We start from the raw sequence: 72,089 nt of genomic DNA on the forward strand, positions 1-72,089 counted from the left end.
GCACTTTTCTCAATAAATATTTCTCACAAACAAAATTACATGATAAGAAGTACATGAATAATATTTTTTTCTTTTCACATACCCAACAGCAGCAAGTGCTATTTTTGGATTAAACACTCATTTAAGACTAACCATAAGTAAATGGCAAAATAAAAAATTTATTGGACTTGGGGAGAGAAATGCTTAGAATTTCTATAAAAGTTATTCGTCTCAGTAAAATTAGTAAATCTTGTTGTGATGTTTTGGTGATGAAAAAAATTCTGGCAAGCTGCTTTTTTACTGCAGTATGCCTTGTGATTTGTGAAAATGTTGATATAGGAAATGAGTTCTTTTCAGAGATTCATAACTGTTAAAATTATAGCAAAAAGATTAATTATGTTAGTAGTTTGAAAGGTCTATTCAGAGTTCTTATTTCCATGGCAAATTTGACTTACTTAAATAGGGGAAATATATTGGCCAGTACGAGCTTGGAGTCCCATTTCTCCTAATTTAATACACCAAAAACTCCATTCTGGACTGTGTTCTGCTTGGATCTACATGAAGCAGCTTCTGACTTTTTCACTTTATTCAGAAGAACAGGCATATATTCTAAGATCCATTTGTTTCTACCAGGAATACTGTCACTGACTGATTTCTGTGGCTTTCATTTCCTTTATCTTTTCACCCTAATGAAGTGAAGGTCTTGTGGGTTCTAAAAGGAAAACGTTGTTTTAAAACCTCATCAGTTTGAAGTCTCAAAGCCCTTATTATAAATAAATATAAGGGACATAGTGTTGTGAAACAGATTCCAAAATTAATGTCAGTTTGATTATTTGTTTTGTGGTGGATATTGAAGAAAGCCACCGGAATACTACTGTGGAAGTCAGTTTTCAGCTGCCAAATGTATTGGCTCTTGATGTATCACTTTTGAGTCCACTACTGGGAAAGCCAACCTCATCTATAAACTGACTGATTAAGGCAGTATGAACAGATCCTTGTTTGATGGAGCACAGTTCTATAGGGCCATCCCTATATCATAGGGGATGAATCAAATGTATGAATCCCCTTACATTTGACTGAAATCACCAATACAAGTATATGTAGTTCAACTTCTGCCTTTGCCAAATCCTGCTTTCCTCTCTCCCTCCCTTACATGGTTATTCTAGAGATAACTCCCTAGTAACTCCTCAGTAAACCTGCTACATGCAAATCTCAAAATCTCAAAGTCTGTTTCCCTGAGAAATCAACCATTTGGTCTCCAAAAGGGGTTGTAGGAGACAGACCCTAAAATGACCTTTTGAAGTTGGATGATAACTAGGAAAATGAATTAAACTGTTAATGATTATGGACTTAGGTGAGGCAGTGAGAAAAGGAACTGCACTCTCAGGCAATTGAGAAATACTGAAGGTAGTAATTATAAGAACCATATTGCTGTTGCTGGGACAACTGATACGTTAGAGAAATAAAATGAGAGGTTGAGGGTGATTAGTCAATTCCAAACTCTTAGTCTTCCAGTATCTTTCCAATAAAGATATTTTTATCTCCTTTAGCCAAAGGACAAAAAAGCTTCAGAACAGGTCTGGGACTTAATTATAGTTATAGAAGACTTACAAAAAAGGTTGAATTCTCAGACTCTAAAAATTAGAGACACCAAGGTCGGGGACAGGACTGGGAAGTAATGGAACTCTGAGACATTGGGTGAACACATCTGGGTGAACATGCTAAGAATTTTAAATCCTCCGATTAGTCTTGAATCCTCTGAGACTTTTGAAATCACTCACTGCTTGTTGCTAAAGAATGATTAATCCCAGTGGTATTCTGGCCAAGTTTGACCACAATCTGAGAAGAAAATTAAATCAACAAATGAGCAAAACCCTGCTTGGTAGCATTTGCTAACTTGCATGATATAAACACTCACCCTGTGATCCATTTCAAGCTACCAACAGCTTGAACAGTGGCTCACAAAATTCCTGGAATATTCAGCAATTGTCTCTCATGAGCTGAAGCAAACCAGCCCTGGTACATCACAGAACCAGCTAATAAGTGTCCCACTCATGATCTCTTCCCCTCACCACCACAAAAAATAGAACATGACACCAAGTTAAGTTATAATATAACCTGACTGGGGATGTGCTTGGTTAAGAAAGGAAAGGGACTTTGTCTTGAAGGAGCTGCTTGATTTTGGCAATAGGTACAGTCAAGCACAGAAATTGACTAAATAGCACTGGCTGACCGTGTGCTCGCAATGGGACTAGATCTTAGGGTGTCAGGACACAGGATGATGGGCCAGAACATAAAGTTGGATGGAGAGTATATTGATACAGGAACACTCCTCAGTGATACACAATTTATCATTCTGGAAAGGACCTTGAAAGATGGCACTAATTCTTTGCTGGCATGGTCTTAGATGTTTGGAGAAAGCAAAGACCCGCACAAAATGAAATAGAAATTTCAGAACTGCCATGGCAAACAGGTGAATCTATGATCAAGAGACTTAGAGAGGTGGACATACCCTACATACCATAGTATTGTCAAAACAAATGATTATGGACTAAGGAAGAATCCAGAAGATACTCTATTTACCAAAGTGATCATGGCACATTGGTGAACTGGACAGAAATACTCTTCAGAAACATGAAAACTCTTACAGAAAATTCTCTGGAGACCAGGACAACTGCCCGGAAATGCTGCCCTAGGAATGGTCTTCCTAATAACAATAAAGATCATAGGATTGCAAAATAATGGAATCCAGGTGGTGACATTTACCTGACAGAAGCCAAGTTAGTGTTATCAAAACAAATAGCAAGGATAGAGTGGCAGCTTAGGTGTCAGAACCACAGAAAACTATGGAAACGCTTTATAGGAAGTGTAGCAAGTACACTGGAGAACTTGATAGGACATGCTCTCTAGGGATAGGGTGGTATTGATAGATACTAAGAAGATTCAGAGGCCTGTCATATCAGAGTGTTTTACATGTCCACTGGTCTGAGACTTTATAGAGCATCCTCTTTAAAATTAAAGGCCATGCCTGGTGGACCTCTTCACATTCTGGAGGCATGAAATTCTACCCTTTGGAAACTTGACCAAACCCATTGACTGAATGATATGAAAGATTGCCTGGTTTGAGTGTAAATTGGCCTCTGAATCATACCCAGGCTGTGATGCAGGACACTCTGCCTCATGGGCCATATGACTTAGTCTTCTGTATAGTTTTTGAGATATTTGTTATGGGGAAAAACCTTTCATGGAATTTATTGCAAGCACCAATAGAAGAATCATAATGTAAACTTGTGAGATTCTGGAGTGGGACAATGCAATCTGTAACAGATCATCTCAGACCAGACATAAAATAGCTTGTAGCATTGGCTGGACCCTGATAGAAATGGAGTGCCTGGCCATTACACATCCAGAGGCCATGTAGCTGGAATGGCTACTGTGGGATGGATTCTGTCAGTCCCACTGAATTATAAGCTGAGCAAGCCCAGTAGTATCCTTCATAAGATGGAAGTAGTACATCTGGAATGAAGGTCAAACGTAGTTGCATGACTAGGTGGCTTGAGCTTCTGTGTTATCCACCACAATTGCACCTGGGCCTCCCCTGCAGTTCATACATATAGCCATTTTGTGGGAAGCTTCCTTTATGAGTGGCTTGCAGAAGAGAAAAAAAGCTAGGCATGGGTCATGGAGCTCAGTATGTGAGTGGAAGCTGAAAAGAAGTCTGTGGCTATACTCAGCCTTACTCATGGGTGTCTTTGAAAGATAGGGTTCAGGGAATATCATCTTAATAGGCAGAATTTTGGTCAGTGAACCTGGTTATCCAAATTGTGGTGAAAAATAAATATTTTAAGATAATATATGAAGACTCCTAGTTCTCAGTGGTTTGGTCCTTGAAGACTCAAGGACTTAGAAGGAGAAAAATGGGGAGGGGACAGAGTTTGGGAGAAGATGCATATTGATGGAACAGTGGTAGTAGGTATGAAACATAAAAGCATCTACCATGGAAAAGGCATTTTATATCCAAGTAAACTAAATGTCTCAACAAGTTGGTTTTAGCATCTGGCTCTCCAGTGCTCACACACTAGGCTTATCAACACAGTATCCATCGTGTCAAGAATGGAAGCTATGCGTAGGCCCACTGATATGTATTTCCACAGCCCTCCCCCGCAAGATTTCTCTAGCTCTGCTGCTAAACATCCAAACTTCCAACAAAAAGGAACAGTGCTATACTTTTGAAATGATCCCATTCCTTAGGGAAATCAACCAGTTATGTTGAGGCAAGCTGACTAAATTAGATCATTTCACCCTGAAGTCTCAGTAGTTTATCTTGACTATATTCAGCATAGTTTTCCCTGCCCTCCCCACCCCCACCCAGGCCTCAAGTAGCACCACCCTCAGACACCTTAAAACATTTTTTGGTCTGCAAGCACATGATACCACATAACCTCACATCAGACCAAGGGATCCATATTACAGTCAAAGCAGCATGGCAGGGGATACATGACCAGAGTATACACTGGTTCTATCTACACATACCAAAACACCACAAAGTTGCCAAACTGATAGAGCAATAGAATGATCATTTAGAAGTACAGATAAGGTTCAGTCTTGGAAATAGTAACTGAGAGGATGGGGAGCTGTCTCCCAGAATGTACAATACACCTGAAATCAATAGTTATTGTGCAGTGTTTCCAATAGTAGTGTCTATGTTCAGGGAGTAGGAGTAGGAATTGTCTCACTTATCATCACTCCTAATGGTTGGGTGTGGGCTGAAGCTGCCATCCACAGGTACAATGTCTTCTTCCTCAAGGAGGCCTTGGCTCTGTTTTTAAGGCCTTCCAAGTGATTGAATCATGCCCACCCAGAACACTGTGGATCATCTCCCTTAAGATCAACTGATTATGAACATCCCCAAAATATCGTCAGAGCAATAGCTACAGTAATATTTGATTAAATAGCTGAGGACTTTAGACTATCCTGGTTGGCCCATCATAGCCACTCTTACTCTATTTGGGACTGAGGAAGGGATGTTGCTTATGAGGGTTAAAAGCTGTAGCCAGGCATTGCCCTCAGCCAAAAAGCTGCTTTGCCTGAGACTGTGTTCCCTTTCTGGTAGAACCTTCCTCCAATGAGTACTGTTTGTGGGAATGCAGTCTTAGGACTCCCTGTGTACAAAACTTTAGGGGAAATTCTCTGAGAAACAACACCACTGAGAGACAAAGGAAGCAGAGGTATAAAGAGGGAGAGATTGAATTGCCCTACAGTGACAACAGACCTTAGTCACAGATACGGATAAATGATAGGGCATATGGAACATGCTGACTGTGGGGAGATGTTAAGGGGGTTAAAAAAAAAAAAAAAAAAAGAAGAAGAAGTTGGTTTTTTTTTTTGGTTTTTATTTTTAATGAAATCTCTGTTTTTGATGAAAATAGAAAGGCTAACCTGAAACAAGGCTCATAGGCTTATAAATTTGCTCACCTTTCTTAGAATCTAGGCCAGTAGATTCTTATAAATAAATAACTAGCTCAACAGTAGGTAAGGACTGTGATGTTGTAAAGGAAATCAGATAATATTCCCTTTCTAGAAACTATTTTAAGACTCTTATCGTAATTTCCAATTTGAACTTGAAAGCAAGCCATAGGGTGACTCTTCGTGGCATACATACAGAGGAAGGCAGGCAGGCCATGGAGGAAGGGTCCAACTGAATGGTTTCCTCAGCAACAATCTTATCTAGAAACCCAGTATTTCTCCTCCCCTCCTGTTTCTCTTTGACAAAAAATAAAAAATAAGAGTGAACTCTAATATATTTGGAAGTTAACAGAATCTAATCTGAGCTTGATTCATTATGACAGACGGTGGGTGGTATAAATACTGGGAAAGATGCTATATTCATGCAAACTGACAAATCCTTAGCTTTACCTCTAAACTCAGATGTCTCCCAGCTAGCTCACGCATCCTGCACTCAAGTTTGAATCATATGCATCCCTATCCAGTAAGTTCAGGAGAAAAGCTTATTATTCATGAATAAAGATAAGTACTTTCATAAAGTTTCCTTCGCCAATGCAATTCATTAGTCTATCCTAAACAGAGTAGCCACCAACTGTGTCCTTAGACAATTATTGACCTATTCCATGAATTATATATACATTATTTGTGCACGTGGCCATGTCCTGTAGTTTTCATAGTGCAATGTTCTATTTCTCTAACTCAAATCGTGATATGGAACAGAGAGGAAATCTTGATTCAAAAACCATTGTCAGGAACCATTTAATCTATTTGAATTATTTCATGGCATAGGATTTTTCGCTTGGTGGGCTCTAAATCTTAGGCGTCCTCAAAGTGACCAGTGTCTTTAGACTACAGTAGTAGCACTTTGAGTTTGCCATTCCCTAACACTGCCGTCAGGATAAGTAAGTAGGTGCTTTCCTGGCAAGAAACATGAAGAAGCAATGATTCCCCATGTTAAGAAGAGCTATAGGCTATCAAGAAAGAAGGTCCTCTTTTATTTATTTTGGAATGGTGTTTAGGTGATTTTCAGAAAACCAATATTAACTTCTATAAAATACCCATAAGACTTGTCAGAAAAACAATACTATTAAAATTGCTTTAACTGTGAGGAGCTCTTAGGAAAGAAAAGGAAAATTATAGGCTAATAATTAATATACATGGGGCAGTTTCAGGGAACCATAAAGTAGATTTTATAGAGCTTGGGAAATGCTTCCACCATGACAGTTGCCATCAAGGATTTTATGACAAAACGGAACCAAGTTGTAAACTCCTTAAGAGCAGAGACCTTGAAAAGTCTTTCCTAAGTACTTCTCAAACAGTCCACACTGGGCTGGGTAACCCATTGTTCTCAGACCAGTCACCATAAAACTGTGTCTGGTCATTCCCAGATGACCCATCTCCCTATGGTTTCGATGATTTCCAATGTGAAAAGATTTGATCAAGACTGGCATTCTTCCACCTTTAAGCAAATGCCCTATAAAAAAAAGACTCCTCTTAGGAAACTTTAGCCACCTTTTTTGTTAACCTCAGCTCAAGGGCCTAGCTCTTCTCTATCACCCATAAACTGTAGTTCACAAGAAATTTCCTTTCACATTTAAACCAAAACTAATGTACAGACCCTTCCCCTATAATCCATAACACAGGAGACAGTTCTATCTGCCTCTTCCAATGTGACCTGTGACTGATATGTAGCCCCTGTGTAAAATAATGTGGGTTTTGGTTGTTGTTTTGGTTTTTGTTTTTTGTGTACCGTCCTGATCCAGTTTTGAAGCGCTGGTTAGGGGCTAGCCAGGACTCTTCCCGATCAACTGATGAAGTTGGCACCCTAGCAACTTCCTTCTGACACTCTAGACCACTGTGTACCAGTACTGATCTTCCCAGAACCAGATACCAGACAACTAGGAAGAACCCCATGCCTTGGATCCAGAGAAGGTATTCAAGTTAGTCAATGCGCAGGGAGCCTTTAAAACCTGGCTCGCCCCACCCCACTTGTCATACCTATGCTGCCCCTTGTGGTTCCTGCTTGCTACTGCCTGTCCCTCGCTGGGTAGAAGCCCCTGTGAGTGGGCTCCAGGTTGGTAGCTGACTCTTCATAGGAGCTGTGAGTAACCGAATTCTGCCTTTCCTTTATCCAAGTACCATTAGGTTGTGTCCTACAGACAGAGGAATCTTGAAATCTTATAAATCACCCTGCCACCAGCATCATAACCGAAAATTTAAAGTCAGCCCTTCCCCTGCCCATAATCATCCCTCAGTCCATTCATTCTAATCTGTAATGCTATCATGGTAAAATAAATATGTTTTTATCATTTATATTCATATTTTCCCATATGAGATTGTTTACTTACAGTATATTGCTGATAACTATTGATGCTTGTTGATTCTCCTGGTCATCATCTTCCCGTGGAACTATGTAGTTGTATATAAAACTAAAAATAACCTTTTAAATAAATATAAGGGTTTTAACTTTGGTCTCTTTCTGAAAGACGTAACACTACCTTCTACCTCTCTTTTCCTAAAATTATCTCATAAAACTACTTTATCCAGTTATCTTTTCCTGTAATTTGTGTTCCTTCATTTTATTTTTTTGTTGTTTCTTCTTCCCATTGGTAGAGATCTGAAAAGTTTTTCATCAGTTGTTTATTGAGTATCATTCTCATTGAATGAGTACTAAGCTTTTACTGTGTGCTAGATACTTGAGTAGGCAGAAGATAAGTGAAATAGAGACCTGTAATTTCTGCTGCTAAGGTTTATAAGCTGGTGAAGGAACTGGGGATTTACTGTCAATGCCCATTGTGTTGGAGATATCATCTCTCTCACATCTTAACTTGCTTCCTCATAATTCCTAAACATCCCTATTTTACTTTCTTCTGGCTTATATTTTTCTTCATTCATTCATGCATGCATTTATTCATTCATTCTTTTTCTTCCCCAGCAAAGTTCTTATAGTCACCAATTTTCTTCATACTAACAAAGCATACTGCTTTTTTCTTCTTTTTTTAAGTTCTGTGAGCTCTGTCTCCAGAGATTTTCTTTTTCTCTGTATTTATTCTTCCTTTTTCTTTTTTTTTCCCATCTGAAATAACTTTCCCTCCATCTTCTATCTCCCCATGTCCAAATTTGGCAAAATCTCAAAGATTGAGTATAAAATATCATTCATATAACTCTTTGCATTTGCTTAAATACTACACACAAATTGGGAGTTCTTTCTTCCTTTTCTGAAAACCAATATTATGATCTGGGTCATACACAGTATACTAGTTACTCCATTTTTAATTATTAGAGTTTCCAGTTGTATGAACGTGGGTGTGTGGATGTGGGTGTGTTTTTCTTGCATATCTAGCTCTAAGGGCAAGATTTGTCTGTTTCTTCATTTCCCCTCTTGGAGATGTGCTCATTGGCAGATAGCTCAATCTTTTAGTTTAAATTTAGTTGATACTCAGTACATATTTGTGGAGTAAAGAGATCTATGGTTCTTATCATTTTTCACTTTATTCTGAGTCAAACTGAATTCACAGATAAAAATTGGCTACTATCAAATCCTTACAGCTATATTTCACACAAAGAGAAGTTATCATGTGACCAGTGTTGGTCACTTGTTTTGTTGTATATATTATGCTAAATAAATCAGATAAAAATAAATTAATATTCTGACTTGCTTCATAACTTCCATTTCCTACAAAATCTTTTTCAGAGAGGCCAATCTCTATTTGAAAATGTAATATTAAATTTTAAAATTATGGTGTGTCTACTCAGCAGAATGTTATATAGAATTAAAACTGATGGTCGGGCTCTCTGCTCAGCAGGGAGCCTGCTTCCCTCTCTCTCTCTGCCTGCCTCTCTGCCTGCCTCTCTGTCTACTCGTGATCTCTCTCTGTCAAATAAATAAATAAAATCTTAAAAAAAAAAAAGAATTAAAACTGATGGTTACGGGGCACCTGGGTGGTTCAGTGGGTTAAGCCTCTGATCTCTGTCTGTCAAATAAATAAATAAAATAAAATAAAGAAAAAAAAAACTGATGGTTACTAAGCCTATGCATCATAAGCACATGACTCATGCTTATGGTATCCTAATCACGGAAATTTGGGAACAGACGTCATATGCTGTATTACCACTATGTAAAGAACTTGTTTGGGAGGAACATTTAGAAGAAAGCACTCAGGGCGCCTGGGTGGCTCAGTGGGTTAAGCCGCTGCCTTCGGCTCAGGTCATGATCTCAGGGTCCTGGGATCGAGTCCCGCATCGGGTTCTCTGCTCGGCAGAGATCCTGCTTCCCTCTCTCTCTCTGCCTGCCTCTCCATCTACTTGTGATCTCTCTCTGTCAAATAAATAAATAAAATCTTTAAAAAAAAAAAAAGAAGAAGAAAGCACTCAAATGATAGCAATAAATGTTTGTAATGGTAGATTCATGTAGTTTTAATGTCCTTCCCTTATGTTAGAATATTAATGATGGGATATTACTTTTACAGTTAGAAAACTAAATGTTAAAGTAATAGAGATGCAGGGGCGCCTGGGTGGCTCAGTGGGTTAAAGCCTCTGCCTTCGGCTCAGCTCATAATCTCAGAGTCCTGGGATCGAGCCCCACATCGGGCTCTCTGCTCATCAGGGAGCCTGCTTCCTCCTCTCTCTCTGCCTGCCTCTCTGCCTACTTGTAATCTCTGTCTGTCAAACAAATAAATAAAATCTTAAAAAAAAATTAAAGTAATAGAGATGTAGTATTGTTGTGAAAAACATCAATTTTACTGTCAAAATATTAAAGCTTTTCGTAGGAAGATATAATAGTTAAAGTGTTCAGAAAGTAAAATCGTAGTTTCACAAAATTGGCCTGAAATGCAATCCAAATTACACATGACTTGAAGAATTTAAATTTGCAGTTACTCTCCTTATTCCAGTGCCTGGAATCTACACTGGCTTCTTTTGCTGAATGAATTCCTCAGATCTGTCATAGGCAATGAAACTAAAACTTCTGTTTATATTGTAGAGAACCCCAAGTCATCAGAATATTTCTTTGATGTGATATATATATATATATATATATATATATATATATATATATAAAATATACATACATATGATATATACATATGTTGATATATATATAGTGTATTATATACATGTCTGTATTTTTATATATGTATATATACATGTATGTATATATATATATATATTGTGTGTGTGTGTGTGTGTGTGTGTGTGCGTGTGTGTGTCCAGTCTCAGCAGCATCAAATTTTAGCCATCATACTCTGGTGTCTGATTTGGAAATCAGCAGTAATTTTTTTCTTGATCTATATAAATGAATTTTGGATTGCTCCTAGTTGTAGCCAAATGACCATGTGTGAACTCCAAGGGTTGCAGTAATAAAATTCAAATAAAGGAAAAATTACAATTATTCTGCTAACATAAATAAGGCTAACATGCCCCATTAATAAATTCAAATTAAACTAAAAAATGTTGAGATATATAAGAACATTCTACCTGCCATTCAACCTGTCTCTCTCTCTCTCTCTCTCTCTCTCTATATATATATATATATATATATACATACATACCTAAAAAATTTCCCTGATGCTCAGGCCTTTTTGTTCTATTCAGGCCTTCTACTGATTGCAAGAGGGCCACCCACTTTAAGGAGGACCATATGTTTTAGACCATCTACCAATTAAAATGTTGATCTCATCTAAAAACACTCTTATAGAAAAATTCAGAATAAAATTTGACCAAATATCTGGGTACCCCATGATCTAGTAAAGTTGAAAGATAAAAGTGACCACCCACAATCAGAATCTTCCTGCTTTCTAAATCTTTGACTATGATCATTATTTAACTATCGTCTTTGGAAACCATTGGCTTTGACCATTTTTTTTTTGAGCATTGTTCATGAAATTATTGACTCTGGACAAAAGTTAGCTATTACACTTGGATGTAGTTCCAATGGTTTATTTTTGCTTTTGTTTCCCTTGCCTCAAGGGAAGAAAGAAGTTTCTATGGCTGATGTCAAAAAGGCTACTGCCTATGTTCTCCTTTAGGATTTTTATTGCCTCAGGTCTCACATTTAGGTCTTTAATCCATTTTGAGTTTATTTTTGTGTATGGTGTAAGAAAGTGGTCTAGTTTCATTCTTTTGCATGTAGCTGTCCGCTGTTCCCAAGGTGATATACTACATTAATAAAAGAAAGGATAAGAAACATATGATCATTTCAATAGATGCAGAAAATACATTTGACAAAGTACAACATCCATTCATGATTAAAACCCTCAACGAAGTAAGTTTAGAGGCCAAATATGGAAAAATATGGAAAGGCCAAATATGGGAAAACCCCAGCTAACATCACCCTCAATGTAGATAAACTGAGAGGTTTTCCCCTTCTGGCAGGAATACAACAAGGATGCCCACTCTCACCACTGTTAATATAACATAGTCCTGGAAATCCTGGCCACAGTAAGCAGACAACAATAAGAAACAAAAGGCATCCAAATCAACAAAGAAGTAAAACCTGCACTATTTTTAGGTAATGTGATACCATATATAGAAAACCCTGAAAGACTCTACCAAAAACCTGCTAGAACTTATAATTTCAGTAAAGTTTCAGGATACAAAATGAACATACAGAAATCTGATGCATTTCTATACACCAATAATGAAGCAGCAGAAGGAGAAATTAAGAAAACAGTTCCATTTAAAATTGCACCAAAATAATAAGATACCTAGGAATAAACCTAACAAAAGATTTGAAACAACTGTACTCTGAAAACTATAAAACACTGATGAAAAAAGTTGAAGATGATACAAAGAAATGGAAAAGCATTCCATTCATGGATTTGAAGAACAAATATTGTTAAAATGTATATACTACCCAAAGCAACCTACGCATTTCACCCCATCCCAATCAAATGCCAACAGCATTTTTCACTGACCTAGAACAGACAATCCTCAAATTCGTATGGAACCATGAAACACCCTGAATCGCCAAAGCAACCTGAGAAAGAAAAGTGAAGCTGGAGGCATCACAGTTCCGGACTTCAAGTTCTATTACAAGTAGTGATTAAAACAGTATGGTACTGGCACAAAAACAGACACACAGATCCATGGAATAGAATAGAGAACTTAGAAATAAACCCGCAACAATATGGTAAATTTCTATCTTAAATGTTTTTTTTTTTTTTTTAAGATTTTTATTTATTTATTTGACAGAGAGAGATCACAAGTAGACGGAGAGGCAGGCAGAGAGAGAGAGAGAGAGAGGGAAGCAGGCTCCCTGCTGAGCAGAGAGCCCGATGCGGGACTCGATCCCAGGACCCTGAGATCATGACCTGAGCCGAAGGCAGCGGCTTAACCCACTGAGCCACCCAGGCGCCCGGTAAATTTCTATCTTTATAGCTTTTTAAATAGTCACTGTAATGAAATAATAGGTATACATGAAACACTTTGGTTGCATACCAATGTTTTGAGGCGGTCTTGAGGAAAAGCAGTTGGGCAAGTGTACGATGAGCAAGCTGAACTGAATGCTTTATTCTGGAATAACATTTTTCCTTGAAAAGAACTGAGTTACAGGGACGCCTGGGTGGCTCAGTTGGTTAAGCAGCTGCCTTCAGCTCAGGTCATGATCCCGGTATCCTGGGATCGAGTCCCACATCGGGCTCCTTGCTTGGCAGGGAGCCTGCTTCTCCCTCTGCCTCTGTCTGCCTGTGCTCACTCTCGCTCCTCTCTCTCTGACACATAAATAAATAAAATCTTAAAAAAAAAAAAAACTGAGTTACAAATTGTGGTTATTCAAACTTAGGCTTTTGACAGAGATTGTCTTGAAAATGAACAAAGAGGGGGAGGAGTCAAGATGGCGGAGAAGTAGCAGGCTGAGACTACTTCGGGTAGCGGGAGATCAGCTAAATAGCTTATCTAAAGATTGCAAACACCTACAAATCCAACGGGAGATTGAAGAGAAGAAGAACAGCAATTCCAGAAACAGAAAATCAACCACTTTCTGCAAGGTAGGACTGGCGGAGAAGTGAATCCAAAGCGACGGGAAGATAGACCGCGGGGGGAGGGGCCGGCTCCCGGCGAGCGGCGGAGCAACGGAGCAAAATCAGGACTTTTAAAAGTCTGTTCCGCTGAGGGACATTGCTACAGAGGCTTAACTGGAAGCCCAGGCGGGGTCAGCGCGGCCTCAGGTCCCGCAGGGTCGCAGAAGGATCGGGGGTGTCTGAGTGTCGCAGAGCTTACCGGTATTAGAACGGGGAAGCCGGCTGCAGAGACAGAGCCGAGGAGTGACTCTCAGCTCGGGGTTGCCTTGAACCGGTCGCAGGCTCGGTCAGCTCGGAACGTGGCCGGAGGCCAGGGTGGCGGGAGATTTTGGGCGCTGTTCTCTGAGGGCGCACTGAGGAGTGGGGCCCCGGGCTCTCGGCTCCTCCGGGCCGGAGACCGGGAGGCCGCCATCTTCATTCCCATCCTCCCAACTCTACGGAAAGCGCTCAGGGAACAAAAGCTCCCGAAAGCGAACACAAGCGGATTACTCAGCGCGGCCCCGGGTAAGGGCGGTGCAACTCCGCCTGGGGCAAAGACACTTGAGAATCACTACAACAGGCCCCTCCCCCAGAAGATCTACGGGAAACCCAGCCAGGACCAAGTTCACCTACCAAGGAGAACGGCGGAATTCCAGAGGAGAAGAAAGCAAAGCACGGAACTCATGGCTTTCTCCCCATGATTTTTTAGCCTTGCAGTTAATTTAATTTTTTTTTTCTTTTTCAATTTTTTTTTTCTTTTTCTCTTCTTCTGCTAAATTTTTTTTAACTTTTACCATTTTCTTTTTTTTAAAGTTTTTTAAATAGTTTATGTAATATATATATATTTTTTCCTCTTTTTATATTTTTTTCTTTATCGGCTTTCTTTTTTTTAATAGTTTTTTTTTTTCTTTCTTTCTGACCCCTTTTTATTCCCTTTCTCCCCCCTCACAATTCGGGATCTCTTCTGATTTGGCTAAAGCATATTTTCCTGGGGTTGTTGCCACCCTTTTAGTATTTTACTTGCTCCTTCATATACTCTTATCTGGACAAAATGACAAGGCGGAAAAATTCACAACAAAAAAAAGAACAAGAGGCACTACCAAAGGCTAGGGACCTAATCAATACAGACATTGGTAATATGTCAGATATAGAGTTCAGAATGACGATTCTCAAGGTTCTAGCCGGGCATGAAAAAGGCATGGAAGATATTAAAGCAACCCTCTCGGGAGATATAAAAGCCCTTTCTGGAGAAATAAAAGAACTAAAATCTAACCAAGTTGAAATCAAAAAAGCTATTAATGAGGTGCAATCAAAAATGGAGGCTCTCACTGCTAGGATAAATGAGGCAGAAGAAAGAATTAGTGATATAGAAGACCAAATGACAGAGAATAAAGAAGCTGAGCAAAAGAGGGACAAACAGCTACTGGACCACGAGGGGAGAATTCGAGAGATAAGTGACACCATAAGACGAAACAACATTAGAATAATTGGGATTCCAGAAGAAGAGGAAACAGAGAGGGGAGCAGAAGGTATATTGGAGAGAATTATTGGAGAGAATTTCCCCAATATGGCAAAGGGAACAAGCATCAAAATCCAGGAGGTTCAGAGAACCCCCCTCAAAATCAATAAGAATAGGTCTACACCCCGTCACCTAATAGTAAAATTGACAAGTCTTAGTGACAAAGAAAAGATCCTGAAAGCAGCCCGGGAAAAGAAGTCTGTAACGTACAATGGTAAAAATATTAGATTGGCAGCAGACTTATCCACAGAGACCTGGCAGGCCAGAAAGAGCTGGCATGATATATTCAGAGTACTAAATGAGAAAAACATGCAGCCAAGAATACTATATCCAGCTAGGCTAACATTGAAAATAGACGGAGAGATTAAAAGCTTCCAGGACAAACAAAAACTGAAAGAATTTGCAAATACCAAACCAGCTCTACAGGAAATATTGAAAGGGGTCCTCTAAGCAAAGAGAGACCCTCAAAGTAGTAGATCAGAAAGAAACAGAGACAATATACAATAACAGTCACCTTACAGGCAATACAATGGCACTAAATTCATATCTCTCAATACTTACCCTGAATGTTAATGGGCTAAATGCCCCAATCAAAAGACACAGGGTATCAGAATGGATAAAAAAACAAAACCCATCTCTATGTTGCCTACAAGAAACTCATCTTAAACCCGAAGACACCTCCAGGTTTAAAGTGAGGGGGTGGAAAAGAATTTACCATGCTAATGGACATCAGAAGAAAGCAGGAGTGGCAATCCTTATATCAGATCAATTAGATTTTAAGCCAAAGATTATAATAAGAGATGAGGAAGGACACTATATCATACTCAAAGGAACTGTCCAACAAGAAGATCTAACAATTTTAAATATCTATGCCCCTAACGTGGGAGCAGCCAACTATATAAACCAATTAATAACAAAATCAAAGAAACACATCGACAAGAATACAATCATAGTAGGGGATTTTAACACTCCCCTCACTGAAATGGACAGATCATCCAAGCAAAAGATCAACAAGGAAATCAAGGCCTTAAATGACACACTGGACCAGATGGACATCACAGATATATTCAGAATATTTCATCCCAAAGCAACAGAATACACATTCTTCTCTAGTGCACATGGAACATTCTCCAGAATAGATCACATCCTCGGTCCTAAATCAGGTCTCAACCGGTATCAAAAGATTGGGATCATTCCCTGCATATTTTCAGACCACAATGCTCTAAAGCTAGAACTCAATAACAAGAGGAAATTTGGAAAGAACCCAAATACATGGAGACTAAACAGCATCCTTCTAAAGAATGAATGGGTCAACCAGGAAATCAAAGAAGAATTGAAAAAAATTATGGAAACAAATGATAATGAAAACACAACAGTTCAGAATCTGTGGGACACAACAAAGGCAGTCCTGAGAGGAAAATATATAGCGGTACAAGCCTTTCTCAAGAAACAAGAAAGGTCTCAGGTACACAACCTAACCCTACACGTAAAGGAGCTGGAGAAAGAACAAGAAAGAAACCCTAAACCCAGCAGGAGAAGAGAAATCATAAAGATCAGAGCAGAAATCAATGAAATAGAAACCAAAAAAACAATAGAACAAATCAACGAAACTAGGAGCTGGTTCTTTGAAAGAATTAATAAGATTGATAAACCCCTGGCCAGACTTATCAAAAAGAAAAGAGAAAGGACCCAAATAAATAAAATCATGAATGAAAGAGGAGAGATCACAACGAACACCAAAGAAATACAGACAATTATAAGAACATACTATGAGCAACTCTACGCCAACAAATTTGACAATCTGGAAGAAATGGATGCATTCCTAGAGACATATAAACTACCACAACTGAACCAGGAAGAAATAGAAAGCCTGAACAGACCCATAACCAGTAAGGAGATTGAAACAGTCATCAAAAATCTCCAAACAAACAAAAGCCCAGGGCCAGACGGCTTCCCGGGGTAATTCTACCAAACATTTAAAGAAGAACTAATTCCTATTCTCCTGAAACTGTTCCAAAAAATAGCAATAGAAGGAAAACTTCCAAACTCATTTTATGAGGCCAGCATCACCTTGATCCCAAAACCAGACAAGGATCCCAACAAAAAAGAGAACTACAGACCAATATCCTTGATGAACACAGATGCAAAAATTCTCGCCAAAATACTAGCCAATAGGATTCAACAGTACGTTAAAAGGATTATTCACCACGACCAAGTGGGATTTATTCCAGGGCTGCAAGGCTGGTTCAACATCCGCAAATCAATCAATGTGATACAACACATTAATAAAAGAAAGAACAAGAACCATATGATACTCTCCATAGATGCTGAAAAAGCATTTGACAAAGTACAGCATCCCTTCCTGATCAAAACTCTTCAAAGTGTAGGGATAGACGGCACATACCTCAATATTATCAAAGCCATCTATGAAAAACACACCGCAAATATCATTCTCAATGGAGAAAAACTGAAAGCTTTTCCGCTAAGGTCAGGAACACGGCAGGGATGTCCGTTATCACCACTGCTATTCTACATAGTACTAGAAGTCCTAGCCTCAGCAATCAGACAACAAAAGGAAATTAAAGGCATCCAAATCGGCAAAGAAGAAGTCAAACTATCACTCTTCGCAGATGATGTGATACTCTATGTGGAAAACCCAAAAGACTCCACTCCAAAACTGCTAGAACTTGTACAGGAATTCAGTAAAGTGTCAGGATATAAAATCAATGCACAGAAATCAGTTGCATTTCTCTACACCAACAACAAGACAGAAGAAAGACAAATTAAGGAGTCCATCCCATTTACAATTGCACCCAAAACTATAAGATACCTAGGAATAAACCTAACCAAAGAGACTAAGAATCTATACTCAGAAAACTATAAAGTACTCATGAAAGAAATTGAGGAAGACACAAAGAAATGGAAAAATGTTCCATGCTCCTGGATTGGAAGAATAAATATTGTGAAAATGTCTATGCTACCTAAAGCAATCTACACATTTAATGCAATTCCTATCAAAGTACCATCCATTTTTTTCAAAGAAATGGAACAAATAATCCTCAAATTTATATGGAACCAGAAAAGACCTCGAATAGCCAAAGGAATATTGAAAAAGAAAGCCAAAGTTGGTGGCATCACAATTCCGGACTTCAAGCTCTATTACAAAGCTGTCATCATCAAGACAGCATGGTACTGGCACAAAAACAGACACATAGATCAATGGAACAGAATAGAGAGCCCAGAAATGGACCCTCAACTCTATGGTCAACTCATCTTCGACAAAGCAGGAAAGAATGTCCAATGGAACAAAGACAGCCTCTTCAATAAATGGTGTTGGGAAAATTGGACAGCCACATGCAGAAAAATGAAATTGGATCATTTCCTTACACCACACACGAAAATAGACTCAAAATGGATGAAGGATCTCAATGTGAGAAAGGAATCCATCAAAATCCTCGAGGAGAACACAGGCAGCAACCTCTTCGACGTCAGCCGCAGCAACATCTTCCTAGGAACATCACCAAAGGCAAGGGAAGCAAGGGCAAAAATGAACTTTTGGGATTTTATCAAGATCAAAAGCTTTTGCACAGCAAAGGAAACAGTGAACAAAACCAAAAGACAACTGACAGAATGGGAGAAGATATTTGCAAATGACATATCAGATAAAGGGCTAGTGTCCAAAATCTATAAAGAACTTAGCAAACTCAACACCCAAAGAACAAATAATCCAATCAAGAAATGGGCAGAGGACATGAACAGACATTTCTGCAAAGAAGACATCCAGATGGCCAACAGACACATGAAAAAGTGCTCCACATCACTCGGCATCAGGGAAATACAAATCAAAACCACCATGAGATATCACCTCACACCAGTCAGAATGGCTAAAATTAACAAGTCAGGAAATGACAGATGCTGGCGAGGATGCGGAGGAAGGGGAACCCTCCTACACTGTTGGTGGGAATGCAAGCTGGTGCAACCACTCTGGAAAACAGCATGGAGGTTCCTCAAAATGTTGAAAATAGAACTACCCTATGACCCTGCAATTGCACTGCTGGGTATTTACCCTAAAGATACAAACGTAGTGATCCGAAGGGGCACGTGCACCCGAATGTTTATAGCAGCAATGTCTACAATAGCCAAACTATGGAAAGAACCTAGATGTCCATCTACAGACGAATGGATAAAGAAGATGTGGTATATATACACAATGGAATACTATGCAGCCATCAAAAGAAATGAAATCTTGCCATTTGCGACGACGTGGATGGAACTAGAGGGTATCATGCTTAGCGAAATAAGTCAATCGGAGAAAGACAACTATCATATGATCTCCCTGATATGAGGGAGAGGAGATGCAACATGGGGGGTCGAGGGGGTAGGAGAAGAGTAAATGAAACAAGATGGGATTGGGAGGGAGACAAACCATAAGTGACTCTTAATCTCACAAAACAAACTGAGGGTTGATGGGGGGAGGGGGTTGGGAGAGGGGGTGGGGTATGGATATCGGGGAGGGTATGTGCTATGGTGAGTGTTGTGAAGTGTGTAAACCTGGCGATTCGCAGACCTGTACCCCTGGGGATAAAAATATATGTTTATAAAGCTGTAAAAAAAAAAAAAAAAAAGAAAGAAAGAAAGGATGAATCTCCAAGTTTTGTAGCAACATGGACGGGACTGGAAGAGATTATGCTGAGTGAAATAAGTCAAGCAGAGAGAGTCAATTATCATATGGTTTCACTTATTTGTGGAGCATAACAAATAGCATGGAGGACAAGGGGAGATGGAGAGGAGAAGGGAGTTGAGGGAAATTGGAAGGGGGAGGTGAACCATGAGAGACTATGGACTCTGAAAAACGATCTGAGAATTTTGAAGGGGTGGGGGGTGGGAGGTTGGGGGCACCAGGTGGTGGGTATTGTAGAGGGCACGGATTGCATGGAGCACTGGGTGTGGTGCAAAAATAATGAATACTGTTATGCTGAAAAAAATAAAAAAATTAAAAAAAAAAAAAAAAAGAAAAAAAAAGAAAATGAACAAAGATGGCCACTTCAAGGAAAATTATGGATAGTATTTGTTGTCAGTGTTGAATTTAGTTTTCAAGCAAAAATATTAGAAAAGCTTTTTCCGCTGCTGTGAGCTTGGCACCTTCCAAACATAAAGACTTTTGATGAGATAAATGGTGATATCAATAAGTATGATCATTAAAATATTATAAAATGGGAAATGACAATATTTGGAGCCCTGAGTCACTACTTCAATCAAATATTTTTTAAAGGTTTTATTTATTTATTTGACAGACAAAGATCACAAGTAAGCAGAGAGGCAGGAAGAGAAAGAGGAGGAAGCAGGCTCCCCGCTGAGCAGAGAGTCCGACGTGGGGCTCGATCCCAGGACTGTGGGACAATGACCTGAGCTGAAGGCAGAGGCTTTAACCCACCGAGCCATCCAGGCACCCCAATCAAATAATATTTTTAAATGACCAATGCCTGGTGTTACAAAATAATTTAAGATGAAAGAAAAAACACTGGTTTTAATGGAAAAAAAAAAGTATTACAATTCCAGATTGCAGCTGTTATTTAAAAACAACAACTAGTTTAGTTTTGGCACAGTATCAAAAAAAGCATATCTATAGTTATCTCAAAAAGGTTATTACAATGTTCCTCATATTTCCAACTATATATTTGGATAAGGGTAAATATTCTTTGTGCATTTAAACCAAAATAACATTGTAATAAAATTAATGATGAAGCAGATAACAGAATCAGAGCTCTCTTATTAAACTAGACATTGGAGATTAACAAAAAGGAGTCTCCATATGGAAAATATGTATCATTTAAAAAGTACGATTTATATTAACAGGTTTAACTGGTTAACAGGTTCATGTTAATGGCTTTATCAGGAGTTACCAAACTCAAGCTCATGATGAAACCACATCTAGACTGCCTGCTATTTTTCTTTGTTGTTGTTTTTTTTTAAGAATTCATTCATTCATTCATTCATTCATTCATTTGAGAGAGAGCGGGGAGAGGGGCAAAAGGACAGGGGAGAGAATCTCAGACAGACTCCTGCCAAGCACAGAGCAAGACATGGGGCTCAGTCTCAAGATCCTGAGATCAGATCTGATCTGATCTTCAGACAGCTGAAACCAAGAGTTGGACACTTAACCAACTGAGCCACTCAGGCACCCCCTGCCTGCTATTTTTTTTTCCTTTTCTTTTTCTTTTTTTCTTTTTAGATTTTTATTTTTTATTTATTTGACAGACAGAGATCACAAGTAGGCAGAGAAGTAGGCAGAGAGGGGAGGAAGCAGGCTCCCCACTGAGCAGGGAGCCAGATGTGGGGCTCCATTCCAGGACCCTGGGATCATGACCTGAGCCGAAGGCAAAGGCTTTAACTCACTAAGCCACCCAGGTACCCCTGCTATTTTTCTAAATAAAGTTTTCCTGAGATCAGACCCAAGCTTTTTGATTTACATTTTACTTATGGCTGTTTTTACTCTACAACAGCAAAATTGAGTACTACTGAGAATAAGAGTAGAGAACAGTAGGACTGAGATGCAAGAGGGAAAAGCTCAAAGTAGTTGCTATCTGTCCCTTCATAGAAAAAGTGTGCTAATCCCTGAGATGATTATCTTTCAATATATTAACACACATTTTTTTAAAAAATTGTTTTATTTTCCAAGATTATAAATATAAAGAGAGATAACCTTGCATAAATAAAACTTCTTTGACGTTCTCAGAAATTTTTAAGAGCATGAAAGGATCCTGAGACCACAAAGCTCAAGTGAGAATAATTGCCATAAACAAGCAGAGTAAATCTTTTTTTTTCTGGAACACAAGTACTCAAAAGCCAGCAGTTTCCTTTCTAAAACCACTTCTCAGTCCTGAGACTGATCATCCCTTGACAGAGGTCACTACTCCTCTCTAGATAATATAACTCCTTTTTCAGGTTCCAGAAATCCCTTCTTCTTGGCTCTTTGGATTTTAGGGTGGTGACAGGGTTCCCCTTACTTGCTCAGAATCCCTGCACTATTCTTCGTGGTTTCTCAAAACTCCACCCACATCTTTGTTACAGATCCTTTTGGTAATAATCTCTTCTTCAGTTATCCTAATTTGAATGTCCCATATATATTTCTTTTGGGACCCCCAACTAAGTAACCATATTCTCCATCTCTCAAGTAACATATACAGTAATTATGAAACACATACCTTTGAGTTCTCATTTTACAGAAACGGAAAATAAGACACACAAAAGCTAAGTAATTATGTCTAGGACACTAAGTCAGTATGTGATGCCAGGATTATAATGCAGACAGAATCACTGCAGAGTTTAGGCAAACAATCCAAATAACTGTTGTTCTATTACACAGAAATTTTACTAAGGAATATATCATCCAGATTATCACCCTGAGAAATAAATACTTAATTGCAATTTTTTGTGGCCACAGTATTAACACCAACAACATACATCAGCAACTTATAACTGTATTTTCTAGGCTACTGCTTGCTTACCGTTACAGCTTTGCATTTTCCATGTATCCCTGGTAGTAGCAAGGAAAAAAGAGCCACCAAACTTAGGTTACTTCAACATGAACTATGGCGTCTGCAGTAACAAAATATCTCTTTGTGGTCTGATGTGGCACCTAAGGTTTATGGCTAGGCCTGAATGTGAATTTTCCTACTTCCTATATTATTTCAGCTCCTCTCGGCAGTATTTGCATGCTACATCAAAGCATATTTTATCCCATCGGTGTTTTGTTTTTTTATAAGTATATCTAGCTCTACTCTGTAGGGTGAAGGGAAAGATGAACAGCGTATTGATTTGTAAAACGCAAGGGATGGTGTCCCTACTGCCCTGGCAAATGAAAACTCTTGAGCTGATTAAATGTTTTACCATAAACCAAAAGAGCCATTTATCATTTTAACTGGCAAGTTTTGCACTATATCAGAAGAACGTGTGCTCCTGTACAGATCGGGCGGAGGCAGGGGAGATCTCTCTGCTTTCCCCTGTCAGCATCATGACTTTCCTCTTTCCCATTACACTTTCAGTCACAATCATGTTAAAGCATAAATTCCAAGTGAATACCTGAATTCCTACAAAAAATGTTATATTCCCATAATCATTCTTCACATCCTCAATTTAACTCAGAACAGTTTTAAACACAGGGCTAGGAGGTTGCCTTTCGTCGACTGTGATTTCAAGGGTACTAAAATAGCTCCTTTTTCATTCCTCCCACATTCCTCACCTGACAGTTTTCTGAGTATTTTGTTCTCTAACCATAAGGCAAAGCTTCTCCTCCCGCATCCTCAGCTCAGGCTAAAAATGCAAAATCCCAGGAGAGGAAACACTATAAATTAAATTCATACTTAGGTGTCAATGACTAATATAGAACTATTTCCTAGGGAGTGGGTTTTGACATGAGGAGAATCCAAAGGGAATACGCCAAAAATGGCGGGGTGGAGCACGGAACAAATACAAATCTCATGGAAAGGGATGTCCAGGGCCACCTTCGCATTATGGCATGACACGGTATTCTTCCAAAAGTCGCGTGGTGGAAAAAAGACCTGGGATAAATTTTGCTAAAATCCCAGATTTCTGGCCTCCAACCAGAAATATCAAACCAGAATTTCTAAAAGAGCAGCCTAAGAATTTTATGTTGTATATGAGAGAGATGTTGTTTTTTTTTTTTTTTTTTTTCTTTTAATCAGGCCATTTTTCTGAAACACTGAGGTCACGGGAGGGGTAGGACATGAGACTCTGTGGATGTAGCGAAATGGTCATCCTTATGTTTGCTTCACCTCTCTTTGCTGATCTAAAAATACTGATAAGGATCCTTAAATCACAGTTGTGAGAATTCAATAGAGTCCTATACGTAAAAGTGCCAGGAAATCAGCAAGCACCTCCCAAGGACCCCCTCCCTTTACCTCTGTCATAATTTTGTCCTGGATGAGCCCTGCTCTGCCTGCTTCTGCTGCTTCTCCAGAAGGCGAGATACTCACAGAGAGTCTCAAAATCCTTCAAATACCAAAAGTGCTCATGATTCACTTGTCATTTGAGTGGGACTGAGTATCAAAGTGTTGTCATGTATGCAGTCGTCACATAGTCCCACTGGCTTCCATCACTCACTCACATTGTTTTTTCTATCTAATTTACAATATGAGGGAGCTCAGATGAACAGCACATGAAATTCAAGTTACTTAGGATGGACCGGCTCTTCCAGGGTAGATTTAATCTATCGCTTCTTTGTTTATTTTCTTTTGAAATATTAAATGAGAGCCTGAGAAAATAACCCCAAAATCTAAATAGAGGGAGGCCAAAGGCTTGCCTTATGTGATTTCAGAAGAGTCTAGTACAGCCAGAAAAAAAAGCTCTGGAGCTCCATGCCCAGAAACATCCCTGACCTCCGCCCTAATCACAGAAGCCGGTTCTTGAACCTTCACTTACACACAGCAGGCATTCCATAAATGCTATTTGTAGATCAAACAGACGTGGACACTAACCAGTCTCCCACAGTGGCCACTTGGCCACGTACTATATTTGACTATGTTCAATTCTTTTTTCCTCAGCAGATTTTAAGCTCCTTGAAGGAAACAGTGTTGAATTCCTCTCTGTATCATGTGTTATAGCACTTTATTCATAGTTGAGGCTCAGGAAACTTTGTTGAATTGGCTCAAAGTGGCTTACATATATCGATTTACTGTTTCTCTTACCAATTTTTATAAACTGTGTGTTGTATCATTTTTATTTAATGCTTCACTGTAATTTAACTAGTACTTTTGCCTTGCCATAACTTTGTGTTTGTTTCCCGACTAGAAGCAGAAGCTGTTGGGGTGCTCTGTGTATTATACAAATTTCCAAATGAAAAGCATATTATGCCAGATAGGCCCCTTGTTGGGGACAGATGAAACTGAGGTGACATCCCCAGTCTTCTAATAACTGTTCAACTGTGAAATTTATTTCATGATGATACAAAGCAGTGAGATAGAAAACTGGAGAGATTATAGATGCTCCTTTTGTCATTGGGAAATGGAGGAAATAAACAAGTGCATGTGCCTACCACGTTTCATACTCTTGGATAACTGTTTGCACATGTATTATGTTACACCTTCACCTCCAATCTAAGAGGCAAATATTATTATTCTCAGGAAACAACAGGTGTTGGTGAGGATGTGGAGAAAAAGTAACCCTCGTGTACATTGGACAGGATACAAACTGGTGTAGCTTCTGTGGAAGACAGCATGGAGGTTCTTTAGGAAGTAAAAAATAGCAATCTCATTACTGGGTATTTACCCAAAGAATACAAAAACATTATTCAAAGATGTACATGTGCCCCTGTGTTTATTGCAACATTATCCACAATAGCCAAATTATGGAAGCAGCCAAAGTGCCCATCAATAGATGAATGGAAAAGAAGTGGGATACATGTGTGTGTGTAGATGTGCACACACATATGATGGAATGTTATTCAGCCATAGAAAAAGAATGAAATTTTGCCATTTGCAGCAGCATGGATGGAGCCAGAGAATATGCTAAGCGAAATAATTCCACCAGAGAAACAAAATACCATATGATTTCACTCACAGGTGAAATTTAAGAAGACAAATGAACAAAGGAAAAAGAGACACATGTGCATGCACGCACACACACACACACACACACAGATCAAGAAACAGACTCTGAACCATAGAGAACAAACTGATGGTAACCAGGGGGGAGGTGGGTGGGGGATGGGTGAAACAGGTGATGGGGATGAAGGAGTGCACTTGCAGTGAGCATAGGGGGATGTACGGAAGTGTTGAATCATTATATTGTACACCTGAAACTAACATAGCACTGTTGTTTAACTGTCCTGGAATTAATATAAAAACTTTTACAAATAAATGGGAAAAAAAATCATTATCCTCATTTTGCATAAAAGAAAATAGGGTCTCAGAGAAGTAATTCAAATCAAATTACCCAGTTAACACTACAGTTGGGATTCAACACTAGATCAGCCCTTTCCAAAAACAAATCATTTTTAACCTCAGGACACAGCCTCTCAGTACAGCTTAAAATCATAGTAGAGGCAAAACATGTTCTTTAGTTACTCCTCCAAGGTTTTCTGTCCCCAGTTCTTGTTATTTTTATTAAAAAAAACCATGTCTGCTCACCTAATAGTTTAGCTCTTTCCTCTTTAAAACCTTCCTTTTATCTGTTCTTTGCCTTTGAAAAGCACCATGGGCAGGCCTTTAAAACATATGTTTTCCTTTCTTCTCTCTTATCTCCTGTTTCTCTATCCTTCTGATGCCCAGTTAGAATGTATAATTCACTGAGTGGGCACCTGAGTATTACCTATTTTTCAATACTTTAAATTCCAATGTACTTAATTTGCTTTAGGCAACATTGCATTGTTGAGAAACATGTCCACATCGACTGTAAATGAAAAGATATTATACAGAATTGCTTTTGGTTCATTCTTTCCCATTTCAATTTAGTCTATTTATCTTTGAGGAGAGCATTGCTACTTTGTGATTTCATCAGCTCTTTGAAATTGAATCTACTTGTGATCGAAATGTGAATTGCCTGACTGATAGCCCATTTGGCCAGTAATATAGTTAATTTTGACATTGAAATAGATTTCAAGTATCAGAAATAGGTATTTCCACAGTTGGAGAAGTAAGTAGCATGGGACACTTTCCTGCGAATAATAAAGTTCAAGATACACTGACAGTATCATCTGATTGTTAAGTGAAGAGAGAATACCTACCTTGACAGTTAACACAGGGTAAATTAGAAATGTTTTCACGTAAGAAAATAAAGTCGAATTGTAATGTATCACACAATCAGAACTCTATTCGTGGTATGTTTGTGGTGATAGTGGGTAAGGGTGGTATTGGGACCATAGTGGTTGCTTCAACCAATTTTGCTTAGTGTTAAGAATTTTGATTCTAGTGGTTGGTTATTCTTTTTTTAATGGTTGGTTAAATCTGGCTTTTTGCAAATAGTTTTTATAACAGTAGCTTAATAGCATTGTTTTTTTGTTTGTTTTTGTTTTTTTGTTTTTTTTTTTAATCCCAGCACTTTACAAAGATAGCAAAGATGAGTTGAGAATGGTAAGAAAAAAATTCTGTAGACAATAGTATTTTTTCTATGCTGTCTACCATAGTCATGTTATGCAATAAAATAAAGCATATTTACTTGGCTTCAAAATTTTCAGTTTTTCTTTGTTAATGACACTTGGACCAGTGTGCTGAAGAAATTAGCTCTGTGGAGGCTACAAAGGGGTTCTTTCCTGGGAGAATCAGTGTTGTTTCTATGCCATATAATACTCCCTACTTCTAAGTCATTTTTGTTGAGTGGTAATAGGTCTTCATGTTTGTTTATATGTTGTAGCTTTCTGCCTCATTAATCAAAGGCTTCCATTACTATTATTTATCAACTAGCTACATCCTTTTTATGAAGTCCTGATTTTTTGAGCCCAACACCTGTTAGACTCAGTTTCTTTGTTGGAATCATCATTTTTAGGAATAGTGAAGGAGTTTTTCAACTTTTTTTTTTTTTTTTGGTGGGGGGAAACAAGCTCCTGATTTAAACCAGATTTGAAAATAGATCTTTCATATTATTAATACCATAATACTTCCCTGTAGTATCATTAAGCATCACTTGGGAATATAACATGTTGGATTTATCACTTACTGTATACGTTAACTCAGGTTTATCTGTGAATATGACACTGTGAGGAGAAAGGAACTTGACCCAACTGGATCTTCTGATTTCAGGAATATGATTTTTTTTTTTAAATGGTGTTGTATTTCACATGGCAAAAAGATCTCATGGATTTATTTTTAAACTCTGTGCTCAGAAGACCATGAAGAATATGCTACTAAACCTCTTTGTCTAAACCTATTTAGAAGTTTCTTCCAAAATACACCCCATGCTATTAAACTTAGATTAAAAAAATATTGGTGAGAAATGAAACAGGAGAAAATTAATGGTAGGATCTTTAATTTTGATTTAAGCTCGTGAACAGCTATAGCAGGGAGGAATCTAGACCGAAATAAGTTCCAGGTGGGGTACCTATGTCACTGAAACCTTTGAAGAGTTAGTGGCAAGTGAAATCCCAGCACTCAGAGACTGAACACTTTTCATTACTAATAAAACACAGTTGACAGGTTCTAAGATTTCGACCAACTTAGGTTGCTATTATTATTTGCAGTTTACTTTGAGCAGGAAATACACATGGGACATTCAAAACTGGTCAGAAAATTGTTAGAGTTTCAGAAATTTAAAAAATTATCAAATGAAGTAAAATAATTTTAAAAATAACTGTAGAAATGTAGAAAACGTGTGACTTCACTATATCCAACTGTAACTCCGTGTTGAGGCAGGCCTAGAAATTACTGCCATTTCAGTGGTGAGGATTAGGTGCTCTAGGTTCATTGTACATTGATAACACACATAATTAATTTTAATCCTAAAATAATATTTTGATTTTGATTTGCTTATCTATACTGTAAATATTTCAGAATGAAGTAATATAACAAGGTAGACTTATTTATCCTCACTGATTTTATTTTGTCCTTGTATATATTTTTATTTTGAGCATTGCTTCCTGTACTGTGGACCTCGGTATGACTAATTTGCAAAAAAAAAAACACTAAAATTTTAATATTTATTAAGTATTTTTGTTTGAATAGGAAATTACATAGAATAGGAATTTTATGACATGGATTATCTCAGTTTTTACTATTCATTCTGTAATATAAATTATATAGCTTAAGAAGAAGCTAAGGGGATTCTTTCCAAATAGATTATAGATCTTTTCTTTATTCTTTCTTTCTTTCTTTTTTTTTTGTAAAGATTTTATTTATTTATTTGAAAGAGAGAGTGCAAGCAGCAGGAGCAGCAGAGGAAGAGGGAGAAGCAGGCTTTCTGCTGAACAGGGAGCCGGATGTGGGGCATGATCCCTGGCTCCTGAGATCATGACCTGAGCTGAAGGCAGACACTTAACAGACTGAACCACCCAGGCACCCCAGATTATCTTTGCTTAAGCAAATTTTGTTGCTGCCAGACATACTCAGTTTTCTCTTTCTCTCTCTTTCTCTCTTACACGCGCGCACACACACACACACACACACACACACACACACACTCTCTTCTCCTCCCTAACATTTCTCCTGGTAGCTCTAACATTCTTACCCAGAGATACTTATTTGGGTCAAGGCATTATATTCATGTGGTACCTGTTATAATGAGTATATATTCCCTGAGAGGAAGAGACATGCTGACTTATGAAAGTATATCAATAAAAAATAAGTATTTTGTAAGAAATCAAAGACTTGGACCTCCAGGATGAGACTAAAAACCATCTAGGTTTTCTGTGTGGAGGCTGGAGCCTTTTGCTTGCTCAGAATTAATACCTTATATGGGCTGGGGCAATCCAAGGGGAGCCCCACTGGAGGAAATGGTAGGCTACTTGAGTCCAGAGAAGGCCTAAAAAGGAGGGCCCACAAGAATTACTCCAAAAAAAGAATACAAAGTGTTGGGCAGGCAGTTGGAGCTCTAACAAAAGTTAGCCCGTTTCACTTTTGCCACAGGCTAATTATAGGAGATTCTGTTCAGCGCATGGACAGTTGAACCTCATCTGATCTCACGCTTCTGTCTGAAGATTCCCACCTCTACTACAAGCACAAAACCAATTTTTTTTTTGCAAATCTTCAACATATGTCTATATTTTTCCATTCTATTGCCAAACTGTAGTCCTGAATGTCATCAGGTTTTACCAGGATTATGCCAACATAATCCTGAATGGACTTAACTACTTCCGATTTATGAATTCTGATATTTTCTCTACCATTCTCCCCTTCAATCCCAAAATGATCTATGAGTATATAAAAAGAAAATCAATATTTTATTTAAATATTTTTATTTTTTATAAACATATAATGTATTTTTATCCCCAGGGGTACAGGTCTGTGAATCGCCAGGTTTACACACTTCACAGCACTCACCATAGCATATACCCTCCCCAATGTCCATAACCCCACCACCCCTCTTACAACCCCCCTCCCCCCATCAACACCCAGTTTGTTTTGTGAGATTAAGAATCACTTATGGTTTGTCTCCCTCCCAATCCCATCTTGTTTCATTTATTCTTCTCCTACCCTCTTAACCCCCCTAGTTGCATCTCCTCTCCCTCATATCAGGGAGATCATATGATAGTTGTCTTTCTCCGATTGACTTATTTCGATAAGCATGATACCCTCTAGTTCCATCCACGTCGTCGCAAATGGCAAGATTTCATTTCTTTTGATGGCTGCATAGTATTCCATTGTGTATATATACCACATCTTCTTATCCATTCTTCTGTTGATGGACATCTAGGTTCTTTCCATTTTGGCTATTGTAGACATTGCTGCTATAAACATTTGGGTGCACGTGCCCCTTCGGTTCACCACGTTTGTATCTTTAGGGTAAATACCCAGCAGTGCAATTGCTGGGTCATAGGGTAGTTCTATTTTCAACATTTTGAGGAACCTCCCTGCTGTTTTCCAGAGTGGTTGCACCAGCTTGCATTCCCACCAACAGTGTAGGAGGGTTCCCCTTTCTCCGCATCCTCGCCAGCATCTGTCATTTCCTGACTTGTTAATTTTAGCCATTCTGACTGGTGTGAGGTGATATCTCATGGTGGTTTTGATTTGTATTTCCCTGATGCCGAGTGATATGGAGCACTTTTTCATGTGTCTGTTGGCCATCTGGATGTCTTCTTTGCAGAAATGTCTGTTCATGTCCTCTGCCCATTTCTTGATTGGATTATTTGTTCTTTGGGTGTTGAGTTTGCTAAGTTCTTTACAGATTTTGGACACTAGCCCTTTATCTGATATGTCATTTGCAAATATCTTCTCCCATTCTGTCAGTTGTCTTTTGGTTTTGTTCACTGTTTCCTTTGCTGTGCAAAAGCTTTTGATCTTGATAAAATCCCAATAGTTCATTTTTGCCATTGCTTCCCTTGCCTTTGGGGATGTTCCTAGGAAGATGTTGCTGCGGCTGACGTCGAAGAGGTTGCTGCCTGTGTTCTCCTCGAGGATTTTGATGGATTCCTTTCTCACATTGAGGTCCTTCATCCATTTTGAGTCTATTTTCGTGTGTGGTGTAAGGAAATGATCCAATTTCATTTTTCTGCATGTGGCTGTCCAATTTTCCCAACACCATTTATTGAAGAGGCTGTCTTTTTTCCATTGGACATTCTTTCCTGCTTTGTCGAAGATGAGTTGACCATAGAGTTGAGGGTCTATTTCTGGGCTCTCTATTCTGTTCCATTGATCTATGTGTCTGTTTCTGCCAGTACCATGCTATCTTGATAATGAAAGCTTTGTAATAGAGCTTGAAGTCCAGAATGGTGATGCCACCAACTTTGGCTTTCTTTTTCAATATTCCTTTGGCTATTCAAGGTCTTTTCTGGTTGCATATAAATTTTAGGATTATTTGTTCCATTTCTTTGAAAAAATGGATGGTACTTTGATAGGAATTGCATTGTAGATTGCTTTAGGTAGCATAGACATTTTCACAATATTTATTCTTCCAATCCAGGAGCATGGAACATTTTCCATTTCTTTGTGTCTTCCTCAATTTCTTTCATGAGTACTTTATAGTTTTCTGTGTATAGATTCTTAGCCTCTTTGGTAAGGTTTATTCCGAGGTATCTTATAGTTTTGGGTGCAGTTGTAAATGGGATGGACTCCTTAATTTCTCTTTCTTTTGTCTTGTTGTTGGTGTAGAGAAATGCAACTGATTTCTGTGCATTGATTTTATATCCTGACACTTTACTGAATTCCTTTACAATTTCTAGCAGTTTTGGAGTGGAGTCTTGTGGGTTTTCCACATACAGTATCATATCATCTGCGAAGAGTGATAGTTTGACTTCTTCTTTGCTGATTTGGATGCCTTTAATTTCCTTTTGTTGTCTGATTGCTGAGGCTAGGACTTCTAGTACTATGTTGAATAGCGGTGGTGATAATGGACATCCCTGCCATTTTCCTGACTTTAGCGGAAAAGCTTTCAGTTTTTCTCCATTGAGAATGATATTTGTGGTGGGTTTTTCATACATGGCTTTGATAATATTGAGGTATGTGCCGTCTATCCCTACACTTTGAAGAGTTTTGATCAGGAAGGGATGCTGTACTTTGTCAAATGCTTTTTCAGCATCTATGGAGAGTATCATATGGTTCTTGTTCTTTCTTTTCTTAATGTGTTCTATCACATTGATTGTTTTGCGGATGTTGAACCAACCTTGGAGCCCTGGAATAAATCCCACTTGGTCGTGGTGAATAATCCTTTTAATGTACTGTTGAATCCTATTGGCTAGTATTTTGGCGAGAATTTTTGCATCTGTGTTCATCAAGGATAGTGGTCTGTAGTTCTCTTTTTTGATGGGATCCTTGTCTGGTTTTGGGATCAAGGTGATGCTGGCCTCATGAAATGAGTTTGGAAGTTTTCCTTCTATTTCTATTTTTTGGAACAGTTTCAGGAGAATAGGAATTAGTTCTTCTTTAAATGTTTGGTAGAATTCCCCCGGGAAGCCGGCTGGCCCTGGGCTTTTGTTTGTTTGGAGATTTTTGATGACTGTTTCAATCTCCTTACTGGTTATGGGTCTGTTCAGGCTTTCTATTTCTTCCTGGTTCAGTTGTGGTAGTTTATATGTCTCTAGGAATGCATCCATTTCTTCCAGATTGTCAAATTTGTTGGCGTAGAGTTGCTCATAGTATGTTCTTATAATTGTCTGTATTTCTTTTTTTTTTTTTTAATTGTCTGTATTTCTTTGGTGTTCGTTGTGATCTCTCCTCTTTCATTCATGATTTTATTTATTTGGGTCCTCTCTCTTTTCTTTTTGAGAAGTCTGGCCAGGGGTTTATCAATCTTATTAATTCTTTCAAAGAACCAGCTCCTAGTTTCGTTGATTTGTTCTATTGTTTTTTTGGTTTCTATTTCATTGATTTCTGCTCTGATCTTTATGATTTCTCTTCTCCTGCTGGGTTTAGGGTTTCTTTCTTGTTCTTTCTCCAGCTCCTTTAGGTGTAGGGTTAGGTTGTGTACCTGAGACCTTTCTTGTTTCTTGAGAAAGGCTTGTACCGCTATATATTTTCCTCTCAGGACTGCCTTTGTTGTGTCCCACAGATTCTGAACCGTTGTGTTTTCATTGTCATTTGTTTCCATAAATTTTTTCAGTTCTTCTTTAATTTCGTGGTTGACCCATTCATTCTTTAGAAGGATGCTGTTTAGTCTCCATGTATTTGGGTTCTTTCCAAATTTCCTCTTGTGATTGAGTTCTAGCTTTAGAGCATTGTGGTCTGAAAATATGCAGGGAATGATCCCAATCTTTTGATACCAGTTGAGACTTGATTTAGGACCAAGAATGTGATCTATTCTGGAGAATGTTCCATGTGCACTAGAGAAGAATGTGTATTCTGTTGCTTTGGGATGAAATGTTCTGAATATATCTGTGATGTCCATCTGGTCCAGTGTGTCATTTAAGGCCTTTATTTCCTTGTCGAACTTTTGCTTGGATGATCTGTCCATTTCTGGGAGGGGAGTGTTAAAATCTCCTACTATTATTGTATTAGTGTCGATGTGTTTCTTTGATTTTGTTATTAATTGGTTTATATAATTGGCTGCTCTCACGTTAGGGGCATAGATATTTAAAATTGTTAGATCTTCTTGTTGGACAGTTCCTTTGAGTATGATATAGTGTCCTTCCTCATATCTTATTATAGTCTTTGGCTTAAAATCTAATTGATCTGATATAAGGATTGCCACTCCTGCTTTCTTCTGATGTCCATTAGCATGGTAAATTCTTTTCCACCCCCTCACTTTAAACCTGGAGGTGTCTTCGGGTTTAAGATGAGTTTCTTGTAGGCAACATATAGATGGGTTTTGTTTTTTTATCCAATCTGACACCCTGTGTCTTTTGATTGGGGCATTTAGCCCATTAACATTCAGGGTAAGTATTGAGAAATATGAATTTAGTGCCATTGTATTGCCTGTAAGGTGACTGTTATTGTATATTGTCTCTGTTTCTTTCTGATCTACTACTTTGAGGGTCTCTCCTTGCTTAGAGGACCCCTTTCAATATTTCCTGTAGAGCTGGTTTGGTATTTGCAAATTCTTTCAGTTTTGTTTGTCCTGGAAGCTTTTAATCTCTCCGTCTATTTTCAATGATAGCCTAGCTGGATATAGTATTCTTGGCTGCATGTTTTTCTCATTTAGTACTCTGAATATATCATGCCAGCTCTTTCTGGCCTGCCAGGTCTCTGTGGATAAGTCTGCTGCCAATCTAATATTTTTACCCTTGTACGTTACAGACTTCTTTTCCCGGGCTGCTTTCAGGATCTTTTCTTTGTCACTAAGACTTGTAAATTTTACTATTAGGTGACGGGGTGTAGACCTATTCTTATTGATTTTGAGGGGGGTTCTCTGAACCTCCTGAATTTTGATGCTTGTTCCCTTTGCCATATTGGGGAAATTCTCTCTAATAATTCTCTCCAACATACCTTCTGCTCCCCTCTCTGTTTCCTCTTCTTCTGGAATCCCAATTATTCTAATGTTGTTTCGTCTTATGGTGTCACTTATCTCTCGAATTCTCCCCTCGTGGTCCAGTAGCTGTTTGTCCCTCTTTTGCTCAGCTTCTTTATTCTCTGTCATTTGGTCTTCTATATCGCTAATTCTTTCTTCTGCCTCATTTATCCTAGCAGTGAGAGCCTCCATTTTTGATTGCACCTCATTAATAGCTTTTTTGATTTCAACTTGGTTAGATTTTAGTTCTTTTATTTCTCCAGAAAGGGCTTTTATATCTCCCGAGAGGGTTGCTTTAATATCTTCCATGCCTTTTTCAAGCCCGGCTAGAACCTTGAGAATCGTCATTCTGAACTCTATATCTGACATATTACCAATGTCTGTATTGATTAGGTCTCTAGCCTTTGGTACGTGCCTCTTGTTCTTTTTTTTGTTGTGAATTTTTCCGCCTTGTCATTTTGTCCAGATAAGAGTATATGAAGGAGCAAGTAAAATACTAAAAGGGTGGCAACAACCCCAGGAAAATATGCTTTAGCCAATCAGAAGAGATCCCAAATCGTAAGGGGGGAGAAGGGGGATAAAAAGGGGTTCAGAAAGAAAAAAGAAAAAAAAAAGAAACTATTAAAAAAAGAAAGCCAATAAAGAAAAAATATAAGAAGAGGAAAAATATATATATATATTAGATAAACTATTTAAAAAACGTTAAAAAAGAAAACGGTAAAAGTTAAAAAAAATTTAGCAGAAGAAGAGAAAAAGAAAAAAAAATTGAAAAAGAAAGAAAAAAAATTAAAATAACTGCAAGGCTAAAAAATCATGGGGAGAAAGCCATGAGTTCCATGCTTCGCTTTCTTCTCCACTGGAATTCTGTCGCTCTCCTTGGTATTGAAACTGCACTCCTTGGTAGGTGAACTTGGTCCTGGCTGGGTTTCCCGTTGATCTTCTGGGGGAGGGGCCTGTTGTAGTGATTCTCAAGCGTCTTTGCCCCAGGCGGAGTTGCACCGCACTTACCCGGGGCCGGGCTGAGTAATCCAGTCGGGTTTGCTGGGTTTGCTTTCGGGAGCTTTTGTTCCCTGAGCGCTTTCCGTAGAGTTCTGGAAGACGGGAATGAAGATGGCGGCCTAACGGTCTCCGGCCCGGAGGAGCCAAGAGCCCGGGGCCCCACTCCTCAGTGCGCCCTCAGAGAACAGCGCCCAATGACTCCCGTCACCCTGGCCTCCGGCCGCGCTCCGAGCTGACCGAGCCTGCGACCGGTTCAAGGCAACCCCGAGCTGAGAGTCACTCCTCAGCTCTGTCTCTGTAGCCGGCTTCCCCGTTCTAATACCGGTAAGCTCTGCGACACTCAGACACCCCCGATCCTTCTGCGACCCTGCGGGATTTGAGGCCATGCTGACCCCGCCCGGGCTTCACCCCAGTTAAGCCTCTAGAGCGATGTCCCTCAGAGGAACAGGCTTTTAAAAGTCCTGATTTTGGGCTCCGTTGCTCCGCCGCTCGCCGGGAGCCGGCCCCTCCCCCCGCAGTCTATCTTCCGGTCGCTTTGGATTCACTTCTCCGCCAGTCCTACCTTTCAGAAAGTGGTTGATTTTCTGTTTCTAGAATTGCTGTTCTTCTTCTCTTCAATCTCCCGTTGGATTTGTAGGTGTTTGCAATCTTTAGATAAGCTATTTAGCTGATCTCCCGCTACCCGAAGTAGTCTCAGCCTGCTACTTCTCCGCCATCTTGACTCCTCCCTCCAGGGGCATAGATATTTTAAATTGTTAGATCTTCTTGTTTGACAGACTCTTTCAGTATGATATAGTGTCCTTCCTCATCTCTTATTATAGTCTTTGGCTTAAAATCTAATTGATCTGATATAAGGATTGCCACTCCTGCTTTCTTCTGATGTCCATTAGCATGGTAAATTATTTTCCACCCCCTCACTTTAAATCTGGAGGTGTCTTCGGGTTTAAAATGAGTTTCTTGTAGGCAACATATAGATGGGTTTTGTTTTTTTATCCAATCTGACACCCTGTGTCTTTTGATTGGGGCTTTTAGCCCATTAACATTCAAGGTAACTATTGAGAGATATGAATTTAGTGCCATTGTATTGCCTGTAAGGTGACTGTTATTGTATATTGTCTCTGTTTCTTTCTGATCTCCTACTTTTAGGGTCTCTCCTTGTTTAGAGGACCCCTTTCAATATTTCCTGTAGAGCTGGTTTGGTGTTTGCAAATTCTTTCAGTTTTTGTTTGTCCTGGAAGATTTTTATCTCTCCTTCTATTTTCAATGATAGCCTAGCTGGATATAGTTTTCTTGCCTGCATGTTTTTCTCTTTTAGTGCTCTGAATATATCATGCCAGCTCTTTCTGGCCTGCCAGGTCTCTGTGGATAAGTCTGCTGCCAATCTAATACTTTTACCATTGTATGTTACAGACTTCTTTTCCCTGGCTGCTTTCAGGATTTTCTCTTTGTCACTAAGACTTGTAAATTTTACTCCTAGTTGACGTGGTGTGGACCTATTCTTGTTGATTTTGAGGGGGGGTTCTCTGCACCTCCTGGATTTTGATGCTTGTTCCTTTGCCGTATTGGGGAAATTCTCTCCAATAATTCTCTCCAATATAGCTTCTGCTCCCCTCTCTCTTTCTTCTTCTTCTGGAACCCCAATTATTCTAATGTTGTTTCGTCTTATGGTGTCACTTATCTCTCAAATTCTCCCCTCATGGACCAGTAGCCGTTTGTCCCTCTTTTCCTCAGCTTCTTTATTCTCTGTCATTTGGTCTTCTATATCACTAATTCTTTCTTCTGCCTCATTTATCCTAGCAGTGAGAGCCTCCATTTTTGATTGCACCTCATTAATAGCTTCTTTGATTTCAACTTGGTTAGATTTTAGTTCTTTTATTTCTCCAGAAAGGGCTTTTATCTCTCCCGAGAAGGTTTCTCTAATATTTTCCATGCCTTTTTCGAGCCCTGTTAGAACCTTGAGAATTGTCATTCTGAACTCTAGATCTAACATATTACCAATGTCTGTATTGATTAGGTCCCTAGCCTTCAATACTGCCTCTTGTTCTTTTTTTTGTGGTAAATTTTTCCACCTTGTCATTTTGTCCAGATAAGAGTATATGAAGGAGCATGTAAAATACTAAAATGATCACAAAGACCCCTGATTTGCTTTAACCAAATCAGTAGAGACCCCAAATCGAGAGGGTGAGAAAGGGGATAAAAAGAGATTCAGAGGGGCGCCCGGGTGGCTCAGTGGTTTAGGCCACTGCCTTCGGCTCAGGTCATGATCTTAGGGTCCTGGGATTGAGTCCCGCATCGGGCTCTCTGCTCGGCAGGGAGCCTGCTTCCTCCTCTCTCTCTCTCTGCCTGCCTCTCTGCCTACTTGTGATCTCTCTGTCAAATAAATAAATAAAATCTTTAAAAAAAAAGAGAGAGATTCAGAAAAAAAAAAAAGAAACAATTAAAAAATGAAAACAAATAAAGAAAAAAATATAAAAAAGAAATATATATATATTAGATAAACTATTTAAAAAACGTTAAAAAAGAAAAGGGTAAAAGTTTAAAAAAATTTAGCAGAAGAACAAAAAAAATTGAAAAAAAAATTAAATTAACTGCAAAACTAAAGAATCATGTGGAGAAAGCCATGAGTTCTCATGCTTTGCTTTCTCCTCCTCTGGAATTTCGCTGTTCTCTTTGGTATTGAACCTGCACTCCTTGGTAGGTAAACTTGGTCCTGGCTGGATTTCTTGTTGATCTTCTGGGGGAGGGGCCTGTTGTTGTGATTCTCAAGTGTCTTTGCCCCAGGTGGAATTGCATCACCCTTACCAGGGGCCAGGCTGAGTAATCTGCTCGGGTTTGTTTTCAGGAGCTTTTGTTCCCTGAATGCTTTCCGTAGAGTTCCAGAGGACAGGAATGAAAATGTCGGCCTCCCAGTCTCTGGCCCGGAAGAGCCGAGAGCTTGGGGCCCCACTCCTCAGTGCACCCTCAGAGAATAGCGCCCAATCACTCCAGTCTCCCTGGCCTCCGGCTGCGCTCTGAGCTCAATGAGCCTGTGACCTGCTCAAGGTCACCCCGATCTGAGAGCTCACTCCTCAGTTCTGTCTCTGTAGCCAGCTTCCACATTCTAATACCTGCAATTTCTGCAACACTCAGACACCCCTGATCCTTCTGTGACCCTGCGGGACCTGAGGCCATGCTGACCCCTCGTGGGCTTCACCCTGGTTTAGCCTCTGGAGTGATGTCCCTCCATGGAGCAAACTTTTAAAAGTCCTGATTTAGTGCTTCATTGCTCCGCCGCTTGCCGGGAGCCAGCCCCTCCCCCCGTGGTCTATCTTCCTCATTGCTTTGGATTCACTTCTCTGCCAGTCCTACCTTTCAGAAAGTAGTTGATTTTCTGTTTCTAGAATTGCTGTTCTTCTTCTCTTCAATCTCCCATTGGATTTGTAGGTTTTTGCAATCTTTAGATAAGCTATCTAGCTGATCTCCACTACCTGAAGTAGTCTCAGCCTGCTACTTCTCTGCCATCTTGACTCCTCTTCCGGAAGAAAATCAACATTAATCTTAATATGATTTAAAAATATTAATAGGTCCCTTGACTTAATTTTTTACAAACATATAAGAAAAATATATTTACTACTCTCTGATGTCTACAATGACACTAGTTCCCTTGCTTGGTTCCTCAAGCAGTCACATCAAGCTGGTACCCTGAAGAGAGAATAGGTATTCTACAACAGATTTGGGTCACTGAAAACACTGTGCCTTTAGTCTTGTTTTTTTTTTTTTTTTCATCATGTTGTAACTGACACAATACATATGTATTCCATTAAATGGTTATGGGATTATACTGCCTAGTTTTGTGTAAAAATATCACACAGGTTGGACAGATGGCTTAAAGTATCTCTTCCTAGAGCCAGTGTCATGTTAACGAAATAAGAGAAGCAAGGACAAAGAGTGTATGCGCACTTTCCTTACTCCTTGTGAGTGCTTATCAGCTATATTACACAATGGCATCAAACAATGATAATTTAATCATCTCTAAAAGAAGTGGGTCCCAAAAACCAACATTAAAAGAAGACTTGACATATGAATTACATATGAATTGACATATGGTAATGTTCATTACCAAAGAATCTTACCACAAGTATGTAACTTTGCTTTGAAATACTGGATACTAAGAGGAAGAGGCCAGAAGGATTAACAAGATATTAAAACATTATTATTTAGTTGAACTTCTTTCATTTTTTGTTAATGCACACTTTGAATGGTTTATATTGTATATATTTGTCTGAAGAGATGTGAGTGTCTATACAGGCACCCACACTATTTATTGAGGGGGGAATGGCCAAAATGATTTACTAATTGAACTCCTTAATCAAAAATATTTGAATACCACAACAAAGCCAGAGTGATGTTTCTAAAACACCATTTTGATTATATCATTCTTCTGCTTAAAGTCTTTGCAAGTTTATCCATGCTTTCAGGATGACATCCAAACTCCTTGCCATAACATTTGAATCACATTTGGTAGCCTGCCGTGCTTTCTTCTCCACATCTCTCACTTCACATGCTATATATTGCATATTTTCTTATCTTTGCACGTCATCTCCTGATGTCAAACACATGCATTTTCTACCCATTATAGGTACCCAGTAATTCTAGAAGCTTCTATGCTTGACTCTTGTGAACTACGTATTTGCTTCATTAGTTAAGTCAGTGGAAGCAGGTGGGCTTGGTACAGTAAAGAATAGTTTGCTTGCTATGAGGTGTCAGCCTAAAATTGGCAGGAAGTTAGCAATAGCAGGAAGGGATAGAAGGCTAAAGGAGTTTCTACTGAACTTCCAGGTCCCTTTGGATGCCATGTTCTCTTGATCCAGTGATACTATATCCTTCCCTTCTCAATAAGTTAGTTCCTATCTCATTTTCAAATTTCAACCTGTGTGTCACTTTTTCTAGGAAGCTTCCCGATGTCCCCACGACCTCTCCTACTTGTTCCTCTGGGGCCTCCTTTATGTTCATCATGACACAAGTCTCCCACTGAGGCTGTGGGCTCCTTTCAGAGTTTGCATGTTTTATTTGCAATGGTATCTCCAGAGCTATCACAGCGCCTTAAATGCAGTTCATTGATTAATTAATATTTATAAGATGAATGAACACAAATTTAGCTTCAAGATTAAAAGGGGGCAAAAATGAGAATCCAGGAATATTCATTTTTCCTGCTACCCCCTTCTCTTCCAAAAGCCTTTCCCTTTTCCAAGCACCCCCTTTTTCTGCCTGGCCCCTTTCTTCTCCACCAGATATACATTCAAGTCTAACTCCCAATTCAGAGGCCAACCAGCCCTCTGAGATTATTTACTGATAACAAAAGGAGGACCGCTTTGAGTTGTTATTTGATACAAAATAATCCATACAGCATTTTCTGTTTGTTTCACATGCATTAAACGTCAAGAAGAATGGGTACACCGGAACCCTGATAGTGGAGTGACAGATTCTAAGACTGAAGCTTCTGGACATGTGGCCTTTCCTGAGACATCCGGAGATGTTCAGTGATGACTCACAAGCCCATGCCTTGTGAGTAATCTGTGCATTCTGAGAATGGGTTCGTCTGTAGTAGGGCAGTGATACCAAGCCTTTCACATTAGTAAGGCTCTTTACATTAGTGTTTCTTAGAAATGTCTCATGAATACCAATGACAGCTCTTTCAAATAGGCTGAGAAGATTCTTACTTTAATCTCTTCCCACACACACACATACACAAACACACTTTAAAGCTGAAAGAAATGAGGGTTAAAATTTAAGTCCCTTGGCTGTGCCACAAAAATGTTAAGAGCTAATCCCTTGCTCTTCCTGATTCTGAGCCTGGGATTCATTTCCATGCTTCAGATAAGCCATGGCTCTTTTCTCTTGGATACAAGCAGGTGATATGACTAATATCTCTTGGCATCCCATTCAGCACGCACGCACACACACATGCGCACAAGCACACGCACGCTTGTGCGCGTGCACACACGTACATCTATCCACAGCATACGGGAACTGGGGCCATCCACAGAAGAGCCGACGTGATTCACGCTCCATAATTGCAGAGAAAATATTTTGCTAATAAGTGGGAAGTAGCAGTTTCTTCCCACTGCTCTGTCCGCACTTCGGTGTTATACCACGTTGGAAGGAAAGCCTTGATCTGTAGAAGAATAACTGCCCGATTTCTCATTTGTGACAGTCCAAACAAGAACAAGCGGTGACATGATCGTCCATTAGAAACTCCATTTACATCTTAATCAGGCGATCAGACGTGCCCAGGAGTTGTGAAAACATTAGCCGAGTTATCCATTTGCAGTTTCAGAGGGAATGAAAGCAGGGTGGCAAAACCTGCAGTTGGAGCATCTTCCACCGAAGGAAAGTATCGACAGTTCTTTTTCATCGCTTGAATCATATTGGCTCTGTTGACTAAAACTCACCTTTATATTAATCATGTTTTAAAAGAGAAGTTGTCATATAGAAATACATCAGCCCAGGCATGCCCTGTTCATTTTGCATGTATATGATTAGTGGTCTGACTCTGTACATCGCCATTTCACAGGTGAGAAGTCAAAACATCCGCAGGCTGGCCATTCACATGTAGCTAGGAAGTAGTGAAAATTCAAACCTAATCTTTTTCTTTTCTTCTTCTTCTTTTATTTTTTTTTTTTAAGATTTTATTTTTAAGTAATCTCTATACTCAAGATGGGGCTGGAACTCACAAACCCAAGATCAAGAGTTGCATACTCCATGGAATGAACCAGCCAGACACCTCCAAACCCAACTCTTTCTGACATGCAAGTACATTCCATTAAGTACATTTATATATTATGGTTTATGTACAATAGGATCATAGACCTGATTGCAGCAGTAAAAATTGGCCCTATTGAGCACTGTAGGTAGTGGATTTATTCACTTTCACTGAAAAATAATTGTAGAAGGCATCTCTTATGTCAGAATTAAGTATCCCAGCCTGTGAGTAGACTTCATGATATAAAGCATGTACCATAATGGATCAACAATTTTCTTCTGTTCCTGACAGTAGATTTTCTACAATTACACTGGCCCTGCCTCTCTGAAGCTATTCTCCCTGCCATTTGCCCTCAGGTATCCCAGTACTTTGTCCTGAAAAATTCATCTTTCAGATTTTATTTAACTGTAGGCTATAGTGAGTAGAAGTAGCACACACCTTCAAAGGACCCACTCCAACTTTCCAGGGCAAAACATATTTTCTCTTCTTAATTTATTCTTTCTCCATCTTCCTGAACACCTTACCATTTTCTGATCACTGATCTATTCTCTGATGGTACTTTCTTCACTCTGGTTCCAGACTTCTGTTTTAAGATTTCTGTCTATCCATGATCCTTTGCAATTCTGATCACTAACTAGTATACCTCATGGCAGTTCCTAGATTTTATTTTCTCCTTCTACTTTATTTGTGCATTGTACTGATGAAAGAAACTCAATGGAAAAATCAGAGAAAAGAAAAAGATATTTTGAAGGCATAATAATAGGAAGAAAATAATAGAGTGACAGTTGTTCTGTCTAGCAAAAGAAGATTTTGTTTGTTATATTTGCTTGTTCTTTTCTGGTAGATATTTTACCTGAAAGGTGCTAATGGAACTAAAATGCCTTTTAAGAAAAATCTACTTACAGAATAGACTGCTTACAGAATATTTTGCTTGCAGAATAGACAGGAGTGAGACACAGAACCATGAAGTCTTGTGTTGCTTCTGTAGACTGGAGCCAGGATCAAGGAGAGGTTGGAGGTAATGAAAGAAAGGATCATGGAAAAATAGGGGGAAAAAAGAGAGACAAGAGAAAATAACTCATGGATTTCCTTCTGAGATGATTCACTAGAAACAGCAAAACAGGTGTTGTGTGCCCTCTCCTAGACTCTGTCTGCTTCTCTAATTGCAAAATAGTATTATTTTTTTTTTTCAGGCAGAAGTCTAGTTACACTAAATATAGTCTAGATATATAGGCTTATGTCATGCATATATTCCATCATTTCTTAGCACATTTTGAAAATAAGAAAACTAAGTCTAAGAGAACTAAGAGTGAAACAAACAAACAAAAAACAAATAAACAAACAAACTCATGGCCAGTAAATGGTAGACCAAGACTTAATCATAACAATGCTTATGTCTGAATCATTGTTCTAAGCAGCCCCTCTGGTGAATCTCCAGCATCTGTTTTCTTATGTAACACAGGTATGCTATATGTTAAGTACCATCCTTACCTGTCATTTTCCCCCAGTTCTTCAACTTAGAAATGATAGGTAAATATCATCATGCTGGATGCTTTGCATGGGGAGAAAGACAGCATACATGTCTATGTTAATGGGAACCCTTTAGAGTTGTTGATCAAGTGAAAGTTCTATCCAGGAGTGTGGGCCAGTGTTGAGGGAAACAGAAGCCGTGGCAAATTAAACAGGTTCCTTGGACAGGCTGTTTCCATAGTAGGAAGTGGTGGGTGCTAGGAAGTTGTAAGAGGGTTTGCAACGGCTTTCAGCATCACATTTTCATTTCCTAGCTGCCAAAAAAAAAAAGGAAAAGTCCAGAATTGAAGTGCCATCTTTGTATCAGATAAATGAGGCATTTAGATTTTCTTCAGAGCACCTACCTTCCAGAGGAAAATATAAAGTACCAGCAAAACAATTTCACCTGCTGTCCTGTTTGGCATTGTTCTCCTACTAAAAACCGGAGGGAACAGTCTCTCTGTTCTAACCTATGTATTAGTGCTGACATTTCTTTTCTAAAAGTCCTGAAGCCAGTAAACAGTCATTGTAAAAGTCATATTATATTTTATAGTTTATATTTCTTTTTACTTTAATCATCATGTTTTATTTTTTTCTGAGGGAAACAATTGTCCCTTTCTCTTGACCTCCAACATTTCAATTTCACCTTTTATGTTAATAATTCAAAAGTGTCTTTGCACTAAGTGTGTCCTAAGACAGGAAATCATAAACATAAGAGCAATAGAGGTCATTTATTTGGTCTGTTTCCAAGAAGATCAAGGCATGACTATGATTATTGAGCATAGTAACAATTAAGAATATTAATTTCTACGTTCAGGTTGAAGTTTTACTGACTTCCCTTATCAATATATTCCATTTTTTGACTAAAATGTCAGATATCATTTCTAATATCTCATCTCCGTGTTTTAAGTTTATGTGATATGTTTTGTTTCTGATTTTTAAAATGCCACATCCTCTCTAATCAAGTCTCTGTTTTACCACTTTTTTGGAAACTAGACACCTTGTCCTATATACCAACATAAGAGATATAGTCAGTGTTCAGAAAACATGAATTTTTCTTAGAAATATACCTCTTCAGCTTACTAATCAACACGTCATTACTAATATATGATGTATTTTACTTAATTGTTTTGCATATTGTTTGACAATAAATTCAGTGATGTTGGGGACTTTGTGTATGAGTTACCCACTCTTACATCCCTAGAGAAAAGAATAGCACTAGGCATGCATCATAAAGTAGCCACTCAATAGGAATTTGATAGAAGAATTGATAATATTCATTAAGTCCTAACCCTAATTGATAAGGCATTAACAATGCTGTATATATTTTATACTCATATAGAGAGAGCACATAATAAAAATTACTCACAGTCAGTATTCATGAGCTCCTTGGCATTTTCCTTGTATTTGATAAATTGGAAATTCTAGAAACAATAAAAAGTTATCTTTATTTAATAATGCCAAGTAGTCTTTATAATTATTTCTGAGTCTAGCCTGCTGTGCCATATAGTCAGTCACACTCATATGCTAGAAATACAGGGAAATGTGATTATTGTTGTGATTGAAACCAAACTCATTTTTGCCCTCCACAAAACTCCACAAAAGTAGAATTCTCTAGAAGTGTTCTCTCATAACTCCTGTTGTGAACATTTCAACCCTGCTTCTGTGCGGATCACACAGATTATTAACTGGGTTTCACACTATCTTGGAAACCCTGTTAGTGTTTATTTCCTGAAATAGACACTACTGAAGCTCCTGCAAAAAAAAAAAAAAAAAATGATACTTGAGTTCAGCCTTAATTGCAAGGGGAGATTCTCATGAAACAAACAGTGAAATGGCACGTGAATCTTGCTGTAACAGAATTCCTAGCAGAGGTCTAATGATAACAATATTAGTTTGTAAGTATTCCCACAAAGGCACTGAAAGCCATATCCCCATAGGATATGGGGATCCCAAGATACAGCTGACTGCTCCTTTTATCCTTACCCCACCCATGTGCTTTCTTTTTTTTTTTTTTTTAAAGATTTATTTATTTATTTATTTGACAGAGAGAAATCACAAGTAGGCAGAGAGGCAAGCAGAGAGAGAGGAGGAAGCAGGTTCTCCGCCGAGCGGAAAGCCCGATGTGGGGCTTGAACCCAGGACCTGGGATCATGACCTGAGCCGAAGGCAGCAGCTTAACCCACTGAGCCACCCAGGCGCCCCCCATGTGCTTTCAAATTAAACATTCTAGAAATTTGACATAATAACTGTTAGCCTAGGTGAAAGTGCTTAGTACAGTTTCCTTTCCTACCCCACAGCAGGGAAAGAAAGACCCCTGAGAACAAGTGAGTGGCACTCTAAGAGAATCCTTCAGAGGTCCTTCCAGGGTGTATCTCAGGGAAGAGCCAATACTTAGACTATGATCAAGTTCAAACATTATTAGCTAAGAAAGAACTTCAACTGCACTGATGATTTATGACTTTTTGCTTCTCTCCATCCAATATGCCCTCCCCATACAGCAACCCTAGAACAGTCCCAAAATGAAGAACAGGACAAGGTAGAAAAGAATGAAAAAATATACCTCTTCCACTTTCCCCAATGCAGATTTGCAAACAGTGGGTCAGATTTTATCTCAAGGGAGAGTACAAGCTTTGACCTCATGATAAAATTGAAGGTTTGTTCTGAGTTTAAATTTCATAATACCTAGGAATGACTCTTAATAAGGGAAGCAAGACCATTGCTATAATCAAAAACTATCAGAAAGCAATGTAACTGTCTGAGATATGATCAATGGGCGTGGAAAGGTTATCCAACAGAATGTATATTATTAGTGGTGGGGAAAAAACGAAAGGGTTTCCTATTTCTTCCTCATTGAGTTCTGCCTTTTCAAATGATAGCTACAGGCAGATGTGAGAATTTCAGTATTATTTGTTCACCATAAAAATGGATTTTTCATATGTATCCAAGAACATGCTCTCCCCTCATGTTTTTCCCTCATTTAGGAGGCTATCTTCAATTTCATCACCCTCCTGCTTATTTATAAGGTGTATTTCAAATATCACTTTATCCCTGCAGAAGTCCTTGATTTCTACTAATCCCCACCTCCATGCTTGCAATTGTAATATCTATCACCTCCTTAACAAACATTTACTAGGAGTTTAATTTTTAATCTCCATGACATGAAACATAGCAGTAAAAAAGAAGTAAGGAGATTACAGTCTAATGAAGAAAAAGTCACATCAACAGTTTCAGTGCAGTGTGAAATGACTGCACAGAAAGTAAAACAACAACCTGTAGAAATTGGTGTTCTTTAGCGGAAGCTGGAGGAGTATGACCTTATGGGAAGTGAGGAATCAGCACTGAAGAAAGATTCAGAGAAGGGGATGCAGGAAGTGGGTTCTGACAGATGTCGTGGGCTAATTAGATACTCTTTATTGCTCTGACTTAGATGCTGTCTCGTAACAAAAAAGGAATTCTCTCTCCATTTCAAGCTGTTGAAACAATATGGAAATAGAATATAGTCATATGGAAAGCCCTTAATAATGCAAAGGCATGTAATGCAAATTTTCAGAAGTGTAAAATCCATGAAGGAAGAAGAGAAAGTTAGTAGCATGACAGTAAAAAAAAAAAAAAATTAGACATGGGAGATGAAGTTAAAGATAAAGATAAAGTCTTTCTAAAGACCCTAGAGTGGTCTGGAATGCAGATCCTCACTATAGCTCCTAACTCTATATAGTCTGGCATTTTTCTCCTCACCTACCCTTAGGAATATTTGAGATGTCTCTGAGGTCCTCAGAATCAGCCTTCTCTTCTTTAGCTGCATTGCATGGGGATTTGTTTCTTGTGACTAGAATATTAGAATATGGTGACAGAAATGCAAACAGCTGTTTAAAAAAAAGAAATGTAAACAGCTAAACTAAATAAAAAATTGCATGTGAAAAAATGCTATTAATAGAGATTTTTACTGTGAAGATCAGTAGTGCCTTTTTCACCTTTCTTTTTACACCCCATATGTGTAGAAAAATGTCTTACAGATTATAGTTTCTCTATCAATGTTTATATGAGTTTAAGTAAAATAAATTATTAGTGAACTCCTTTGTAACCAAGTTCTATAGAGGAGGTAAAGATATAATAAGTAATAAGAGAAAATTATTGCTTTTAAAGAAGTTAATATCTGTCAAGAAAGGGAAACACCAAGCAGATAATTTCAATGTAGGACAAGTATGGAGAGAGTAGTAAAATCCAAGTAATTTAATTTCTGGGAAAATAAATATTTGCTACAAAAAGGTCAAAAATAGTTATAGAAAATAGGCCTTTTTATTTGTATAATACTGATTTCTGTTACTTGTGAATTTTTCTCAAATATCCTTCTGACTTACACATTCAAGAAGTGTTTACTTCCACAAAGAGTAAGTCATGATCTCATGAACAATACATTTGGTGAGAAAGTTTGAATTTCCTTAACAGACATATGAATAATAAACTGGGTAAATTACTTTTTGTCTGTGATCAGTCTACCTTTGTCCATACAGAGGAAACTTACCAGATTTTTGTTCTTCCCTTGGACTTACTCTGATTGAGGTCCTATAGTATGGGAATCAAACCAAAAAAGTTCATCAGTTTCATAATGACTATAAAATCATCTACTTGAGCAAGTATTAAGAGTAGACATAGAGAAAAACTGACTGAATTGGGGTTTTAGTATGGAGATGTAATAGAAGTACTAATATTGCCTCTGTTTTACTGTCAGCATTCAGAATAGCGTAACTGCTTTATATATAAAAATAGTTTTATATGGGCTATGTTGGTGTATCTTATAATTTGGGGGCTTGACTAAATTATTTTTAAGTCTCATTCTAGCATTAAGCAAACCTAAAATTCTGAGTTATTAATTCTCAACCTAAATTTTTGGAAGTCCCAGAGGCTGTTGGCTATATTTATAGAAAATGCCAAGGAATGCTCTTTCTTTCTTAAAAGCCCAAAACATGTGGATGAACCTTTCTTGATTGTCTGCTTTTTATAATGGTGGATATTTCTGCATAAATTATGGATTTAGAGTTACCAGATTAACCCAAAGATTTTGTTTAAATCAGAACACAAAGGATCATTTCAAGATAAAATCCTCTTTGCAATTAGCTGAAAAGCAAGGTTATTTTTGTTTTTCCTTAAATAGCTTTTTGAGGTACAACTGATACATGAAGAAATTCACACATTTAATGTCTACAATTTGAGGAATTTGGATATATGCAAATATCACCATTATAATCAGGGTAATAGTTATATCCAACACCTCCCAAAATTTCCATGTGTCCTTTTCATTTTTATTTTGTTTTGCTTGTGGTAAGAACATTTAAGATGAGAATTACTCACTTAATAACTTTTTTTAAATTTAAATTCAGTTAGCCAATATATACTACATCAATAGTTTCAGTTGTAGTGTTCAGTCATTCATCAGTTGCATATAATACCCAGTGCTCATCATATAATGTGCCATCCTTAATGTCTATCACACAGTAACCCAATCCCCTCCACTTATCTCCCCTCCATCTACCCTCAATTTGTTTCCCAGAACTAAGAATCTCTCATGGTTTGTCTCTCCCTCCCATTCAGTTTTCCTTCTCTTCCCTTATGATTCTCTACACGATTTCTTATATTCCACATATGAGTGAAACTGTATGATAATTGTCTTTCTCTGATAGACTTATTTCCCTTAGCATAATACCTTCCAGTTCCATCCATGTCAATGTAAATGGTAGATATTCATCCTTTCTGATGGCTGAGTAATATTCCATTGTATAAATTAACCACATCTTTATCCATTCATCTGTCAAAGAATATTTTGGCTCCTTCCACAGTTTAGCTATTATGGATATTGCTGCTATGAACATTGGGGTACGGGTGTCCCTTCATTTCACTACATCTGTATATTTGGGGTATATATCCACTAGTGCAGTTGCTGGGCCCTAGCATAGCAATATTTCTAACTTCTTGAGGAACCCCCATAATGTATTCCAGAGTGGCTGTACCAGCTTGCATTCCCACCAACAGGGTAAAAGGGTTCCTCTTTCTCCACATCCTCACCAACATTTGTTGTTTCCTGACTTGTTAATTTTGGTCATTCTAACTGGTGTGATGTGGTAACTCATTGAGGTTTTGATTTGCATTTCCCTGATGCCAAGTGATGTGGAGCATTTTCTCATGTGTCAGATGGCCATTTGTGTGTCTTCTTTGGAGAAATTCTGTGTCTTCTGCCCATTTCTTGACTGGATTATTTGTTTTTTGGGTGTTGAGTTTCATAAGTGCTTTATAGATCTTGGATACCAGCACTTTATCTGATCTGTCATTTGCAGATATCTTCTCCCACACCATAGGTTGACTTTTAGTTTTGTTGACTATTTCCTTTGCTGTGAGGAATATTTTTATCCTGATGAAGTCCCAATAGTTCATTTTTGCTTTTGTTTCCCATGCTTTTAGAGATGTGTCTTGCAAGAAGTTGCTGTGGCTGAGGTCAAAAAGGTTGCTCCTTATGTTCTCCTTTAGGATTTTGATGGATTCTTGTCTCCCAATTGGGTCTTTCATCCATTTTGAGTTCATCTTTGTATATGGTGTAAGGAAATGGTCCAGTTTCATTCTTCTGCATGTGGCTGTCCAATATTCTCAACACCATTTATTGAAGAGACTGTCTTTTTTTCCATTGGATATTCTTTCCTGCTTTATTGAAGATTAGTTGACCATAGAGTTGAGGGTCCATTTCTGGGTTATCTCTTCTGTTCCGTTGATCTGTGTGTCTGTTTTTGAGCCAGTACCATGCTATCTTGATGATCATAGCTTTGTAATATAGCTGGAAGTTAGGCATTGTGAGGCCTCAGCTTTGGTTTTCTTTTTTAACATCCCTCTGGCTATTTGGGGTCTTTTATTGTTTCATACAAATTTTAGGATTATTTGTTTCAACACTGTGAAAAATGATGGTATTTTGATAAGGATTACATTGAACTTGTAGATTATTCTGGGTAGCATAGGCATTTTAAAAATATTTATTCTTCTAGTCCATGAGCATGGAATATTTTTCTACCTCTTTGTGTCTTCATCAATTTCTTTCTTAGGTGTTCTGTAGTTTTTAGAGTAGAAATCCCTTACCTCTTTGGTTATGTTTATTCCTAGGTATCATATGGATTTTGATGTGGTTGTACATGGAATTGATTCCCTAATTTCTCTTTCATCAGTCTTATGGTTAGTGTCTAGAAATGGAACTGATTTCTGTGCACTGATTTTGTATCCTGCCACATTGCTGAATTGCTGTATGAGTTCTAGCAATTTTGGGGTGGACTCTTGGGTTTTCCACATAAAGTATCATGTCATCTGCAAAGAGTGAGAATTTGACTTCTTCTCTGCCAATTTGAACACTTTTTATTTCTTTTTGTTTTCTGATTGCTGAGGCTAGGACTTCTAGTACCAAGGAAATACAATTTTAAGAACATATTAAGAGCAATTATATGCCAACAAATTCAACAGTCTGGAAGAAATGGATGCATTCCTGGAAACTTATAAACTACCAAAACTGAAGCAGAAGAAATATACAACCTGAGTGGACCAATAACCAGCAAGGAAATTGAAGCAATAATCAAAAATCTCCCAAAAAATCAGGATTCCAGGGCCATATGTTCTACCAAACATCTAAAGAAGAAGTAATGCCTATTCTACTGAAGCTGTTTCAAAAAATAGAAATGGAAGGAAAACTTACAAACTTTTTCTATGAGGCCAAAACTACCTTGATCCCAAGGCAGACAAGACCCCCACCAAAAAGGAGTATTAAAAACCAATATCCTGGGGTGCCTGGGTGGCTCAGTGGGTTAAGCCTCTGCCTTCGGGTCAGGTCATGATTGCAGGGTCCTGGGATGGAGCCCCACATTGGGCTCTCTGCTCAGCAGGGAGCCTGCTTTCCCCTCTCTCTCTGCTTGCCTGTCTGCCTGCTTGTGATCTCTGTCTGTCAAATAAATAAATAAAATCTTAAAAAAATATATCACTGATGAACACGGATGCAAAAATACTCACCAAGATACTAGCCAATAGGATCCAACAGTATATTAAAAGGGTTATTCGTGGGGTGCCTGGGTGGCTCTGTGGGTTAAGCCGCTGCCTTCGGCTCAGGTCATGATCTCAGGGTCCTGGGATCGAGCCCCGCATCGGGCTCTCTGCTCAGCGGGGAGCCTGCTTCCTCCTCTCTCTCTGCCTGCCTCTCTGCCTGCTTGTGATCTCTCTCTGTCAAATAAATAAATAAAATCTTTAAAAAATAAATAAATAAAAAATAAAAGGGTTATTCGCCAGGACCAAGTGTGATTCATTCCTGGGATGCAAGGGTGGTTCAACATTTGCAAATCAATCACGGTGATAGACCGCATTAATAAAAGAAAAGACAAGAACCATATGATCCTCTCAATTGATGCAGAAGAACCATTTAACAAAATACAGCACCCTTTCTTAATTAAAACTCTTCAAAGTGTAGGGATAGAGGGAACATACCTCAATATCATAAAAGCCATCTACGAAAAGTCCACAGTGAATACCATTCCCAATGGGGAAAACTAAAACCTTTTCCCTTAAGGTCAAGAACACGACAGGGATGCCCACTCTCACCACTGTAGTTCCACTTAACAACTTTGAAGTACATAATGCCAAATTGTTAATTATAGGCACTGTGCTGTGTAGCAGATGTCTAGAACTTACTCATTTAGCACAACTGAAACTTCATTCTTATTTAACAATCAGGACTACACAATGGGGAATTGATTATTCAACAAATTGTCCTGGAAAAACTGGATATCCAGATGCAAACTATAAATAAGTAAAATTGTAGTCCTACTTTATACTATACACAAAAATCAACTCAAAATGGATTAAAGACTTTCACAAAAAACCTAAAACTGTAAAACTCCTAAAGGTTACATTTGTTTTTAACTTTATTGCAAAAATTTTAATTTATTTTATCAAGAGAAGTTCAATTCAGAGAAAAATAGCTATCAGCAGCTTGAGGTTACCATTCCTTTAATATAATTTCCCTTTGTACAATACCGAGAAGAAACAATTTATTTTTTGTTTTGCTCTTTTGTAAAATGTAATTAAAATATGTTCACTACAAATGTAGTTGGTTACATGGGTAAGTCCCCAAGTGCCCAAACCTGTATCAGCTCAAGGAGATAAAAGGAAAATGAGGTATATAGAACATTAATTAAAATATAGGTACATTGAAGGTTCTTTTGAATCCTTAATTTTTATTAAGCTTTCATTCCTCCATGGTTTTATATATTTGGAGGCAAAATGGTTATTTTTTGTACAAGTCAGTGAAGCTTGGTTTAATGCTCATTACAATCAAAAGCAGGTAACAAAAGACCATCGGGCATTTACAATTGTGATGTTATATTAAGCCATTACCAGAAAGGTCAATTGTTAGAGTTTCTCTTTAACTCCAAAATATTTAGACCAAAAATAATTATCTTTCTCTTTTTTAACTTCTCATATCCATGTCTGTACATCTGACTGAAGTAAAGTATTCTAAGTCAGGAAAGGTAAAGAGTTCCTTTGATGTGTTCTTTGAATTTCTCAATAAAGTACAAAAGTTAAACTCTTTAAAACCTACCAAGTGACCTACATAAACTAAAACATTTTGGAATTCAGACAAATCAAAGAAAGAATTCTTTGAGACAGAAAATAGATCTCCTTTGGTGAGCCACAGAAACTATGTTTTTTCATCAGAGAAAAATTGTACTTTTAACAGATAGACGATATTTATAGAGCTCCTTTTCTGAATATCTTTTAATAAAAGATACCTAGTCTTTTCCTCAGGGTCAAAAAGTTAAACTTTTATAAAATCCACTACCTAGGTCTGCTGGATTGCAATTAGATTGGAAACATTAGAATTGGTGTCCCCCCCCCCCCCGATTGTTTTAGTGCCTTTCTGTCTCTTCTATGTGTAACTTAGTATATAACTTCAAAATATATATCAGTATATTCAGTAAGATATCATATGTGGAATAAAATAAAAGAGTTTCTGGTGAAATAGTGTTAAGGTAAAAATGATGTTCCATCATTACAGCATTTCTCAGAACTTTTGCTGTCATAACTTAATATAGTATGGGTCTTAGACCAGGAGTGAGATGGAGAATAATATTTAGATTTTCCATCTTAAACTTCATTAACCTGAGACAAATATTCACATTTGTCTAAAAATACTCCTCTAGATATAAGAGCTAAAAACAAACTCTAATTACCATATATGCTGCCATTCCTTATACTATCTACAACTGTGCCATTGAAATCCCAAGAAAAAGATATGTGTGTGTAACTTTTCAATACATTGCTCATTGACAAAAATGTATGGCATCCACAGATGTCCAAATGAAAGGAACCCAGAAATCCTGAGGTATTAGCCAACACGCTGGTAGCTTTCAACATGGGAAAACATGAGAACCCCAAGTACCTAGAGTTTCTGCTTTGATGCTAATACAGTTCATTGTCAAAAGGAGGGTATTCCTCAATGGGAAATTTAATAGGAGATTCCCAGATAAAACTAGTAGAGGAAGCAATTAAGATACTGAATAGTATCACCTTTGATGCTGGGTACAAAGGAAAGGAGTAAGCTCTTTTAGGAGATAGTAATAACATCAAGCTAGTCCTTATTTGGTAAATATGTGACTAAATGAAAACAAATGCTGCCCCTATTAAAGCATCATAATTTTTTGAGACTGAAATTAATAATAAAGCTAAAATACTAGATAATGTTTGGTAATGTAGATATTAAAGTAATAGTACTCTTAGTTCCTTGTAATACTTTATAGAAGAAAAAGAAATCTAAGTAACTTCGGAATTTTTAAGTATATAAAGTGAAACCTCTGGAATAACTACCACATAAATAGAAAAAGAATATAATGTCAGACTATCAAAGGGAAAAAAATCAGACTGCCTATCACCCACATTAAAAAAAAAAAGAGGGGGACACCTTTATCATCCTAAAGAAGGGAAAACAAGGCAAAGACAAGAAAACAAATCAAATGAAAGCACAAGCTAAGATGGTAAAAATAAACAAAGTATATCAGTTTGACAATGTAAAAATTGTACTGACTGCTCTGGCTCGAAGAGAACAGTTATCAAACTGTGTGGCAGGTTGAGGTCACCAAGAAGAGATTTGGAATGAATGTTTATTATGGAAAGCCCTTGGAGATAAGAGCTCTACAAGGGAATGAAAGCTGCTTTGGGAATACCAAAAAATTGAGTTCAGTATAGTCCAATGACTAACCCCACAGACAGCCTTGGAGCTAAAAAGGCCCTTCTGAGTTTTCCTAAATTGGGTTGTGATATCCAGGTCCACATGATCAGCCACAAGATCACAGGCCATCCCAGCACTGGAGCATTTTAGATTCTCTGCAATCTTTAGGTTGCAAAATGACTGGCAAAATGAGTGTTTAATTTTGGAGTGTCCAGTTAGGATTTTTACCTAGAACCTAGTAGAACAAAAAATTCCCAAACCCAAAAACCAAAGCAGCAGAAGTAAATAATAAGGGTAATGGCAGAAAGCAGAATTTAATGCAATTTAAAACAAAAATGCAAGAGATCAAATGATAATAGAAAATCAATAAAACATCTGGTTCTTTGAGAACATCGATAAACTTGACAAACCACTAAGACTGGCAAAGAAAAGACAAACTACCAACATCACTAATGAAACATGAGATACACTAGAGACTCTTCAAACATCAAAAGAATAAGTGAATAAAGTGATCAACTCTACACACATACATTTGGCCAGTTAAGACTCTGTGTAATTAATTGGTGGAGAGATAGAACACTAAGCCAGTGGGGCAAAATAGAACCCAGATAGAGAGCTACACAAATATGCCAGCTGATTTCTGATAAAGATGCAAAAGCAACGCAAGAGTGAAAAGATAGCCTTTTCAACCAATAGCGCTGAAGCGGTTGGATATCCACAGGAAAAAAATAAAAAGAATATTAATCTAAACTTTGCACTTTGTTCAAAAATTAACTAAGCGAATCAATGGTTTAAATGTAGCATAAGCTATTAAAAAAAAAAAAAAAAAAAAACAGAAAATCTTCAGGATCTACGTCTAAGCAAAGAGTTCTAGATGACACCAAAAGTATGATCCATAAAAGAAGAAAATTGATAAGCTAGAATTTATTAAAATTAAAAAAGAAAACTTATTCTCTGTTGACCCTGTTAAGGTGATGAAAATACAAGTTACAGACTGCATATCTAACAGAAGGCTAATATATAGAATATGTAAAGAGCTCTGGAATCTCGAAAGGAAAAAAATCTGTTTAGAAAATGGGCAAAGATATGTAGAGACATTTCACCAAAAAAGATATACATAAAACAAATAAGCACATGAAAAAATGCTCAACATCTTAAGCCATTAGGGATGTGCAGATTAAAACCACAATGAGCTATAACTGCCCATAAAAATAACTAAAATAAAAATAGTGACAACACCAAATGTTGGCAAAGATGCAGAGAAACTCTATCACTCATATGTTGCTATTGGAATTGTAATTCTGAAAAAGTTTAACTGTAACCATCAGTTTGTTCTCTATGATTGAGAGGTTGTTTCTTGATTTGCCTTTTTTAAATTAATTAATTTATTTATTTTCCTTTTGGTCTTATGTTTCTTAAATTCCACATATAAGTAAAATCCTATGTTATTTGCCTTCCTCTGAGTTAGTTTAAAATTATACTATCTAGATCCATCCACACTGTTGCAAATGGTAAGATTTCATTCTTTTTATGGCTGAATAATATCCTATTGTGTATATATAACATTTCTTTATCCATTCATCTATCTATGGACACAGGTTGCTTCTGTAATTCGTTCATTGCAAATATCGCTTCATTAAACACAAGGATGCATTTATCTTTTCAAGTTAGTGTTCTTCTTTCTTCTATTTTTTGGATAAATACCCAGTAGCACAATTACAGGATCATAAGGTAGCTCTATTTTGAATTTTTTGAGGAGCCTCCATACTGTTTTCGGTAGTGGCTGCACCAGTTGCATCCCCACCAACAGTGCAGGAAGGCTCCCCTTTCTCCACATCCTTGCCAACACTTGTTGTTTCTTGTGTTGTTGATTTTAGGCGTTCTGACAGATGCGTGTTGATATCTCATTGTGGTTTTAATTTACTTTTCCCTGATGATGAGTGATGTTGAGCATCTTTTCGTGTGTCTGTTGGCCATCTGGATGTCTTCTTTGGAGAAATGTCTGTTCATTCTTCTGCCCACTTTTTAATTGGATTATTTTGGGGGAAGGATTTTGAGTTGTATAAATACGTTCTTCATATGTTTTTGATACTAACCTTTTATTGGCTGTGTCATTTGTAGATATCTTCTCCCATTCAGTAGATTGTCTTTCAGTTTTGTTGATTGTTCCTTTGCTCTGCAGAAGCTTTTTATTTTGGATGTAGTCCCAATAGTTTATATTTGCTTTTGTTTCCCTAGACATATCAAGAAAAGTGTTGCTATGGCTGATGTCAAAGAAATTACTGCCTGTACTGTCATCCAGAATTTTTATGGTTTTAAGTTTCACACTTAGGTCCTTAATCCATCTTGAGTATATTTTTGTATAGTGTAAGAAAGTGATCTAGTTTCACTTTTTGCAAATAGCTGTCCAGTTTTTGTAACACCATTCATTGAAGAGATGATTTCCCATTGCATATTCTTGCCTCCTTTGTCTAGGATTAATTGACCACAAATCATTTGTTTATTTCTAAACCTCTATTCTATTCCATGGATCTATATGTCTCTTTTGTGTGTCAGTACTATGCTGTTTTGATTATTAAAGCTTTGTAATAAATCTTGAAATCTGGGAATGTGACGCCTCCAGTTTTGCTTTTCTTTTTCAAGATTGCTTTGGCTACTCAGGGTCTTTTGTGATCCTATATAGATTTTAGGGTTCTTTTGTTCTAGTTCTGTGAAAATGCTGTTAGTATCTGATAGGGATTACATTAAATTTATAGATTGCTTTGGGTAGTATGGATATCTTAACAATATTTGTTCCCCCAATCTTTGAGCATGGGATATCTTCCCATTTGTTTGTGTGATTTTCAATTTCTTTCTTCAATGTTTTATAGTTTTCAGAGTAAAGGTATTTCCCTCCTTGGTTAAATTTATTCTTAGATATTTTATTATTTTTGGTGCAATTTTAAATGGGATTATTTTCTTAATTTCTCTTTCTGCTGATTCATTATTAGTGTACACCAATGCAATGGATTTTCTGTACATTAATTTTGTATCCTGCTACTTTACTGAATTCATTTATCAGTTCTAGTAGTTTTTTGGAGCCATCTTTAGGATTTTCTATATAAAGTATCATATTATTGGCAAATAGTGAAAGTTTTACTCCTCCCTTGCCAATTTGGATGACTTTTCTTTCTTTTTGTTGTCTGATTGCTCTGACTAGGACTTCCAGTATTATGTTGAATGAAAGTGGTGAGAGTGGATATATTGTCTTATTCTTGACCTTAGTGGAAAAGCTCTCAGCATTTCACAATTGAGTATGTTAGCTGTGGGTTTTTCATAGATGACCTTTATTATACTGAGATATGTTTCCTCTAAACCTGCTTTATTATCATGAGTGGATGTTGTACTTTGTTAAATACTTTTTCTGCATCTATTAAAATGATCATATCGTTTTTATCCTCTCTTATTAATGTGGTATATTACATTAATTGATTTGCAAATACTGAACTACCCTTGCATCCCAGGAATTAATCCCAGTTGATTAGGTGAATGATTTTTTTTAATACATTGTTGGATTCTGTTTGCTAATATTTTGTTGAGGAAATTTTGCACCTATGTACCTATATGCATCAATGATATCAGCCTCTAGTGTTCTCTCTCTCTCTCTCTCTTTTTTTTTTTTTTTCAGTGACTCTATTTGGTTTTGGCATCAGGGTAATAGAATAAATTTGGAAGCTTTTTTCCCTCTTCTGTTTTTTTGGAATAGTTTAAAAAGAATAGGTGTTAACTCTTCTTTAAATGCTTGGTTGAGTTTAACTGTGAAACCATCTGGTCTAGGACTTTTGTTTGTTGACAACTTTTTTTTAAGATTGTATATATTTATTTGTCAGAAACAGAGAGAGCACAAGCAGAGGAAGGAGCCCAATGCAGGACTCAGTCCCAGGACCCTGGGATCACAACCTGAGCTGAAAGCAGCCACTTAATTGACTGAGCCACCCAAGCGTCCTTTTTTGTTGAGAATTTTTGTTGTTGTTGTTGATGATTCAGTTTAATTGCTGGTGATCAGTCTTTTCAAATTTTCTGTTTTTTCCTGTTTTAGTTTTGGGAGGTTTTGGGGAAATATATCCATTTCTTCTAGGTTGTCCAGTTTGTTAGCATATACTTTTTCATAGCATTCTCTTAAAATTCTTTGTATTTCTGTACTATTGGCTGTTATTGCTCCTCTCTCATTTGTGATTTTATTTGAGTCCTTTCTCTTTTTTTCTTGATAAGTATGGCCACTAGTTTATCGATTTTGTTGATTTTTTAAAGAACCAGCTCTTGATTTCATTGATCTGTTCTATTGTTTTATAGTTTCTATCTCATTTATTTTTGTTCTAACTTTTATTATTTCCTCCCTTCTGCTGGTTTTAGGTTTGGTTTGTTCTTTTCCTAGCTCCTTTAGGTGAAGGTTAAGTTGTTTGAGATTTTTCTTACCTCTGGAGGTATGCCTGTATTCTGTAAACTCCCGTCTTAGAACTGCTTTTGCTGCATCCCAAAGGTTTTGAACTATTGTGTTTTCATTTTCCTTTGTTTCCATGTACTTTTTTTATTTCTTCCTTTATTGCCCGGTCAATCCATTCATTGCTTGGTAGCATGTTATTTAACCTCCATGTTTTGTGGTTTTCCAGATTTTTTTTCTTGTGACTGACTTCTAGTTTCATAGTGTTGTGGTCAAAATGGTGCATGGTAAGACTTCAGTTTTTTGGGTTTTTGTTTTGTTTTTGTTTTTTTTTTTAATTTGTTAAAGCCTGTCTTGTGGCCTAATATGTGATCTGTTCTGGAGAATGTTCCATGTGCACTTGAAAAGAATGTGCATTTTGCAGTTTTAGGATGAAATGTTCTGAATCTGTCTGTTAAATCCATCGGGTCCAGTGTGTCATTCAAAGCCATTGTATCCTTGTTGATTTTCTGTTTAGATGATCTGTCCATTCATGTAAGTGTTAAAGTTCCCTACTATTAATGTATTTCTATCAATTATTTCCTTTATGTTGTTGTTATTAATTGTTGTATCTTTTTGGATGCTTCATATTTCGTACATAAATATTTACAGTTATTAAATCTTTTGTTGATTGTTCCCTTATAAAGCACTTATAAAGTGCTTTATAAGTGTTCCCTCTATAGTATCCTTATGTGTCTTTTGTTACAGTTTTGTTTAAAGTCGTTTTTGTTCTGTGTAAGTATTACTACTTAGGCTTTCTTTTCACTTTGATTTGCATGACAAATGCTTTTCAATCACAAGAGTCTTTTAAATGTGGAAGAGGGAAGTGGAATAGTCTGCTTCTGAGTGATGTGAAGAAAGAAAAATTCCAAAGGATATTGCTGGCTTTCAAGAAGGAAAAAGGAAGCCACTAGAAGCTGGAAAAGTCAAGAAGATGGATTCTCCCCTAGAAACTCTAGTTAGGATTCCAGCAGTGTTGACACCTGATTTTAGCCCATTGAGAGTCATTTCAAACCTCCGTCCTCGAGAACTGTAAGATGATAGTTTTGTTTGTTTTAAGTCCCTAAGTTGTGGTATTTCTTTTTTTATAGCAGCAGTTCCTGAGGTCATCTTGATTGTGTTTTAGAAGTTTTGGAAGATGTTACCACTGGGGAAAACTAGCTGAAGGGTACATGAAATCTAACATTGGAATCTACAGTTATCTCAGAAATGGAGTTTAATTTACACACACACATACACACACACACACACACGCACGCGCGTTTTCCTCAGTAATTTGGAATAGATTTAATTTTAGAATTTTATTAATATTTGTCTAAGAGTTTTAACATCTTGTTTTCTCATTTAAAAGTTGTCTTTTGAAGCATATATTTAAAAAAAATATAATCACAGTATTGAGATGATGATCCTGGTCTTGGTATCAAAGCATTTTTGCTAATAACTGACTCCATTTTTATAATGAGATACTGGATTTATATGTGTTTTTTCAGGACCATATTATATATAGAGAGATACTATAATGTGATATGTGTATTGGGCTCTGCAATTGGGTGTTTTCAAAGCCAGTCTGACCAACAGTCTAGTCTAACCATAAACAAATTATTTAAACTTTCTGAGAAATTTTCTCACCTGTGAAATTGGGGATAGTTATGGGATACCCTACAGTACCACTTATTGTGAAATGTTGATAATTAACTTTTTTTAAGAAAATATGCTATAATTGTGTTTGCATCAGATTAAGTTGAAAAATGCAGAGTATTCAAACTTTTAATTATCTGAGAGTGAAATTATCTGAGAGTAAAAATCCCTATGTACCAATCCATGCCTACTTAGGAAAAATTCTAATTTGTGTGGACTTCACCAGAAAGTGCTTTATAAGTGGCCCCAAAAGATCCTTTCCTAATTTATCTTTTTTCATGATGAAAAGGCCAAGTGATTTAAGGCATTTAGAAAGTGACTTTTGACTTAATACCAGGTAATATAGTTGGGATAGATCTATACAAGTACTCAAAATAGTATTTTTCTGTTTATTTTTCTGACATCTTACGGTGTTTCTGATTGAAGGGTGAGTTTCATTTTTCTGACAATGAATGGCTCCTTCAGAGATCATGTTAAACCTATTTTCTATTAGAAAGAAGGCAAATTGCAAGTTATCTCCTGGGACACTAAAGGCATCTGAGACTCACATACTTATTTGAATATTAAACATCATTTTAGGAAATAAAAGCTATCCATATAACTTTTATTCTAATTTGCACACCTATAAATTAGGTTCTAAGATTCTTCAGAGTATAAGTGGAAATCTTTAAAATTTCCTCTGAGAAATAAAAGAACACAATGAGCAGTGATTTGATTTCTAACCTCTCTTCATGAATTCATTGAGTGTTAAGTACTATTGTATTTTACTAGATGGAATAGTTCCATAGGGTATCCAGTGTTAAAACAGGACACCAAGTCCCTGAAAACCAGTTCCTTGCCTTTTGAGATAAGGGTGCAGAACTGTGTGTGACAGAACCCAATCAAAATTTAATTGTCTGAGCATCCCTTTCACTGTGATTGTGCTAAAAGAAAACAAAAGTCAGTGTGATGGAGAAAACCAAGTAAGATGAGAAAGTTTCTCACCTGGTGGAATTATCTACTCGAATCTACGACATTATGGATATGCCTACTCATAAAAAGAGTGCCTCAGTGGTTTTAAGTCTCTGGCCCTCCTGGGACTTAGATGTCTCTATATCTGCAGTGAACTCCACCTATATCAGTATTAATATTGTGCCCCAGCTGGCAAGAGATTTTTATTATTGTTTCAACTGTCAGCTGCTGTGAATAAGAAAGTAGGTCAGCATCCCATGATAAGAAGATCAAGCATAATTACAGATGTCTTTAAGGCAGAGAGAGAGGTATCAGTGACATAGGAAGCTGATTGAACTTTGTATAATCAATTATTCAGAAAACTTATATAACTTTATAATATGCTGATAATATATATGAATGAACTACGATAACCCTTTGTGCTGAGATAGAGAAATGAAGAGACCACTGTGGTCAGACCCCAGAGAGGATACATACAGATGTATTAGGGGAGGGTAGGTGGCACACAGGATGTGTAGAGCTGTGTAATCATTTGTGCTGTCTCTTGCGCCTTGCTAGTGGAGATGTACCTTCCCTTTCTTTATTCCCTAAAGGATACAGAAAAGACCATAATAAATGGATTGAACACTAGTAAGCTTGCTTTTGAAGTGGGAATTATGCATTCACAAGCTGGCCTCTAACTCAGAGAATACCTTAAGTAGAAAGTTAAAGTTACCACAGTAAAATCATCCCTGCTTTAAGATTTTCAGGGTAACATTGGCTTCTGAAGAATATTTTATAATAATATGTCTACAAAAAAATTTACAATAAAATACAAAAGGTTCTACCTCAGAACCTTCTGCATGGTGACTACGAAGGTCTGAGGGGTTAGAAAGATTTGCTGCACTAATGATTTTTTGTGTTTTTGCTTCCCACATACTTTGGAGATATTTTCTTGGTAAAGAATAAATCCCATATGAATATAACATATTATTTGCCTTGGTCCTTGTTATATTCAAGCAGAAAACTTATTCTTATCAAGAATAATACTAGTTCTGGGACTAGCCTGTAAGTAAAGCTGAAATGTAGTCCAATACAGTCGCCTTCACTCACTTATTCATCCAACAAAATTGAGTACTCCCTGTGCTCCAGATACTATTAAAGGTGCTGAGAGTTATTCAGTAAACAAAACAAATTACTCCTATGGACTTATATTCTAATGAAGGAATACATTAACAAAGAAATATATACTATGCTAGTTGACAGTAAGTGCTATGAATAATAGAAGTAATGATAATAGTAAGAAAAACAGTAGTAGTAGTAAATAGTCATTTAAAGGAGTAGGAGAGAAAAATGGCAGGAGCAGAAGTAAGAGAAATGGGGGCAAGGCTACAAGAGTCAGAGCAAGTGGGACCTGAGGCCTTAGCAAGTATCTTGAATAACAGGGGAGTCCTTAGAGTTTTGAAGAGATAAGTACAATATCCAAATTAACCTTGAAAAAAACACCACCTCAGGCAATTTTGTGGATAGTCAACAAATGCAGTAGTAGTGAGATCAGTGAGAAGACTAGAACAATAATTCATGTGGTTTGAAGTGGGATGACAATAGTAGAGGTGGGAAGGTGAGCAGTGGTCAGGTTCTGGGTAAATTTTAAAGCCCTTCCAAATAGGATGTGTTGAAGGAATGGAATTGGTAAGTGAGAGAGAGAAAGTAGTCCAGAAACTCAGTGAGCTTTGGTTTGAGCAATTGGAATAGAATGGAGGTGCCATTACTGAGACCTAGAATAATAGGTGAGGAAAGAAGCTCAGAAGCCTGTTTGGAAACATTGACATCGACGGCATTCTTGGACAAGCAAGAGAGGCTGAGGGGATTGCTGAATGTTCATGTCTGGAGTTCAGAAGAGGGAGTGAGGCTGCAGTTATAAATTGGGAAGCCTTCCGCATATTAAATCCATGGGATGGGATGATATCACCTAGGAAGTAAATGTAGATAGAGACAACTTAAAGCTTTGTTAGGATTGATGTGTTTACATAGCAAGAACTATATTAGTTCTTGCTAAGAAGAAACCCTTCTTCCTCCTGTTTCAAAATTGCTGAGCTACTGAAACATCTCTAATGAGGGAGGGTGGTGATGTCATCCACAGAAGAGATTCTTGTACCTTACCCTACCCTAAAAGAGATACGAGAGTTGGCGGCTGTGGCCCAAAATAGATTTTTGCTGGCTCTCTAGATTTGAAAAATTCAAGTTTTTGTTTCTATTCCAATAGGGCAACAATGATTGACTCAAAGATACAGTCAAGAAAATTCATGATTCTCAAAAAAGATTTGGGGAGATTAAATCCCAAGAAAGCACTCCACTTCCTAAGAAATTAGCCAAAGGGTGATGAGAGCCGTCGTCATTTAGAATATAACGTTGGTGTAAATTCGGGAACAGTCACAGCCTGCCGTCACACCCAAGCAAGACCTGTGACCTTGTTTGCAGTTAACACCAGCTTTGTGGAGTCTTATTTCTACAACTCAAAATGCTCATTTATAATATTCCACATTCTTTGCTTAACTTTTCTATATAGTTTTTCTAACTTGTAGACAGGCAATGAAAGATATAAAGGTGTCAATTTTTTAAATTGGTGTTTGTAATACATTGATATTGCTGTCCTCTTTACAGATTCTCTTTGCTCCTTCTTTCATTTGGTTCATTTTTCAAGTAGAGATGTAGAAAGCGAAATAATTCTATGCATCATCTGGGTTTATTCTGTGTTTTGGGTAATAGCAGGTGACAGTAGAACGTTTTGTTGCTGACAGTCATTGGGTGAAAGGGAGCTGGGGAAGGTCCAGTCGCAGACTTCTGATTTCCCTCTGCCTCGTTGCTGTAATGTGCATTTGTAAAGAAGCTTTGGACTTTGCATTTTTGATTTTTCACACTTGCAAAGGAAGAGAAAGCACTGCAATTCTGGGCATGTGTAGTTAGCTATGATGGCTCTCTATGAAGTAGTCCATTAACCTGTGGCCGTCCGAGGAAAACTGTGGTGCATAAAATCCCTTCCTTCTAACAGATTGTCAAAGGGCTGGATGTCTTTTGGTGGCATTCCCTTCTTTAGAACCCTGGCAATATCATCTCTGAAAATACTATCTAGTAATTGTAAATCTGTGTAATAAAAGTAAGATACATGAATTTTTAAAAAAAGAGGAAGAATTCAAGAGAAAAGGAAAAAACTAACAAAGTGGCAGAGAGTACTAGAACTCAAACTGATTTTCTAGTACTTGCTCTACTATTAATTGTGTGACCAAGGGCAGGTCAGGAAGCTCTATTAATTTAACATAATAATCTGCCCAATGAGGTGCTATGAGATAATATATGAAATTGTTTAATTATAATATAAAAATGCTGAATAAGTTTGCTCAGGGCATAGCAAAGTAACATAGGTAAATTGCTGTCTTAGTAATAAAATCTACATATTTTATCCAGCATATTATGTAGCGCCTTTAAAATCGTTAAATAACTTAAATATTTAGAAGTCTTGCTCCATTGATTAGTTCATTAACTCATCGATTAGTTAAGAAAACTAATTTGTTTTTGAATGTACTGTATGTGAACTTGTGTCTTGTTAAATGAAGGGCTCCCACAGAGCTTGTAGCAAACATAAATATCTCTCAGAGCCATCACCCCCTCGCCAGGCTGATATGTTCCCCAAGGCTGTGTTATCTGTGGAGGTAGCCAAGGAGGACTTCTTTAATGAATGACTGCGTCAGTCATCTATAAAGCCTTAACAAGAAAAGAGTTTCTTTAATGACACTAACCTAAAACCATTGCAGAGCCACTCCAAACTATTCCCATCCCCACTTTCCCCTTTCTATCTATTCTACACATTTCTTCATGTTTCACAGCATAATCTAATCAAAGCAAAGACACAGTAAAAAGCAGAGTCTAAATTTATTGACCCAAAGTTACATTGGACTACATTTGCCTTATGCAAATGAAAGCAAGATAATAAATGTCTATTAAAAAAATAGAAATTCTTCTGTAGGTCAACGTGTATTTATTTTAAAAGTCTGTAATTTTAATTTATCTTTAGTATATTTATCACTTAACAAGAACTGCAAATTTTGTGTTGTATTTAGAAAAGTCATCAAAGTTTTTAACTTAATTTCAAATTTCCTCATGATATTTGTGTTCACAGTAAGCTAAATAAAGCTGGTGGTGGCAAATATAGATATATTGTAGTCTGCCCGTGTTATTAGTAAAAGCAGAAGTATGTATCAAAATTATTTTCTGGGGGCACCTGGGTGGCTCAGTTGTTAAGCGTCTGCGTTCGGCTCAGGCCATGATCCCAGGGTCCTGGGATGGAGCCCCGAATCAGGCTCTCTGCTCAGCAGGAGGCCTAGTTCTCCCTCTCCCACACCCCCTCCTTATGTTCCCTCTCTAGCTGTTTATCTCTCTGTCAAATAAATAAATAAAATCTTAAAAAACACAACAACTATATTCTACACACACATCACCTAGGCAACCTTTTAAAATTGGGACATGCAGAGAATATTCAAAATGAGGATCAATTTAGAATTCCATTAAGCCCCTGGTGAACAGAGGAACATGATAAAATTCTTAATCATTGCATACACAGAAACTTCATTTTTTTTTTCTTTTGGATATTTTTTAGAACTGGTTCATTGTTCTCTCAACTACAAAAGGCTTTCATGACCTCTGGCCCAAGCCCCTCTTACCTCCTGTTAGTAAAAACCCCTTACTGCCCATTTAACCACGTTTGTGGTTAAACCTTTGTAACCACAAAGCTGAGGAAGTCAGAGAAGTTTTACTTGGGAAAGGGGGCTTCTCTTCTGGAAAACGGCACTTAGGCTGGGGAGATGACCACTTGCTCACTTCAGTAATCAAGCATTGATTTTTGAAATTGAAGATTTCTCTCAGCAACAACAGAACAGTGTAATGGTACGCAAAAGTCTAATGAGTTAATTAGGCTTATATTGGGCAGTTTGTCACCTCACCAGAATTTACAAAATTGATTGCATGAGTAAAACATTCTGGGATTTAAGCCCATTATTTCCAAATGAATTCTTGTGAAATTATGTGTTTTCTAGATGGGGTCTGCAGTTTTGACTTTACCTGCCACTCCCTTTTCTGATAAACAGCTTGTTAAATTCTAATTATCTTACCACAGGTAGAAAACCTATATGTGGAAGCTAAATTGTTTTCCATAAACATTAAATTGCTTATCAGATTATTCACTGGTCATCTGAGAGGGAGCAGATATCTGATAGAGTGAAAAAAGGACAATTGATATTTGAAGAATCTGGGACAAAGCTGTGCAGAAAAGAAAGCAAGAAATGTCTACACTGTATGGGATTCTGGTATGGGCTAGGTTTTTTTTGTTGATTTTTTGATTTTTTGGGTTTTTTTTTTTAAGATTTTATTTATTTACTTGAGAGAGCAATAACACAGAGAGGGGGCTAGAGAGAGAGCCTGAGCAGGGGGCAAGGGCAGTGGAAGAGAGAGCAAATGAAGGCTGAACTTGGAGCCGGACACAGACTCCAACCCAGGATCACCAAATCATGATCTGAGCGGAAGTCAGATGCTTAACCAACTGAGTCGTCCAGGCACCAGGCTGTGGGGTAGGATTTAAGAGCATGGAGTGATAAATGGCAGAGTGGTAAGTAGCAGCAGTCATTGAGTCAGTGGAGAAGAAAAGATAAAGGGAAATAAATGAACGAAGCCTGATGGACAGTACTTTCACCTACTTAAAAATCTTGTCTAGAGCTAGCTTTGCTACTTTGTGTCTAGTCTGTGAAGAAATAGATGTGAAACCTCATATTAAACAGCCACAGTATTCTTGCTATGATTCTACTAGGGCCAAAGAAATAGCCCCTATCACTTTCGACACATTTTCTGTCTTCAGTTATGTTCTTGATTTCTAAAGTTAAATATTCCAAACTGCTGATTTTTGTGTTGACTCTTGGGAATATCAAAGTCCTGTGTGCATTTTAAAAAATACATATTTCTAAATTAAATGTTCAAAATTTACTTCTTTGCACCAGATGATGAAGCTGGTAAAACTATAGGAGCAATTAAGTTCTATTAGACTGTTTCACAGTGTCTCTGGGAAAGTGCTTCTGGCTTCATCATTTTAGTCAGTTTAAATGAGATTGGAAGAGTCACCAGGGAATCTGCTGTGCAGAGCTGCCTCCTGGCTGTGGACGAAATGGCCAGCTCTAGCAGGACTTTCCTCTCCATGATTTTGTTACAAGTGACAGCTGTGTTCCTAGTGCAAAAATAAAAACTTAAAGCCACCCACAGAGTTCTCCCCAAAATAACTTATTGCCAGGAGATCTGAATCTGATCTAGAAAGTTTTCTGTTTGTTTTTATTTTTGGTTTTTTTATTTTTTAAAAGATTTTATTTCTTTGAGAGAGAAAGAGAGACAGAGACAGAGCATGAGCAAAGGGGAGGGGCAGAGGGAGAGGGAGAAGCAGACTCCCTGCTGAGCAGGGAGCCTGATGCCTGCTCCATCCCAGGACTTTGAGATCATGACCAGAGCCTAAGGCAAATGCTTAACTGACTGAACCACCCAGGCACCCTTATTTTTGACTTTTTAGAGGATAATTTGAATCAGTGTATTTCGACATCCAAGTGTTTGGAGACATTATAAAATACACATTTTTATAGACAGCAGATTGGAGAATCTTGATTGGAAATCAGGTCTTTGGGATTTCCAATAGTTTGATTGTGGTTGTCCCCAAATTCCCTGATGATTCTCAACTCAGGTGGCCAAGGGAGAAAATATCAGACTCTGTGCATGTGTACGGGGTGGGGAGGGGTAGCAGCCCAGGGATCCTCTCCTCTGACCCTCTGCCCATCCCTCTGCAGTGTGAGAACCACTGCTGCAGATGACCTAACTGCCAATCTGACTTGCTCTGGTGACTTTCTCTTAATACTGTTTCCAATTCCTTCCTCTGAACAACAGAATATGTGATTGCTTCTGATGAACACAGTTATTGAAAATAGAAGCAGAATGAATCTAACTGGGATTAAATCTTGAAACACGGTAGTTTTCAAAAGCTAACATATGAGAGCACCTCAGTGCAATTTACAAACGAACGAGGTGATGCACGTTTTGCCACTATATTTCTGACCAGACTGAGCAGGACATATAAGCAGTCAGTAGCCTATATATGTACGTGTGTGTGTGTGTGTGTGTGTGTGTGTAGTCTGGGGAGGTTCACTCTGCCTTCCTCTGATAGAAAAAAGTTTTAAGGTTGGTATAAATCCACAGAGTAACTCCTTATGGATTGGCTGGTACCAGATGAACCATTTCTTTAATTGGATATCTTTTTAAAGGTGGAGTTGCTGCTATGTTCTGCTAATTATGACTAGCTCCAACATCTCATTGTTCCATTTCAATATTTCCATATTTCCATGTTTCATTGCCCCACTTGCCTGGTTTTAGATCTTTCTGTCTCCATCTGCTAGTTTCTTGCACATCTTTCTTACATGACTCCAGCTTCCTTAACCCCATTCCAATTTATCTGGTCTGTTTCCTGACTATCATGGCATGGAGTAAGATGCTTAAAATCTGTAGAATGAGGACGTTATTAGCACTGCTTCACTGAGTTGTCAGACAAGAGAAAATGGTGCATGTTAGGTACGGTTAAAATTAAATAAAATAATAAAATTCCAAGAGTGGACTTGGAAATTCCCCAAGCAGACAAAACTATTTGAGCTACACAGTGAAACTTAATTTAGTTTATTCTGCAAAATGAACAAAATTTAGCTTGGGCCACTTCTTATGAATGCCTCTGATAATCATAAAAGAAATATAAATTATCTCCCTAAAAATGGTTTACCATAATCACTTTTAAACAATCCCTTGTCTTCTGGAAACTCCAATCATTGTAAAGGTTAAATAACATCCTTCTTTTCACTTTACAAGCCATCTTGTAATGCCACACCCCGGTGCCGCCTATCAGTCTTTGAATTTAAAGCTCCCAGTTCATGAACTGCTTTCTGTGTGTGCACTAAAGTAAACTTTTACTGATCACTATTTCAGTGATCCAGTGGTTTTGTTTCTGCTGTTTCTGAAGTGTCAACAGTCCTTAGCACAGGAACCCGCCACTGTAATTCTCCCAAATAAATATTTGTTATTACCAGTATTTTTCTATGAGTAATAGTATTTTCTTTATATCTCAGACCTGACCTTTGCAGTATTCACTTTGGCCTCATCTGAAGCTATGCTTTTCATGGAGTATCAGCTGATACAAATCTCAGCAAGGTTCCCACCAAAGCCCCCTTGAGTTTCTAATCATCTGGCTGCCTCCTCCTGTCTGATTCTGTCTTGGACTTGATGGAATTCTGTTCATAGTTCTACCATTAAATCTCACTTGTCTGAGAAGGAAATGGTAGGCAGTACCTAGATTTTGTCTAAATGACAGGCAGGCACACAATACAGATTTTAGATATTTAATGACTAATGGTCACCATTAACTGGAATATTCTGTTTTTGAGTTCACATCGTTGTCAGAAAGCATTCATTCAATCATAAAATACATTTTGGATGTCTTCTTGGAACTTCAGAATTTCACAGTATATAATCTCAATATAAAAAATAACCTGGTAATTGAAAAACTGCTTAAGAAAGGTTTCATGAGTCTAGAGCTGCGCTGTCCATAAGGGCAGCTGCATATGTCTCTTTGAATTTAAATTAAATAATTAAAAGGATATGAAAACAAAAACCACTCCCCGAGTCACACTAGCCACATTTAAGTCTAGAGTCACCAGAAGTGGGTAGGTTCTACATTTATTAAATAGAACAGTATAAAACACTTCCATCATCACAAAAGTTCTACTGGATACTACTAGGTTAGAGAGAAGTAACCAATATTCTAATTTATCTATACTAAAACCCTCAAAAATGCATAGTGCAAAACAGACATAAAGCGAAATGTAAAAGAAACTGGCCTTACAAGGGCTCTGACCTAGCAAACAGGAAGGACACCCAGTAAGTACCTATTTCTTTAAGTGTTTGGACATGTTGTTTCCTGGGGGTATCAATTTGGTTCAGACTATTCAATTTCCCACCAGACTGATGTTTCTTAACTGTGTCAGCAAGCTTGTTCGTGGCACAAATTAGAGACCTTGAAAAAACATCAACTTGTATCAGGAGACTGGTGGATTTCACTGGCATCTCATTGCTCCAAATACCAAGCAAATTATCAGCTGCAATAAACTGGAAAAATATGCTCTCCTCAACTTATTTAATACAAACTTGGATGGAGTATCTATGACCATCTCACTTCAACCTAAAGAACTCTGGTGATACAATCCAGGATTGCTGGTTATTTAACCTTAAAGAATACGGCATGCTTTTTTTCTAATTGACTGACATTCCTGCCATATTGGTCATTAAATTCCATCATGTGAATATCATCATTGCTCAAGAGTCCATTTGTAGAAAACCCTAAGTTAACACTTAGCGATTTACCAGATACCTGGATTGTAGAATGTTGATTTCCTTGCATTTTTTCAGAATTCTGGAAATAAAAATTAATACCTAGAAAAATTGAAGATATTCAAAAAGGCTTTACAACTGCAAAGTTTTCCAAAAGGAGATAAAGAATGATTGTACTTTTTTAAAAAATAATATATATGAAAGATAGACCATTGAGACAATGGAATTGGAAAACAGTATCCTGCATGGTTTAACAAGTCTAAAGACCATGTTGTTGATTAGCTCTACTTTTGAAAAACTCCTTTTTATTACATTCTTTACTTAAACACTTCCAGTTACAGTAACTCAAAAGGAAGTGTACTTTATAAAAAATTTACTTTCCTAATTAAGAAAATAATATACCTTTATTGTACAAATCTCAGAAAACACAGAAACATATGTGGCAGAATCACATATATTAAGATGTTAATTTGTATTTTGCTCTTAAAATATCTTTCCAACCCATGTTCCAAGTTAGAACTCTTTGTTTTTCATTACTCAGGAAAAATTTCCATAACTAAGCTGAAAGCAGAAGT

This window comes from Lutra lutra, chromosome 10 (assembly GCF_902655055.1).
Source record: "Lutra lutra chromosome 10, mLutLut1.2, whole genome shotgun sequence".
Taxonomy (NCBI): Eukaryota; Metazoa; Chordata; class Mammalia; order Carnivora; family Mustelidae; genus Lutra; species Lutra lutra.